Source organism: Carcharhinus amblyrhynchos, chromosome 24 (assembly GCF_965287045.1).
Source record: "Carcharhinus amblyrhynchos chromosome 24, sCarAmb.v2.hapA, whole genome shotgun sequence".
Classification (NCBI taxonomy): domain Eukaryota; kingdom Metazoa; phylum Chordata; class Chondrichthyes; order Carcharhiniformes; family Carcharhinidae; genus Carcharhinus; species Carcharhinus amblyrhynchos.
This window is the reverse complement of record NC_137347.1, coordinates 15,686,408-15,758,496: the sequence shown is the minus strand read 5'-3', so window position 1 is coordinate 15,758,496 and position 72,089 is coordinate 15,686,408. Positions and strand designations below refer to the sequence as shown.

Sequence of the window (72,089 nt, the reverse complement as noted above, 5' to 3'; positions counted from 1 at the left end):
AAAAAATCAGAGCCAGGATTGTAATATCCAACTAAACCCATACCGATTCAACAGAAATGAAGGTAAAGGCAAAATATAAAATGGTAATTATGCTGATTGTGGACCGCAGCCCACCAGTGAAAGCGCTTTTTACTGGCTACATACCTCAATAGGGGGATTAGGTTAGTGTGAGTACAGCACTACTTAAAGTCAGCCTGCATATCATAAAGGTTAGGCGCATTCTGGCTGCAGCAGTGTCTGGAAGTGGTGAAAAAGAAATTAATAAGCTCAAAGAACTTTGGGAAATGGTGTTGAGAATATGATCTCTGCTGCAGTTCTGGTGGCCATGGTGCATGAGGTACACAGGCACGGGAGAGCCCCTCATCCCATAGGGAGCCAGGAGACTCTCAGAGAAAGACTGAGAAGGTTGTGGGGGCAGGTAGCCAATGCGGTCAATGTTAGCAGTCTAGCCCTCTGACTCAGATTGTGGGGAAAGAAGTTTAATGGCCACACACAAGTGGTCAAAGTCAGCAAATGCATCTTAGATGCCATTTCATTACAAATAAACTATTAGCCTCACTTACTGCTCCATTCACCATAGCTCCATCACTCGCAAACCAACTTTCTCTATCAACCAGTACTACCATCACATTCATTGCCTCACTACACTTTCATACACTTAACACTGCTTCGAGTCACACATTTAGATCTCGCAGCTTACACACACTGCCAACTATTCAACTGCCGAAGACACATCACCCAATTACATTGCACTACACTCACTGACGCACATCCCTCTCTCTTGCGGGACAAGGTGGTATAATCAGAGGCAGCAGTATTTAACTGGCAGGGTTCAGGCACGCCTATGTCTTTGTCCTGATTGAGAAGATACTGATGGAAATCATTGCTGCAACCATAAGCAAGGCTGAATCCAGTGGCAGGATTGAAACTATCCAGGATGATGTTATGATCCTACTTAGATATTCTTCTTGAATGCCAATTCACCCTGCCATTCATACTACTATCTTGTATATGTCAACTGGTTTAACTCTGCATCTCTTGCTTTGCATGCTTCCCCCCCCACCCTCTGTCTCCCCCATTTTTCACATCTTAACCTTATCCTTGTGTATCTATCCTTTGAGACATCTGAGACAGTTTATGAGTTCTGCTGCAGAGGACACAGATAAGGAAGTTAATGGGATAATGCACAGAAAAAAAAATGATGGCCATGCATTTGGAAATGTTTGGTTCATTAGCAGGTCTGCCAGAAAAGTATGCTATCAATGTGAAAGAGAATGGAGGTGTCCTGCTCTAGCTTGTCACAACTGCAGAGCTTGAAGCTCATCCTTATTTGCATGGATATTAAGGCCAGCTCCATGAGAATACTTGCAGAGCTGACCAGAAAGCATTGCATTGGATCCCCCCCTCACCTCCAAGGCATGTTTTCCAACAATGGAAGTGACTCACCATCAGCTGCTGGTGAGATCTTCCAGTCCTGCTGATGTCTATGGTGTATTGTGTGTGCCACCATCAGTGGGAGTTCCTGATGATGGGGGAAAGGGCTGGAATATCCCACCCTTTGTCTGATAGTTGACATCTTGGTTTCCATTGCAACGAAAGTGGAAGGCATCCAGCTGCTCAGTGCTGCCAGGGAAACTCGGACTGAGGTCATGAAATCTCAGCTTTTGCCACCCTGGTTTGCAAAGTATAACAGCAGCCCAGCAATCTGCACCAGCAGATGACTAGGACGGCTGAAACACCGACTGGGGAAATGACAGCGGCCCCCATGGAGCCTGCTGTTCTCTCTCAGGATGGCAGCATTTGTGCTCCCACTGCTTTCATTCCACTAATGCCCTTGCCATTACACTCTTGCCTCTGAGTAAGGAAATTGTGAGTTCAAGTTCCATTTCAAGATTTGAGCACAGAAGTCATGGTTGACATTTCAGTACAGCACTGAGGGAATGCTGCTCTGTCAGAGGTACTGTCTTGCATCAAGAATGTATAACTGAGGCCATGTCTTCCCTTTTAGATGGATATAAAAGACCCTCTGGCACTATAGAAAAGAGGAGCAGGACAGTTATCCCTGGTGTCCTGGTAAATATTCATCCTTCAGTCAACATCACTAAAATAGTTCCCAAGCCATTACGATATTGTTGTTCCTGGGAGGTTGCTGTGTTCAATTCACTGCTGCATTTCCTACATTGCAACTGTCACAACACTTCAAAAGCACATCATGAGATGTGAAAGGAAGGGTTTTGACATATTCCAATGATCATAAGAAGTGCAGTATAAATGCAAGTTTTTTAGGGAAGATGTAAAGAATATAGATATGGTACAGAATAGGTTTATAAGGATAATTCCAGGGATGGTGGACTTCAGGAATGAGAATGGTTTGGGAGGCACGGGTTATTCTCTTTGGAGAAGAGAAGGTTGAGAGGTGACTTGATGGAGGTCTTCAAAATAATGAGGGGCTAGACAGAGTGGAAAGCGAAACTGTTCCTTTGGCAAAGATTTCAAGATCCAGAAGACATTGATTTAAGGGGGAAAAAAACAAAGTTCACATGAGAACACTTTTTTTAATGTAGTGAGTAGTTATGCACTGGAGACCTTCAAAAGGGGATTGGATAAATACTGGCAGAAAAGAAACGTTTGGAGGGTTACGGGGAAAGAGAGTAGAGGAGTGGGACAAACTGGGTTACTCAAAATGGCAATGATGGTATTAAATCAACATTTTTGCAGGCTGACTATCCTGATCCTACTCTGCATGTAGAATCATAGAATCGTAGAATCCCTATAGTGCAGAAAGAGGCCATTCAGCCCATCAAGCCTGCACCAACAACAATCCCACCCCAGGCCCCATCCCTTAACCCCGTGTATTTGCCTTGCTAATAAGGCTGGAGAAGTAATAATAGGAAACAAATAAATGGCAGAGGAACTGAAGAGTTATTTTGTATCAGTCTTCATGTGGAAGGCACCAATGGGATGCCACAGCTCCAGGAGAATCAGGGGCACAGGTGAGTTCAGTGGCTTTCACTAAGGAGAAGGTCCTGGGGAAACTAAAAGGTCTGAAGGTGGATTGGATGGACTACACTTCAGTGTTCTAAAAGAGATAACTGAGGAAATTTTGGAGGCATTGGTGATGGTCTTTCAGGTATCACTGGAGGCAGGGAGAGTCCCAGAGAACTGGAAAGTAGCTAATGTAACACTGCTGTTTAAGAAGGGAGGGAGGCAGAAGATGGGAAATTATAGGACGATATAAATTATAGGACTTGGGAGTTCTTCTTCACGATTCTCTTAAGGTTAATGTGTAGGTTCAGTCAGCAGTTAGGAAGGCAAATGCAACGTTAGCATTCATGTCGAGAGGGCTAGAATGCAAGAGTTGGGATGTAGTTCTGAGGTTGTATAAGGCTCTGGTCAGACCCAATTTGGAGTATTGTGAGCAGTTTTGAGCCTCATATCCGAGGAAGAATGTGTTGGCCTTGGAAAGGGTCCAGAGGAGATTCAGAAGAATGATCCCTGGAATGAAGAGCTTGTCATATGAGGAATGGTTGAAGACTCTGAGTCTATACTCTCTGGAATTTAGAAGGGTGAGAGGGGATCTTATTGAAACTTACAGGATACTGCGATGCCTGGATTGAGTGGGCATGGAGAGGATGTTTCTGCTAGTAGGAAAAACTAGAACCAGAGGGCACAACCTCAGGCTAACAGGTTAAAGGGACAGTCCTTTAAAATAGAGATAAGGTGGTATTTCTTCAGCCAGAGGATGGTGAATCTGTAGAACTCTTTGCCACAGAGGGCTGTAGAGGCCAGATCATCGAGTGTCTTTAAGACAGAGATAGATAGGTTGTTGATTAATAAGGTGATCAGATGTTATGGGGAAAAGGCAGGAGAATAGGGATGAGAAAAATATCAGCCGTGATTGAATGATGGAGCAGACTCAAAGGGCCGAGTGGCCTAATTCTGCTCCTATGTCTTCTGGTCTTATAATCCTTCTGACACTATGGGTCAATTTAGCAACTTAGCTGAGTGTCCTGTGCCAACACTTTCATCAAGATGGTGTTGAGTGCAAATAGCACCATAAGTGATGGCGAGCAGCACAAATACCATCTTGTGGCATTGAAGATATGGTCGCTACAAAGCCCAATTTGTTGTCTACATCCCTTCAGTCTTACTTCATGGGCGGGATTTTCCCATCGGACTCACCCCGAAACCTTGTACTCATTAGAGTTTAGAAGAATGAGGGGAGATCTCATTGAGACGTATAAGATGATGAATGGGATGGATAGGATAGAGGTGGAGAGACTCTTCCCGCTCAAAAAAGACAGTAGGACTAGGGGGCACAGCCTCAAGATAAAGGGGAGGCGGTTTAGAACGGAGTTGAGGAGGAACTTCTTCACTCAAAGGGTGGTGAATCTCTGGAATTCTCTGCCCGTTGAAGTGGTGGAGGCTGCCTCGCTAAATATTTTTAAGAAGCGGGTTGATGGGTTTTTGATAAGAGAAGGGATTAAGGGTTATGGGGAGAGGGCGGGAAGGTGGAGCTGAGCCACGACAGATCAGCCATGATCTTATTGAATGGCGGGGCAGGCTCGAAGGGCTAGATGGCCTACTCCTGCTCCTATTTCTTATGTTCTTATGTTCTTAAACCAGAAAATCCCGCTTGAGGTCAACGGACCTTCCCATGGTCCGTCCCTCGCTCGCTACAGTTCCCATGGCTGGCAGAATGGGAAAATTCGCCCCCTTAACTCTGTCCCCTTGGCGTCAAATGCATCACCTTTCTCTGCACTGTAGCCTGTGCTTTGATCTCTCGCAATTCTTGGAGAAGATGAACATTAAGAATTTGAGATACAAAATAGCATCCTGTTGCCTTGTTGGGGTGAGCTAAACCAAAGTAATGCTGTTGGATTTATAAACTGAATCAGAACATTAATTCTACAAATGCCATAAATCAGAATGTTTATTACTTTGGAGGGATGAAATATAAGCTGATGTTCTTTCTTCGGAATGATAATCCATATTGTTTGCAAGGGTGGAAGACTAGGACCAACTGGAAATTAGTTTAATTATGCATATGATTTAGCTGGCAGAGTACATAAATGGTTGTCTTCAATAATCTTTTGAGGTAAATTTTCAACTTACTTGTGGCTAACATTGAGTTGGGCATTAGCTGCCCATGTGAAAGTACCGATTGGATAGTTTATGTTACATTCTTCTTCTTGATGTAAACATACCAATCATAACACAAGAAGAAATAACGTGGCTTCTTTATTCAAAGATAAGATTATACAGAGATAGTATCCACTGGGAAACTGGAAGAGACATGTCTGACCACAATCTACTGCTTGCAGACTGTCTGAAAGTCATATGTGATGAATACATCACATCCTGTTGAGGTAGTAATGACTAACAATAGTTTCAGACATGTATCGTTAAAGATATATGCATATCACATCACAATAGTTTCAGTAATGGAAGACCAATTCACTCATCTGGGGCTTGAGCTTATGATTTTGTCTCGCCCATCAATCAGCGTGATGAGACAGTAAGATTGCATACAAAGTCAGAAATTTGGTTCGCACCCAGTTTCACACCACACGCAATGTAGCTGGAACTGTTTTGCCAACAGGTTTGGCTTCGCAGTCAAAAAGAGCATGAAGCTGGTTTGCACATTAATGTCATGATTAGCATGACATTAATACATTCGGCACGGCTGCTTACAGACTCAGCCACACTTACCAGGTTGCCGGTTGGGCCTATACAGATGAGAATCACTGATGGCCTCCATCAACGCGGACCAGATGTGTTAACCAAGCTGGGAGAATCGGTGGTCACTGAAGTCCCCGGATGGTTGGGTCATGGCACAGCAGTGCCCATCAGGCAGTGCCAGCCTGCCATTGCCCACTGGCCATCTTGGCAACACCCTCCCTGGCACCATCCACCAGGGCCCATAGCTGTGCCGGGGGCAGTGTTATGAGGGTGGGGCCTGAGTGCAGGTGGGGCCTGAGTTAGGTTGGGGCCATAACAAGGGGGAAAGAAATTGGCAAGCTCTGTAGGGGACAGAGCTCTGCGGGGAGGAGAGACAAGTGGGGTGGGGTGATCAGCAGTTGGGGGGGGTGTTCAGCAAAGGGGGGAGTTTGCAGGGAAGGGTTGCGGATGGGGTGGGCTGCAGAGGAGGTTGTGATGGGGGATTCATTGAGAGGGTCCCGATGCTGGTGGAGGTTTCCCAGTGCACTGGGAGATCAGGATGCCCTGTGCAATGACATCCAAGTGCTCTGAAGATGGCTTCACTCGTGAGCTTAGGCTCAACCCCTCTCCACCATTGAATCAGTGCAAATTGCACTGCTGTCAAAAAAAGAGTGACAGTGTGATAACATTTCATTGCCAACCTCACCCAGAAATAGATGTGAAACACACCCGTTTTAAGATTTTTTTGACACGAGAATTTTTTTTTCTAAGATTGTGCCCCCAGCCTTTCACCAGGGTTTCAAGTTGAGGAACTACTTCTTCTCATATACTTTGTCAAACCTGTTTCAAGTGCACTCATGACAATAAAAAAAGAACCTGGATTACTAACCATGGTCTACTGACTTGGATTTTTACTTTACCCGGCAGGTAAAGGCTTTTACTGAAAGCTCAATGTGCGATTTTACATTCTGCAGGATGGTGGTTCCGTATAACCACTACTACAGTGGTGATGTGAGAGAGATCTGGATGGAAGAGGAGGCACTCAGTGAGGGCACTAGAACACGTTCAAAATCATAAAGTTGGAAAACTTCAGAGACCCAGATGAGGTCTTGAGTCATACCTCAGTCATGCCTGTCACAGTTTCCAGTCAACAGAACATTCCATTGTAAATAGAATCCAGCTTATCTTAAAAATAAGATGCCTGGTTTAGATTGAAGATTTTGGAATTTTGAACACCAACTTTTAATCAGAAACTCATTGACAATTAAAATCAGCCCAAGCAGCTCAGAATACCATCTCCAGTATCTTGTTTACAGGCCATCACAGCACTCTGACTGCAAACAAGTTGCTACAGGTAGTAAACTTCCTGTTTTGAATCCCAACAGTGCAGAAGTAGACAATTTGGCCCATAGGGCCAGCACTGATAACAATCCCACCCAGGCCCCAGCCCCACTCCCCATGTATTTAACATGGTTAATCCCCCTAACACTAAGGAGCAATTTAGCGTGGCCAACCCACCTAACTCTTACATCTGTGGGGGGAAACCGGAGCACTTGGAGGAAACCCGTGTAGATATGGGGGGAATGTGCAAAGTCCACACAGGCAGTCACCTGAAGCCGGAATTGAATCCGGTTCCCTGGTGCTGTGAGGCAGCTGTGCTAACTACTGTGCCACCGTTCCTCCCATTTGTATTACTGTTCTTTACAATCTAAGTTTGGATGAAACAACTCCATCCTTTTAAATGCACTTTTTAAACCAAAGCATTCATCATTGAGTCACTGCTAACAGAACTCTTTCTTCAGATCAATGGTTGAGCAGTCTGTCTAAAACTGGTCGCCATAAATTCATATAGTCTTACAGTCATAGAACTTTACAGCATGGAAACAGACCCTTTGTCTATGCTGCCCTTTTTTAACCACTAAGCTAGTCCCAATTGCCCGTGTTTGGCCCATATCCCTCTTTACCACCTTACCCATATAACTGTCTAAATGCTTTTTAAAAGACAGAATAATACCATCCCTACTATTGTCTCTGACAGCTCATTCCAGACACTCACCACCCTCTGTGTGAAAAAAATTGTCCCTCTGGACACTTTTGTATCTCTCCCCTCTCACCTTAAACCTTTGTCTTCTAGTTTTAGACTTCCCTATCTTTGGGGAAAGATATTGACTATCAAGCTGATCTATGTCCTCGTTATTTTATAGACCACTATAAGATCATTTCCAAGCCTCCTACGCTTCAGGGAAAAAAGTCCCAGTCTATCCAGCCTCTCCGTATAACTCAAACCATCAAGCCCCGGTAGCATCCTAGTAAATCTTTTCTGCACTTTTCTAGTTTAATAATATCCTTTCTATAATAGGGTGACCAGTCTGACATGTTGTCAGATTGTGATTCAAATGTAAACTTATTGGAAATCTTCGAAAGGAAACAGTTGGTGTGTGTCAGTTTGCCAGGAGTATCCTCTGATTAGTGGGTGTCAGATTGGGTTGGCTGTAATAGAAACAGAACATGAGAATGGGTCAGAAAGTCAGGGAGAACCTCGCTATGGCGTGAAAAAGAGTTAATGAGCTGGATTTTCACTGGGTTGGGAGGACTGTGGAAGCCTTTAAAGATAGTGGGTGGGGACCAATTCCGGGATTCCCATTTCCTGTGCTGTCTCATTTACTGGACTGCCTAAAAGGTGTGGGTCAATTTCTGTCAAACACCTTTAACTCACATTCCTGATCTGGCTAGTTCCATTGTGGAGATAGGCATGCCCTACACCTCCACAATTTACATGAATTTGGGCCAGGTTTTAACAATTTATGGTTCACGGCACCTTAGAGGAATCATGAATCCTGCATGAGGGGATCTTTTAAAGGTATGCACCAAAGGCCCTTCTCATTCACTTGTGCCAAGGTAAGCTCCTCCACCACGCCCTCTCACAAAAACACCACCAAACCCATGATTGCTCACGCCCCTATCCCAAGATATAGCACTCAATCAACTCCCCAATAGCCCCTCATACCACCCACCTCCCCCCCCACCCCCACCCCAATGCTGTGGCACATCACCAAGCCCCTCATAAAGTAAAGTTTATTTATTGGTTACAAGTAAGGCTTACATTAACACTGCAATGAAGTTACTATGAAATCTCCTTCGTCGCCACACCCCGGCGCCTGTTCAGGTCAATGCACCTAACCAGCACATCTTTCAGACTGTGGGTAGAAACTGGAGCACCCGGAGGAAACCCACATAGACACAGGGAAAACATGCAAACTCCACACAGGCAATGACCCAAGCTGGGAATTGAATCCGGGTCCCTGTGATGCAGCAGTGCTAAGCACTGTGCTACCGTGCCATCCTCTTGGTCCCTCATGGCCCCTATGCCAAATTATGGCACTTTCATGCCTATTGACTCACTATACACTGAATGGAAGCAATAAAAAGCCTCATTAGGCTGTGTAAAGGAAAGCTCTAAAAGAAGTAATTTATCAATCATTATTTCTACTGAGCTTAAAAAAAGACATTTCACTACAATGCGATAGAGGTGTAATTTAATGCAAGCTTGTCCAATGTGTGGCTGAAGGGTGGATACACTGCCCAAAGTTGCACCATGTGGCTCCCAAGGCCAGTTTAGAAGATCAAACAGCTATGTTTGTATGGAAGATTCTGCAGGGATTTGCTCCTTTCTTTCTTTCCCTTTCTCATGAGGGAACATGTCATCATTAAACATAGGACAGCAACAATTTAGCAGAAGCAGCAAACAATGAATCTGGGGCCTGGTGAACCTGAAGCCAAGGGCTATGAGCTGAGAGCTAGGATGCAAGGCCCAAGAGCAGAAATGCCAGGGAGCGGGGCCCAGAGAGTGGAGATGCCGGGGAGCAAGGTCCAGAGAGTGGAGATGCCGGGGAGCAAGGCCCAGAGAGTGGAGATGCCGGGGAGCAAGGCCCAGAGAGTGGAGATGCCGGGGAGCAAGGCCCAGAGAGTGGAGATGCCGGGGAGCAAGGCCCAGAGAGTGGAGATGCCGGGGAGCAAGGTCCAGAGAGTGGAGATGCCGGGAGGGGCACGAGGGAGTGTGAGGAGGGAAAGGAGCATGAGGAAGCAGGAGAGCATTTGAGGGTGTAGAGAGCATGAGATTGAGCAGGAGGAGAGGGAGGAAGTATAATGGGAAAAAGAGAGAAACTGTGATGATAGAGGAGAAGAGTGTGTGTGGGGGATGGAAGGGAGTAAGGTGATGAAGCGAAGGTAAGTGTACGTGATAGGAATATGTGGGTGGGGGCAGATGTGTGTGCCCATAAATTTGGCTCCTTCCAGATTCAGGGTTTTGAATCAGCCTCACTCACACACACACCATCATTCACTTTCACCGCAGGTGCAGTTGTGAGTGAACACCAGACAGGGAATGAGCCAAAAGCACATAGGCCAGAATTTTACCAGCCCGTCCAGCACAGGAATTGGAGTGGGTGAATGGCAGACCTGGAAAGGTCCATTGACCTTGGGCAGGATTGTACAGTTTCAGGCCATAAAAACCTGTCCACTCTCTCACCCTTGCACTCTAATATTCTGCTTTATTTTGTAATTTTTTTTCCCCTCAGCAAGTAATTTCTTTTCATGCCTGATTAAAAAAAAATCATTTTTAATGTTGGAAACTTTCAGAATCTTTCTGAAATTTGCTCTTTGGCCCCTTGAGTAAGAAATGTTTTGAAACTGGCTCTCATGCTAAGAGACTAAACAAATCTGCTTTAAAATATCAATAACAGAAACCACACACCTCTGAATATGCTTAACCTTATATAAATAATCATTGTGAAATTGACAGCTGTGATCAAAGAAGCAGAACTGTCAATCAAGCAATGTTACTCTGGGGTGCAGCTGTTTCAACAAGAGTAATGGATGCCTGGATTCTCAGTCAAGCCTCATTTTGAAATTTGTGAAGATTCTAACAATGCAGGCACTTTCTCATGATGCAGGTGGGTTGAGCCAGGAATTCTTCCAACTCTTCGAGGATTAACATTAATCCTCGAAGCAAGTAGCAAGAGTTGGAATGTTAATCCTCGAAGTGAATCAATGTTTCAGTTTAGTGCACTGTTCTGATGAAAGGGCATCAACCTGAAATGTCAACTGTTTCTCTACACGAATACTGTTGGGTATTTCTAGAATTCTATTTCAGATTTGCAGCATTTTGTTTTGGGACAGTTTGTAATTTAACTTGTCCTTTAGGTATTAAATTATTGACTTACTCAAATGGATTACCTGAACTTGTAGCTATGTCCTTTGTGATTTGATTTGATTTGATTTGATTTATTATTGTCACACGTATTGAAATACATTGAAAAGTACTGTTTCTTGCACGCTATACAGATTAAACATACTGCTCATAAAATACACAGAGGAGAAGGAAAGGGGAGGGTGCAGAATATAGAATTCCAGTCATGCCTAGGATGTAGGGAAAGATCAGCTTAATACATGATAAACCCATTCTAAAGTCTGATGGCAGTAGGGAAGAAACTGTTCTTGAGTCGGTTTGTGCGTGATCTCAGACTTTTGTATCTTTTTCCCAATGGGAGATGGTGGAATAGAGAATGTCCAGGGTGCGTGGGGTCCTTGATTATGCTAGCTACTTTTCTGAGGGAAGTGTACACAAAGTCAAGAGATGGGAGGCTGGTTTGTGTGATGAAATGGGCTACGTTCACAACCCTTTGTAGATTCTTGTGGTCTTGGTTGGAACAGGAGCCATACCAAGCTGTGAAACATTGGGAAGCGATGTTTTCTCTGATGCATAAAAATTGATGAGAGTCCTTATAGTTGTTGGAAGGCATTTGGAGAGAGTTGGACTTTGGCCAATCTCATCAATTATCTGTGTGTTTAAAATAGTGAAGGAGCATCTCAAAAAGTTTACACATTCCATTATATAAGTGAGAATGCACAGTGCTGGATTTTATGCTCCCCTGCTAACAGGTTGGAAGGACAGGAGGGCAGGGGAGAGAAAATGTAAAATTCAACCTATAACCTAAATTAGCTGCTCAACCATGAACCAAACTTCAAACTCTATCTCAGTCACAGAGCTAACATTTCTTTTATTTGAAGTTTTACCTCCAGCTTGGTGCTGAAGTGATTTATGGTTGTAATGATATAAGAGAGGATGGCATGTATGATAAACATGTCGCAATATGGCTGTATCCAGCGGCAACTTGCTTTCATGAAAAGCAATAACAAAGCAGATGTTGATGAGGAAGGAATGTGGCTGACAAGTGAGTGCAGGTTGCATAAACGCTGTCCTTACAAATGCAGGTCAGTGCTGGAAGGGTGCCTCAGGGAAGCAGGAACCATCAACAGTTGGCTGGAACAAGCTGTGCTGCTGTGCAGAAGAAGCATAGAGGGTTTGTTCCATCTTGTCTTTATGTCGAGAGAACAGTGTGTGCTGACATTTTTGCATATCTCTCTGCAAGGCAGCAATATTACTAAAGTGAAGCCCCAGTTCAGTATGTAGTGAATCCATGATTTGAGCATTTGATAGAATGTAATGAGCTCTGGACGCAGACAGAAGCCCGATTTTTAATCATTCTTTTTCACTCTACTGTGCCTATACAACCACTGATAAAATTGTCATTCCCATAGGGATAGCCCAGAATTCCTGAGTCAAATAAAAGACTAGCAGCTAGTCTTCTACCCTGTGGTGTCAAAACCTTGCTCTGTGGTAGCACTCCAACATCCATGCCAGAAGATCATGAGTTCAAACTTGTGTACAGCCGAGATAGTGCAACACAGTTGGCACTGCCATCATTTTGAATGTGACATTACATTTACCATTTCGGGGGGGACAGCATAGTGGCACAGTGGTTAGCATTGCTGCCTCACAGTGCCAGGGACTTGGGTTCGATTCCAGCTTAGGTCACTGTCTGTGTGGAGTTTGCACGTTCTCCCACATGGGTTTCCTCTGGGTGCTCTGGTTTCCTCCCACATTCTGAAAGATGTGCTGGTTAGGTGCATTGACCAGAACAGGTGCCAGGCTGTGGTGACGAGGGGAATTTCACAATAACTGCATTGCAGTGTTAATGTAAGTGTTACTTGTGACTAATAAACAAACTTTAAACTTTAAAAATGTCCCAGAGCACTATTCCAAGTAGAAATAAGAGACTTCTCTTGGCATCCTGGCCAACCTTCATCCATTTGACCAGAAGATGTAAGAGCAGAAGCAAGTCATTCAGCCCATCGAGCCTGCTCCACCATTCAATGAGGCAATGACTGATCTGATATGATAATCCTCAACTCCACTTTCCCGCCTTATCCCCATAACGCTTCATTCCCTTACTGATTAAAAATCTGTCCGTCTCAGCCTCGAACGTATTTAACGATCCAAACCCTATAGCCCTCTGCGGTAAAGAATTCCATGGATTTAATGCTGTTAAATTATTTCCTGCTGAGGGTCATCCTCAAGAATTCATTCCTCAGACAGGCATCAGGGAACACAAGTATTTATTGCATGTCTTACTCAATCCAGACGACAACTGCCCTCTCAGGACGGTTCCTGGGAATATCACCCTATACCCAGGACGATCTGACCCATTCCCTTAAAGGGGCTATGCTCCAATATACATAACAACTACCCTCTGAGATAGAAAATTCCTCTTCATCTGTCTTAAATGATGACCCCCGCTGCCTTCCTATATTAAATGTCTTTACTCATTTTTGATCTAATCTAATGATCTGTCCATCTAGTTAGTTGGCCTGGTTATTACTGAGGCACGGTAAATATTCAATATTGCTGCCATTTGCTATCGTGTCCTATCACTTTATTTTGTGAATGTTTCACAGGTCCTGTTCCTTTTCGGTTCTTAAAATGCATCACATTTTTAATCTTCCTTGATAATTTAACCTTCTTTAATAATCTACAACCCGCTGTGGTAAAGAATTCTATAGATTTGTTACTCTCTGAGAGATAAAATACATTCTCTTAAATGCTGAAATTATCCCCTTTGATCCTGCACTTTTCCACAAGGGGAAACTCTCAGCATCTGCCCTGCCACTGCCTCTGAGAATCCTTTACGTCTCAGTAACGTTGCCTCACATTCTTCTAACTCCCAATGTAGCCTAAGCTACTCAATCTTTCCTCGTAAGAATGATCCCTCCATACCCAGGATCAGCCCAGTGAACCTTCTCTGGACTGCCTCCAACATCAGTCTATCTTTCCTTAGATCTGGGGACCGCAACTGTTCGCAGTATTCTAGGTGTGGTCAAACTAGTTATATAGTTTTGGCAAGACTTCCCTATACTCATTCTCAATTCCCTTTGAAATAAAGACAAACATTCCATTTACTTCCCCTATTGCCGAACTCGGATGCTAGCTTTTTGAGATTTATGCACAAGGACCGCTCCCCCCCCACCCCCCGAATCCCTCTGTGCTGCAGTTCCTTTATTCAACTCCTTTAGTCTTCCTACCAAAATACATAACTTCACATTTTCCTACATTATATTTCATCTGCCAAGTTTCTAGCCATACATAAAACATACCAATCTTTTGTATAGACTCTGTGTCATCCTCACCACTTGCCTTCCCACCTATTTTTAGGTCATCCGCAAACTTGACCACAGCACATTCACATCCCTCATTCAGGTCATTAAAACATATTGTAAATAATTGTGGCCCTAGCACTGATCCCTGTGGCACTCCACCTGTTACAGCTGCCATCCTGAAAATGCCCCTTTTATCCCAATTCTTTGTCTTCTATTAGTGAACCGATCCTCTATCTATGCTAATATACTACTCTTCACCAATAACACTAAATGAGATTCTGGGCCAGGCAGGACAGGACTATACAAAGTTCTGTTGACCCCGAGCAGGACTTTCCAGTCTTGGGGCAAGTGCGGCTGGGAAATCCCATCTATTTGTCCACTCATTTAATTACTGTTTGTAATGATGACCTTGCCATATGTCAGTTAGCTGATGTGCATACACATATTACAGAGAGAATCAGAACAATTTCAGGCAGGAAACATCTTTTTGTTTACGTCGCTCACCTAACGACAATATTCCCTTGCTGCATTTCCAATAGTTAAAAGAGTAAGATTTATATGATTGTTATGTCTCAAGAGTATATCTTTTGCTTTATGAGATTATCATGATTTGGAATTAAAAATACATTAAATGAAAGGAGTCATGTCTGACAGGAAACCTCGGTGGTTTTATCAAATCAGAAGGTGAACCATATTGTATAACTGAAAGGGAGGTATCGAATGTTATAACCTGGGCACAATGAGTTTGAGTCTCCCAAAATCCAGAAAGATGGTTGTCGCTTTCAAGTCATGTACAGCTGTGCTGGAACCTGTCTCTGTTGCTTTGTTGAAGATAAGTAGTACTTAGAGATATCTGATAAACATTTCTCCTTGAGTATAAGGAGTTTTCCATTGATGTGAGGTTAGAGAAAGCTATTTAGAGATTAAACTATAGGCTTTCCTAGGGGTATCGAAGGCAGAAGGGGAGTTGCAGCTTTCATGACGTAAATAGGTGTAAAACGAACAGAAACGGTTTATGCAATATGGTGTCAGTAGTACAGTCAGTACAAGACTGCCCTGGCAAGCTCCATCCAGAGTAGAGTTTGTATCCCGGGTCACCTGACCCATTCTCTTAAAGGGGCATACAGCCAACTACATACATAACGCCATCCCTTCCCCTCTTTTGATCATTGGCCCCTATCCCAATACCGACTGATCATTATCCTTTCCCTCCAATCATCGACCCCATTCCCCCTCTTCCCCCCCGACTATCAGTCTACTCCCACCCCGCCAGTCAGAGCCGGCACCCCACCAACAACGTGTATTTAGGTGGAGCCTTTGGTAAATGTCCCAAAGCGTCTGCAGTCCCACGTTTTGCACTTTCAACTACAGGCAGAGTGCTCAGAGATTATAAATGTTGTCGGGTCAATTATCTGGAGCATGGGTCTATTCAGGCTTGAATATTGAACTCTGCAGGAGAAAATTAATGAACTTACTGAAAAGAATTTACTGAAAATGCTGATACCGCCCGGTTTGAAAAAAAAACTGGCTAACGTTCCGAGTCCATGATTAATGAGGAAAAATGTTGCTGTTATTACGCTTATAACAAGTGGCTTATGCGAGAATAGAAGACAAAGCACTGGTTAAGGAGCACTGAATGCACCTCAATAATCAGTCCAAGGCCTCCATTCCTGTTTAACGCTGAAACATTAATAGTTTAATGGGATAAAAATAAATCTGAGATGATAGCAAGATTTTAGAAGTTCATTCATGCTGCGTTTGGATGTCTAAGTGTGTTTCAGGGTCATAGAATTTAGATCTTAAAATCAATCCAATCACTTCATGGCTGCCTCACTGTGCCAGGGACCCAGGTTCGATTCCCGCTTGGGTCACTGTCTATGCGGAGTCTGCATGTTCCCCCTGTGTCTGCATGGATTTCCTCCGGGTGCTCTGGTTTCCTCCCACAGTGTGAAAGACGTGCTGGCTAGGTGCATTGACCATGCTAAATTTTCCCTCAGTGTAGCGGAACAGGCACCAGAGTATGGCGACTAGAGGATTTTCACAGTAACTTTGTTGCAGTGTTGATGTAAGCCTACTTGTGACACTAATAAATAAATCATAGAATCCCTACAGTGTAGAAGGAGGCCATTCAGTCCATCAGGTCTGCACAGAAAATAGTCCCACCCAGCCTATCCCAATAACTCACATATTTACTTCATTAATACCTCCAACCTATGCATGTATCCTGGGACACCTAACCCACATACCTTTGGACTGTGGGAGGAAACAGGAACATCTAGTGGAAACCCACGCAGACACTGGGAGAATTTGCAAACTCTGCATAGACAGTGACCCAAGCTGGGAATCAAACCCGGGTCCCTGACGGTGTGAGGCAGCAGTGCTAACCACTGTGCCACCGTGCTGCCCGTTTAAAGTTTAAACTGCACTTCAGAACTATCAATTAGCTACTGCAGGATCTGCTCCTTTACCGTTGCCTGATGTAATCTTTTTGCAATTTTCTTCACCTTCTATTTTGGTCAACCTTTCCCTATCTCCTCACAGTCAGATCAGCCATGATCTTATTGAATGCTAACGCAGGTTTAAGGTACCATGAATGTGGTCTACTCCCTCTCCTAATTCATATATCTCTATGTTAAAGGCAGAATACTGTAGATTCTGGAATCTGAAAGAAAAACAGAAAATGCTGGAAAATCTCAGCAGATCTTACAGTATCTGTGAAGCGAGAACAGAGCCAACGTTTTGACTCTGATCCTGACTTAAAAAAGGTGGCTCTATTCTTGGTCCACAGATACCTTCAGGGCTGCTGAGATTTTCCAGCATTTTCTGATTTTGTTTCGTATATTCCTATGTTTGTAGGAATGTATTTAGACCCATCAACACCTTAAAATAATACCAATGGCCCCAAATGCACAGCACAAAATGGCAAACATCTGGTTGATGTTGTCTGAGAGGAAAGCGACTCTTTCTCACTGAAGGCAGCATTATGAAGCTTGTTTGAGGGGAATAATTGCAGAATTATAAAAAGAGCCAGATTAAGGCAGCCTTGAGTTGCCCTCATTATTCAATCAAGAGTGAAAACAACAATAGGTTATTTCTGGATCACCTCTCACTTACATAAAATCATCATCACTCCCTGACTGAGCACCAAAAGTAGCACGGCTGGCAAATGTCCAGTGAACACAAGAGAGGATGGTTATCAAGTTGCAAACACAAAGTTCTCACTGTAAATATAGAAACATAGAAACTAGAAGCAGGAGTAGGCCATTTGGCCCTTCGAGCCTGCTCCGCCAGTCATCTTGATCATTGCTGATCATTGAATTCAATATCCTCATCCCACCTTCCTCCCATATCCCTTGATCCCTTTAGCCCCAACAGCTATTTCTAATGTCTTCTTGAAATCAGACAATGTTTTGGCCTCAATCACATTCTATGGTAGTGAATTCCACACATTCACCACCCTTTGGATGAAGAAATTTCTCCTCACCTCAGTTCTAAAAGGTTTACCCCTTAACCACAAACTATGACCCTTAGTTCTGGACTCACCCATCATTGGGAATATTCTTTCTGAATCTACCCTGTCTAACCCTGTTAGAATTTTGTAAGTTTCTATGAGATTCCCTCTGACTCTTCTAAACTCCAGTGAATATAAGGATAATATTCACATTATCCTTATTGATGTAATCTCTCCTCATATGACAGACCTGCAATCCCAGGAATCTGTCTGGTAAACCTTTGCTGTACTCCCTGTAGGTTAGAACATCCTTCCTCAGATAAGGACACCAAAATGACTCAAAATACTCCAGGTGTAGCCTCACCAATGCCCAATACAATTGCAGCAAAATGTCTCTATCCTGATATTCAAATCCTCTCACTATGAAGGCCAACATAGTATTTGCCTTTTTTACTGTGTGCCGTACTTGTATGCTTACTTTCAGCAACTGATGCACGAAGCCTCCAAGGTTTCTGAATATCCACCTCATTCAAGTAATAATCTGTCTTCCTGTTATTGCTACCAAAGTGGATAACCTCACATTTATTTAAATTATACTGCACCTGCCATGCATATGCCCACACAGTCAGCCTGTCTGAATCACACTGAAGCCTCTCTGCATCTTTCTCACAACTCACCCTCCCACCCAATTTTGCATCATCTGCAAATTTGGGGATAATACAATCAGTTCCCTCTTCTAAATCATTAGTATATAATTTGAGCAGTAAAGGTCTTAGCACAAATTCCTGCAGTGCCTCACTAGTCACTGACTATGAACTAAAAAAAACAAGACTAATTTATGTCAGTTCTTTGTTTCTTATCTGCTATCCATCTCAAGGCATTATCTGCAATCCCATGTGCTTTAACTGTACATTTAAGTCTGTTATGTGAGGCATTGTCAAAAGCCTTCTGAAAGTCTAAATAAACTGCATTCACTGGTTCTCCTTGGTCAACTCTACTAGTTACATCCTCAGATGTGAGGTAAAGTCAATTATCTTGAACTAAGGTTATGATTCAGCCACTGAGCATATGCAGAGTACTATATGCAGTTGGTTTGTTGCAGAACATTTTAGTTGGGGTAGCACGGTGGTATAGTGGTTAGCACTGCTGCCTCACAGTACCAAGGATGCAGGTTTGATTCATGGCTGGGCCACTGTCTGCAAGTTCTCCCCGTGTATGTGTGGGTTTCCTTTGGACGCTCTGGTTTCCTCCCACAGTCCGAAGGATGTGCTGTTGGGTGCATTGGCCACGTTAAATTCTCCTTCAGTGCACCTGAGCAGGCGCCAGAGTGTGGCAACTAGGGGATTTTCACAGTAACTTCATTGCAGTGTTAATGTAAGCCTATTTGTGACAATAAGAAAAAAACTCAAACATTCAACCAACATCATGATAAGATTACCATATTATGACCAATGTTTTCCTTTTGATTTGGAAGGGAAACATGTTATCCAGGATGGTGAGCTGATATCAATAGTGAGGAAGTTGTTGGAGAACATATTGAAAGACAGGATTTATTCACATTTGGAAGCAAATGGACTTGTTAGTGATAGGCAGGTTTGTGTGGGAAGGTCATGTCTCATCAACTTGATTGAGTTTTTTTGAGGAGGTGACAAGAACTTTTGATGAATGAAAGGCAGTGGATATTGTCTACATGGACTTTACTAAGACATTTGACAAAGTCTCTCATGGCAGGCTGGTATAAAAGGTAAATTCTCAAAAGAGTGCTGACTAGATGAACACAGAACTGGCTTGGTTATAGAAGACAGGGAGTAGCAGTGGGAGGGTACTTTTCAGAATGGAGATCATTAACTAGTGGTGTTCGCACAAGAATCTGTGTTGGGACCTTTGTTGTTCCTAATGCATATAAATGACCTGGGGGAAATTATAGGTGGTCTGACTAGTAAGTTTTCAGATGACACAAAAATTGGCGGAGTTGTAGATAGTGATGACAGCAGGATTTAGATAGATTGCAGAACTGAGCAGAGAAATGGCCGAAGGAGTTTAATCTGGACAAATGTGAGGTGATGCATTTTGAAGATCAAATTCAGGTGTGAATTATACAGTAAATGGCAGAACCATTAACTGCATTGACAAACAGGGATCTGGGCATTCAGGTCCATGGATCTCTGAAAGCGGCAACACAAATGGACAAGATGGTCAAGAAGGCATGCAGCATGCTTACTTTCATTGGCTGGGGCAAGTTTTGTTACAGCTGTACGAAAGTTTAATTAGGCTACAGTTGCGTGCAGTCCTGGTCACCACACTACCATAAGGATGCTTTGTAGAAGGTGCAAAGAAAGTTCACCAAAATTTTGCCTGGTCTGGAGTGCTTTAGATATGAGGCGAGGGTGCACAAGCTCAGATTGTTTTCACTGGAAAGACAGAGGCTGAGGGGGGACCAGATAGAGGTCTACAAAATTATGAGAGGCATAGATAGTTTGGGTAATAAGACGCTTTTCCCAGGATGGAAAGGTCAACTACAAGAAGGCACAAGTTCAAAGTCAGAGGGGTAAGTTTAGCGGGGACGTGCAAGGAAAGTTTTTCACACGGAGGTGGTAGGTAACAGGTATGCACTTCCACTGGAGGTGGTGGAAGCAGGCATGTTAGCAATGTTCAAGACATATATCTTGATAGAAACATGAATAAGAGGTGAACAGAAGGGTAGAAACCGCTTATGGGTAATAAGTAATGGATCTAAATAAGAATTAGGAATCGGTGCAGGCTTGATGTGCTGAAGGGCCTGTTCCTCTGAGGTACTGTTCTTTGTATCATTATTTGTAGAACCTTGCTGTGTACAATTGGCTGCTACATTTCCTACACTGCAACAGTGGCCAAGTTTCAGTAGCAATAGAAATGCTTTGGGATGTCTTGAGATCACCAAAGGTGTTACAAAAGTCTTCTGTTTTCAATTCTCTTCACATGTATGTTTGGGTGTACACCCAGAACTGCATTTCAGATGTGGCTAAATGCAACCAGAAGAGGTTGGGCGGGAGTTTGTACCAACATTGCATTGTTTAAAATGGCAAAAAGGCACAATGAACCAATTAAATGCTATGAAACAAGAGGTTCCGCATCAGAATGGAATTTTACTGCCCTTGGGTGAAAACCCGATTTAGATTGAGATATTCTCCTGATAATGGTATTTCACTAGTTTCAGGAGTCAGGTCAAAACCCACATCAAGCCCTATTACTAATGCATTGGTATTGAGGTCTAACATGGCTTTACACCAACTTGAATGTGTGAGTATTATTGAACTGTTATTTAGGCCTATCATGTGTAGAGATCAACCTTTCTTGTTTCCTAGTTGTGCATTAATCATTGGTATGCCGTTTTTAAAATCTTCCTATCTACAATTCACTATTTAAAGATGTGTTCACAGGCTCCCTGGTTTGGCTCATGGAACACACGTCCCTTCAGTAGTTTCGTGTTACTTTGTCAATAATATTTCATATGACCCAACCAATTATCAGAGTAGGATTGTTATTTGCTTTCTGTTTGGATCACTGCTCATTATTGTACTATTTGAGTATGTGCACAACCGCACCTGGGGTTTACTGAATCCGGAGACCTGCAGCTAAATGCTATTAAATTCTGATCAAGATTTTGATCATGAGTGCCATATGAATTGAGTTTGCATAGGCACAATGGCACGGTTTGGGCACCACAGAGGCACAGTGGGTAGCACTACTGCCTCACAGCACCAGGGACCTGGGTTCAATTCCAGCCTCGGGTCACTGTCTGTGTGGAGTTTGTACATTCTCCCCACGTCTGTGTATGTTTCCTCCAGGTGCTCTGGTTTCCTCCCACAGTCCAAAGATGTGTGGGTTAGGTTGACTGTCTATGCTAAATTAACCCTAACGTCAGGGGGATTAGCAGGGTAAATACGTGAGTCTACGGGAATAGGGCCTGGGTGGGATTGTGGCCAGTGCAGACTCGATGGGCCAAATGGCCTCCTTCTGCATTGTTATCATTCTATGATTTTAACTTTTTGTGTTGAATAGTGGGAAAGGAACTTGGAGACGTTTGCTAAATACCCAGCCCTGGTAGCTTTGCACATGAATTTGCATTTAGCTGCAATGAAGGGAAACAATTAGCCCTGAGCAATAGATGAACTCATCTCATCACCATTTAACTGAACTGGCTTGACCAGTTGGACGGTACATTGCAAGGTGTTACCACTTTATGTACAAAAGGGTAGCCAGGCCCTGAACAGTGCAAGTAACAGGAATTTCATTGTTTATTGGCAGGTGATCAAATTAAGTTTACAGAGGGGAAACATAGTTAAATGTCACAGGACAGCAGGAGTAGACATCAAAAACATGCAAGCATTAACTAAACCAGGAAATGGTGCCTGGAGATATAGGTATGAGGAGGAATTTCTTCAGCTAGAAGGTGGTGAATCTGAGAATACCTGCGTCTCTCTGTTCGACAACACTCCCCAGTGCCCTAACATTAACTGTGCAAGTCCTGCCCTGGTTTATGAAAATGCAACACCTTGCATTTATCTGAGTTAAAAACCATACCTCAGCCCACTGACTCAGTTGATTAAGATCACATTGTAGTTTAGACAACCTTTTTCACTGTCCACTACACCACTAACTTACTAACCATGCTTCCAATATTCTCATCCAAATCATTTATTATAAATGACAAACAACAGTTGTCCTTTAAAGATATATTGCAACACTAATCAACACCTAGATTTGATTGCTATCATTGTCCTAACCTTGTTCAAAAAAAGACTCAAACGGTCATGATGCAAGCTGTTATGAATGCACAAAGCAGCAAGAAAATATAGGTCAAAGGAAAATAGGGCAGGAGTTCCAAATTTGCTGGTTGATTTATGTTGCTTTGTCATTTGCCTCTCAGAATTGATAGCAAACCATCAGCCTCCTATCATCTTTGGATTTGCACATTCATTGTCTATTAAAAAGGCCACAAAAAGTTGGAGTGGTGCTTAACAACGCAAGTATTCTTTAAATAATAAGTAAAGCAATGCCAATCAATCAATCTCTCAAGTTCAGAAAGTGAACTATTTAATCTGTTGATTCTCATTCCTGCAATAGCATCAGAGGAAGGAATTCTGCCGCAAGCTGACTCCTCAAGACCTGTACACCAGCTACAAGACGCAAGTCTAGAGTGTGATGGAATACTCTCCATGGATGAGTGCAGCTCAGACAACACTCAAGAAGCCTGACACCATCCAGGACAAAGCAACCAAACTTGATTGGCACTCCACCCACAGACATTCACTCCCTCCACCACCAACAAAGCAGCGGCAGCAGTGTGTAGCATCCACAAGATGCACTACAGCAACTCACCAAAGCTTCTCCGACAGCACTTTTCAAACTCCTGACCACTACCACCTAGAAGAACAAGGGCAGTAGGTACACAGGCACACCACCGCCTGGAAGTTCCCCTCCAAGCCACTCACCATCCTAATTTGGAAATATACCACCATTCCTTCACTGTAACTGAGTCAGAAACCTGGAACTTCCTCCCTAACAGCACTGTGGGTATACCTGCAGCACCTAGACTGCAGCTGTTCAAGAAGAAAGCTCACCACTGCCTTACCAAGAGCAATCATGGATGGGTAATAAATGCTGGCCTAGCCAGCAATATCCACATCCCACAAATAATTTTTTTAAAAAGGATCAGGCATCTTGATTGTAAGTAAAGTAAATTTTAAAACTTCTCCTACTGCAAAAGGTTTAAAAGCACCCTGAAGTGTTTTGGGAAGTGCTATTTCTCAGCTCCTGCATTTGCCAGAGAGCATTACCTCATCCTCACAGAGAGCATAGGACAGGAGGTGACTAGTGCACACAAACAGCTGAATTTAATGATTGAGGTGGGTGGCCCTGCCCACTTAATGGTTAGCCTGGGAAACACATCCACAGATATTTTCAGAAACCTTGATGGGGATCTGTAATGATTTTAAATCAGGCAATTAAGGTTGGTCTACATGAAACCCATGACTGAGGGAGTCAACGAGCCTCATGCTCTGTACTTAAATAGGAGTGTCAGCACTTCTCACACTCTGGATGTAGACTGCACACTGAGAACACTCTGTATAGTGTTGTTGGACCTTTTCCTCTCTCAAGGTCATTCTTTTGGGTGGGCCAAACCAAACAAACTTAAATTACATTTGGACAAAGAAAAAGGGGGCGGTCTTTTGGGTCAAACAAGTAAACTAACTTAAATTATGTTCGGACAAAGAAAAAGGGGGCAGCTCCCCAAAAGGAGGGGGAATGGCCCGAACAGAAACAAAAAGTACAAAGGAAACTTAAGACAAGTCGAATCATAATGTGATTGTCAGGGTCTATAATGCACCTCAGCCCCTGTGGTGCCCAATAAGCACGGAAGGCCTTGACTGTGCCTGTGGACACCGCGTGCTCCCTCTCCAGGGACACCTGGTCGCGAATGTAGCCGCGGTAGAGGGGTCTCTCAAGGTCTTTCAAGTCAAACCAAATAGACAAACTTAAATTAAGTTAGGGGGTCTTTCAGATCAAACCAGTAGACAAACTCAAATTACATTAGGACAAAGTTAAAAAGGGCAGCTCCCCAAAAGGAAGGGGGACAGCCCAAGGTTCTTTTAGGTCAAACCAAATAGACAAACTCAAGTCTTTCGGATCAAGCCAAGTAAACAAACTCAAGTCTTTTGGGTCGAACCAAGTAAACAAACTCAAATTACATTAGGACAAAGTAGAAGGGGGCAGCTCCCCAAAAGGAAGGGGGAACGGCCCGAACAGAAACAAAAATACAAAGGAAACTTAAGACACATCAAATCAAAATGTGATTGTCGGTGTCTATAAGGCACCTCAGCCCCTGTGGTGCCCAGTGGGCACAGAAGGTGTCAACTGTGCCTGTGGACACCGCATGCTCCCTCTCCAGGGACATCTGGCCGTGAATGTAGAGGGGCTTGTTGGACCTTGTAAATCAAGGATTTTTGGTGAAGAGACCTCCACCTCTGAGGACTTATTACAGACTCAATGTAAACCAGGCAGTTAATGGCAGCTGCCCATCAGCGCTTGCGTGCCTTCATGGGTAAAGATCCTGCCTCCAAGAGCTGCCAGTCAATCAGAGAGCTGGCAGCTCACCTGGAGTAGTGCTTACTGCTGGTACTGCAGCAAGGACCAAAGTGAAAATAAGTCCTTGCTGGGTCCAGCCCTGAATTTGTATAAGGTGCGGTTGGGGGGAGGGGGACGGGGGAATGGGAAAATAAGGCAGGAGAGATGGATGGGAGGGGGCAGGGGGGCGTTGTGGAGGGCAAGGGCATGCCTTTCACCTCCATGGGCCGTAGGCTGTCTGATCAGTAAGATCTCCCTCTCACTCTATTATCGGGCCAATTAAGGAGCTCAGTTGGCCTTCAGCCATTCCTGATCTTCCATACTCCTGACTTAATTGAGTGAGGAAGACAACGGGGTCACTGTTTGTCTTGCCTCCCAAATCCGTGGCGACCCATTGTGTCTGAGCCAGTGGCTGGGAATGTGACAGGGTGGGAATTAAGTTCTGCCTGAAGGCTGCAAAAGGAAGGAGGGACAATTGAGCCAAAGGGTGTGCATCATGATAGGGAGAAGCAGCAGAGACTGTAGAGAGGGCAAACTCTGCAACTACCTTCTACTAGATTGGAGCCAGTCTCCTCCATGTTCTTTGCCAGTGAGTCTACCAGGCTGGTCAGTCAATATGCCAGCATTTCATTAAGCATTTGCTTTCAGTGCTCAGTTTAACACTTCCCACTGAGCTTCTGATTTGTGACCTCTGCAGTTTTCCTCATTCTCAGGTGAGCTGACAAGAAAACCATATGTTACCAGCCTCTAAGACAACTGTAGTGTTGGTATCTGAGCCGATGGAGCTGAGTGTCAGATCCAGTGATGGGGCCGTTTCATCTTTTGTATATTATGGCTTGTTTTCCTCCTCTTGGAGTTACTGTGCCTGAGCACCTGTTCTCATACCCTTTCTGACAGTCATCTGTAAGGGCCTCCTGGACCCTCACAGGATCATGGCCCACTTGTACAAATAATACCATAGTGCCACATTGTCACTGTGGATCCCTCTGTCTATCGTTCTGCTCACTTGACAAGCAATCTTTTTCATAGATCCCTACTGTGCAGAAGGAGGCTATTCGGCCCAGTGAGTCTGCACTGACAACAATCCCACCCAGGTTCTATCCTTGTAACACCATGTAATGCCCCGATGCTAAGAGGCAATCCCATCCAGACCGTAACCCCAAGTACTTACCCTGCTAATACTCGTAACCGACACATCTTTGGATACCAAAGGGCAATTTAACACGGCCAATCAACCTAACCTACACATCTTTGGACTTTGGGAGGAAACTGGAGCACCCAGAGGAAACCCATGCAGACACAGGGAGAATGTCAGTGTGCAGTGTGCACAGTGACCCGAGGCCTAAATTGAACCTGGGTCCCTGACGCTGTGAGGCAGCAGTGCTAACCACTGTGCCACTGTGATGCCTCCTACTAGGGTATATTTTGTGCATATTCTATTTTAAGATGCACCCTGTCTTTAAGAGGAGAAGGCTAGATATAGCAAGTAGTGTCCAAAAAACACTGCTGAGGCCTCCAGATGTGCATAGATTTCACCAGGCTGTGTTCAGGAACAGAAAGCAGAGCTGGGGAATGTATGGGCTAATGCCACAATTATGCAGCTGATATAGGTATATGAATTTTGCAAGCTGCCAACCTAAATCTGAACAGCAGGGAGGTTGCAAATTGCAATCTCCCAACCACACAACACACACACACACACACACACACACACACACACACACACACACACACACACACACACACACACACACACACACACACACACACACACAAGAATGGCTATCCAATTTCTAGCCTGCTTATGTGTTCATGGGATCTGATCATTGCTGGCAAGGCCAGCAATTTGTTGCCTATCTGTAATTCTCCTGGGAGGTGGTTGCGAGCCACCTTCTTGGACCTCTGCAGTTTATGTAGAATTGGTACACCACCCTCAGTGTGTGTTCGGAAGGAGATTCCAAAATGTTATCCCAGCAACAGTGAGGGAACAGTCATATACTTCCAAGTCCGGATGGTAAGTGATTTGGAGGGAAATTTGCAGGTGGCCTTATTCCCATGGGGTCATTACCTTTATCCTGTAAGGTAGTAAAGGCTTTGTCTTTGGAAAGGACTATCATAGAAGCCATTGATCCAAGGTATCTTTTAAATGGTACACTGCCTTGTTGCAGCACTGGTGGAAGAAATGCCTGCTTAAGGTGGTGAATATGGTACCAATCAAGTGGCAGGATGTTGCTGGCAGGGGATTTGGTGATGGTACTGCTACTGGAAGTTAAGGTGAGATGTTTAGACACTCTCTCATTGGAGATGGCCATTACTTGGCACTTATAAAAAGCAAATAGCATTGTTCCAGATAAGTCCAAGCCTGAACATTGTCCAGGTTTTGTTTCATACGGATATGGACTGTTTCTGTATTGCTGCAGATCAAAACATTACCATTTAAGGGGAAATCATTGCTGAAGGAGAAGAAGATGATTGGTCCAGGACACCGAACTCCTGCAACAATTCCTAGGGTTGAGATGATTGGCCACGAATATTCACAGCTATCTTTCTTTGTATTAACTTTGTTTTCAACCCTTGGAGAATCTTTCTTCTGATCCATCGTTGAATTCAATTTTACTCAGACTCCCTGATGCTTCATTCAAACAAATACTCTTCATGTCAACAGCAGTCACTTAACCTCATCTCTAGAATTTAGCCCTTTTGTCGTGTCCATGTTAACATTTAAAAATGGAAAATGCTGGAAAAATTCAGCATACAGGCAACATCTGTAAAGAGAAAAACAGTCTTTTTTCTTCTTCTGAACAGTTACATATAAACCTATGTATTAGGAGCAGGAATAGGCCTCTAGGCGCTTTGTTAGTTCAAAGTCATCTCTTACTCTTCTAATGGATACAAACCTAAACTTCTCCAACATCTACTCATAAGACAACCAGCCCATTCCTGGAATTGATCTAGTAAACCATCTCTGAAATGCTTCCAATGTATTTACATCTTTTCTTAAGTAAGTTAATCAATGCTGTACACTATACTCCAGATGTGGCCTCACCAAGGCTTTGTACAACTGAAGCACACCTCTTTACTTTATTAATGAATTCCACTCACAATAAATGATAACATTTTATTAACTTTCCTAATTATTTATTGAACCTATATGTTAGCCTTTTGTGATTCATGCAATAAGACATTCAGATCCCTCTGCAACTCAGAGCTCTGCAATCTCTTAGCATTTAGATACAAAGTTTCTTTCTTAATCTTTGAGCCAAAATGGACAATTTGACATTTATCCACACTATGTTCCATTTACCATATTTTTGCTCACTCATTTAATCTTTCTATGACTTGTAGCCTCCTTATGTCCTCTTCACAATTCTATTCCCTACCTATATTTGTGTCATCAGCAAATTTGGCAACCATCCATTCAATCCCTTCATCCAAGTCACTCGTATAAATTGTAAAAAGCGAAGGCCCCAGCATGATGCACCACTTGTCATATCCTGCCAGCCAGGAAAAGGCCCATTTATGCCAACTCTCTGTTTCTTGTTAGCTAGCCAATCTTCAATCCAATCTACAGGCAACGTGAGTTTTTATTTTTCACAATCACTTTGGACTTGCTTGGAACTTTCTCACAATTCACGCCAAAGGGATCCTCTGGTCCTGCTGATGGTGCACCCCTGCTAAGGTTTTCACGGTGGTGAGGAGACCGTTCAATGGGAAACCCCATTGGCTGGGACCAGAAGATCCCTCCACCAGCCAATGGCAGAGTTTATAGAAACACTTGACCTAACAGTGACCAGCCAGGCAATCCCCAAGGATGCTCTGGGGCTATAGCAGGCATCTTTTGTCGCAGTTGACACTGTTGACAGGACTCGACTAGCTATTAGACATCAGCGTCAATGTGAGGCCACCACACAACTCCTGGCAAGCATCTTCACCTTAGAGATGCGAGGATGAGCACTGTAATTCAGTTAGGAGTAGTCCCTACCGACTCTGCAAAACACGTGGCTGGTTGTGCAGTAAACCCTGCGCATAAACTTTTTGTTTCTCTTGCCACAGATGCTGCCAGACCTGCTGCAATTTTCCAGCAATATTTTTTTAATTTCACATCTTCAGCATCCACCTGCTTTAATTTTAAGGCTATAATGATGGGGTCTGGAGTTAAATGGTCCTGGTGGAACCTAAATTGAACATTAGTGAACAGGTTGTTGCTACGTAGTGCTGTTTGATAGCACTGGATACTACATATTCTTTATGTTGCTGATGATTGAGGGTAGATTGATGGGGAGGTAGTTGGCTGGAGTGGATAGGACATAACCTACCCATTTACCAGTTTACCAGGTAGAGCTGAGATATTGTCATGTGTCCAATGTGCTCAGTGTTTCTTGATGTCTTATGTAATGAAACAAATTGGCTGAAGACTGTCACCTGCGATGCTAGGGGTCTCAGGGAGAAGCTGAGATGGATCAATTGCTCAGCACTTCCGCTTGAACGTGGTTGTAAATGCTTCGGTTTTGTCTCGTGTTGGTTTCCACATCCCTGAGGAAGGAGATGTGCATGGAGCTTATTGCTCTGTCATTTGTTTGTGTATCAGCATTCATGACTGGGTGTGGCAGGACTGAAGGTCTTTGACCTGATCTGCTGGTAGCTTAGCTTTGACAATACCATACTGTTTCTGCTGTTTAGCATAATCCTATCCTGTGTTGTAGCTTCACCAGGTTGGCATCTCATTTTTAGTCACACGTGCTGCTGCTCTTTGAATGAGTTCTACATCGCTCATTAAACTAGGGCTAATAATTTGGTGCTAAAGATAGAGTGAGGAGTATGCCACATGATGGAATACAATTTGTGGTTGAGCACAATTCTGCTTCTGTTGATGGCTCAGAGCATTTAATGGACAGCCAAATTGAGCCAGCTGCCAATTTTGTTTTTCTGCCTTTTTTTGAGGGCAATCTTATCCAGTAAGAGAGAAGACAGGTTGTCAGTGACAGTGTTACATGATGTTTGGTTGATAGCTAGAAATATGTGAAAACAGTGGGATGTGGGAACAAGGCTGGCATCATTGGTATGGATGTGAGGTTGATGTGGAGTAATGTTAGGCAGCAATTCTGAGAGTTCAGAAGTGTTGTGCATTGAGAAATGTGAGAGGTTGGTGATGCAGTGAGTAGGAAATGCCTGTTGAAGGTATATTACTGACATTGACAATCTGCATGGAGACATTGAAATGCTGCAGGTCCTAAGGATACTTTCTTGGCCATCTATTCCCGTGCCCTTTGAAGCCCATTCCATGGTGGCCTTCTGCATCCTGTAAGAAATGTGGCAGACTGCCTCCTGCCCACCTCCCAAATCACCAATGCCATATCTAGGGAAGCCCTCCTCCTTCTGATTTGGTGCTTAAATCCGCTTGTCCCCAGTTGCAGTGATAACAGCCAGTAGCAGCCTTCATTCATTCAGTGCAGCTTCCCCTCAAGAGGGACAGACTTCCTTTAAGAGCTGGAGGTGAGCTGAAACATTCATCAGACTTCTAACATTTTTCAACTCCTCCACCATTGAGTGTGCAGCCAATCACTGGCAAGAGTCAAACTGTATGCTGACATCCTTGAAGTGAGGAAGCAGCATGAAGTATGTGTGTGACCTACCTCCAAAGGGATCTGGAACAGACAGGTCACAATGACTCCCACTCCCTAAAACAGGTGTGAACAATTTTTTAGTGGTATCTGTTTCAGTGATGTCGGTTGGGATTAAATGTTGTCATGGAAACCAACTCACGCACTCATTGTCAATGAGGCTTTTACATCTGACAGGTCATACAAGAAAGATCTGTGTTTCTGAAAGACAGCACCTCAAGTTAGCTCACACCAAGCTGTTAAATTCTCAGTATACTGTAGAACATAGTGAGATTTATATTTATGTTCCTTTCCCTGTTAGAATGGTAAAAACCCCAAGATGCATCCCTCACTGCTCGATTTCAGTAATCACCAGTGGTTTCTGTGCTGGGCCACTGCGATTGGTAAACAATATAATCTGACATTGATTTACTTATTGTCCATTGTTCCCTGTTCTGTTCACTTGAAAAATGTAAAAATAAAACTGCCACCATGTCTTGATTGGTCATAGAAACCTACAATGCAGAAGGAGGCCAGATCGAGCCTGCACCAACCACAATCCCACTCCATAACACCATGTATTTACCCTAACTAGTCCCCCTGACACCAAAGGGCAATTTTAGTATGGCCAATCCACCTATCCCTCACATCTTTCGACTGTGGGAGGAAACCCGAGGAAACCCACGCAGACACGGGGAGAATGCTCGACAGACTGGAGGGACTGATTGTGGACAAGTCCCCAGGACCAGATGGAATGCATCCAAGGGTTCTGAAAGAAATGGCGGAGGTGATAGTGGATGCCTTGATGATTATTTTCCAAACCTCGCTGGATTCCGGGCAAGTGCCGGAAGATTGGAAAACGGCTAATGTTATGCCGTTGTTTAAGAAGGGTGCCAGGCAAAAGGCAGGGAATTATAGGCCGGTTAGTTTAACGTCTGTTGTAGGTAAAATGCTCGAACCCGTGATCAAGGAGAAAATAGCGAGGCATCTTAAAGAGAATTGTTTGATAGAGCAGATGCAGCACGGTTTCATTAAAGGGAAGTCGTGTCTGACGAATTTATTGGAATTCTATGAGTATGTGTCTAGGGTGGTGGATAGAGGAGAGCCGGTAGATGTGGTGTTTCTTGATTTTCAGAAGGCGTTTGATAAGGTGCCGCACAAGAGGTTATTACAGAAGGTTAGGGGGCATGGAGTTGGGGGTAGGGTGTTAGCGTGGATAGGGGATTGGCTGTCAAATAGGAGGCAGAGAGTGGGGGTCAATGGGTGCTATTCGGATTGGCGGTTGGTGACTAGTGGAGTGCCCCAGGGATCGGTGCTGGGGCCTCAGCTATTTACCATTTGTATGGATGATCTGGAGGAGGGAACCGAGTGTATGGTGTCGAAATTTGCTGATGACACCAAGATTGGTGGAACGGCAAATTGTGCGGAGGGTGTGGAGAGTCTACAGAAGGATCTAGATAGGCTGGGCGAATGGGCCAGGAACTGGCAAATGGAATTTAATGTTGGCAAATGTGAAGTTGTCCACTTTGGTAGGAATAATGGTAGGAAGGACTATTACTTACGTGGTGAAAATCTGCAGCATGCGACGGTGCAGAGGGACCTCGGGGTCCTTGTGCATGAGTCGCAAAAACCCAGCCTGCAGGTGCAGCAGGTGGTCAGGAAGGTGAATGGGATGCTGGCCTTCATAGCGAGGGGGATTGAATATAAAAGTAGGGAGGTCTTGCTGCAACTGTACAGGGCACTGGTGAGACCGCAGCTGGAGTACTGTGTGCAGTTTCGGTCGCCGCACTTACACAAGGATATTTTGGCCTTGGAGGGAGTGCAGAGGAGGTTTACTAGGCTGATACCGGAGTTGAGGGGGTTGAACTATGAGGAGAGGCTGAATAAACTAGGCTTGTACTCATTAGAGTTTAGAAGAATGAGGGGAGATCTCATTGAGACATATAAAATGGTGAATGGGATGGATAGGATAGAGGTGGAGAGGCTTTTCCCACTCAAAGGACAGTAGGACTAGAGGGCACAGCCTCAAGATAAAGTGGGGGCGGTTTAGAACGGAGATGAGGAGGAACTTCTTCACTCAAAGGGTGGTGAGTCTCTGGAATTCTCTGCCCGTTGAAGTGGTGGAGGCTGCCTCGCTAAATATTTTTAAGACGCGGGTTGATGGGTTTTTGATAAGCGAGGGGATTAAGGGTTATGGGGAGAGGGCGGGAAAGTGGAACTGAGCCACGACAGATCAGCCATGATCTTATTGAATGGCGGGGCAGGCTCGAAGGGCTAGATGGCCTACTCCTGCTCCTATTTCTTATGTTCTTATGTGCGAACTCCACACAGACAGTGACCCAAGCCAGGAATCAAACCAGGTCCCTGGTGCTTTGAGGCAGCAGTGCTAACCACTGTGTCGCTGTGCTGCCCCATGTTAGGAAGTCAATAAGAATTAATGATCAACAAGATATTGATCACAAAATGAATTATTGACAGCTGATATGCAAAGCCAGAAGTCTGCTTCAAAATGCATAGATTTGACCTCACATTTGTTTGCGCTCTGTAATTATTAGCAATTGTTCTTTTAATGAGAAGAATTCAATGATTAATTTGCCGACTTGTTTTTGGAATTTGTCCTTCAACTTGTCATCAGAATATAATCAATAATGAAGGGCGATCGAGTGAAGGGGTCGTTAAAATTTAATTTTTCTGCACAATGACTTTGTGGAATTAGCTTTCCTCTGGAATTACATGATTTATAACCTAGAAATACTGACCAGCGCCTCCCCCCCACCCACCTCCCCACGTGTCCCCAACACAGCTTTAATATTAGTCTAGTTTAAAACAATGGCTATTGTATAAAACAGAGGCCAGGATTTTCCAGCCACGCTTAGAAAATCCTGCCTGAGTTCAATGGACCTTTGCATAGTCCTGTCCCACCTGCTGTGATTCCCCTGTCGGGCAGCTCAGGACAATTCCACCCAGAGTCTGAAAGGCAAAATACCACTAAGTAAGAGGTTTGGGAATCTTACATCTTTAATTTTGCTTATACACAAGACTATTAAACAAAGTTGTAAAAGGATTGACATTTTTAATAAATTAATACATTTGCTGGTAGCATAAACAAAGGAAGAATGCACCATTTAAAGAGCTTTCATTGTCTCCAGTTCAGTTTCTGGTACAAGATGGTACAAGGACTCTATGGCTTAGCAGCTCCCTGAGACAGTCTTATAGCCATGATGTGGATTTGGAGAACTGTTCCACATGTTTCACCACAAGCCAAGATATTTCAGTCGCCACAATTTCACCTCTGAAATGCAATCTTTATTAGTGATAGTGTCAGCTTTTGATTTGTAGAAATGATTGAGTTATCCCTGCATTTTATTTTACCACGAGTGTCTCCCTTTAAAGTACAAAAAGAAATGAGTAAAGACCTTCAGTAAGGCAAATCTGGTTACCCAAAGAATTTGACCCCAGTGACTATATAATGTGAATAGAACGTTCTTGCTCACGCTGCAATGACTTTGATAAAAAGCCAAGTTATTTTTCCCCAGAGTGGGATTGCACTGAAATCAGGAAGTTGACACCAGAATAACATTCGATAGAGGTTTATTTTTATTGGGAACACTTCACCACTTTCTTCAGACATGCACATTGATACATTATACCCTAAGCTAAAGTTGCTCTATTCCCCTCAGTAAAATAAATAGCTGTGCTAAAAGGAATGACATATCTATCAATTGCACATACATATTATGCACATTACATTTTTAAGGCATAAATGTACAGGGTGCAACCACCTCATATACACACTGCATGTTAAATCATTTGGATCATTCTGGCAGTGAGTAAAGGATTATTAAGAAGCTGTCATCAACAAAATGGTCAGTTGTTCAAATAAGGTTCACTTTCTGACTATTTTCGTGCAGCACACCTCGAACTATGAGACATTCGTTAAGATGCGTGATCACTACCTTCTATCAGTCACATAATGAAATGTACTGTAAAATCAAGTAATATTGACTCTTTGTATTTACAATGAATTATTTTATGATATGTATTGACACTTGAAAGTAAACAATAAGAATTCCATGCAGGCTAAGCACAAAACTTCAAATGCAATGCATTGAAGTACCATAAAAAAATTACAACACAGAAACGTCAACATCAATGTTAGCAGTTACCAAGTTGCCAAGTTAACCAACCCTGTTTGCATATTTCTTCAATTCTTTTTCCTTCAACTTAGTTTTAAATGTTAGCATTGTTTCTGTCTTAACCAAAGACTCTGGAAACTAAAGCCAGTCAGAATCCAAATGTTCCTTCTCTTCTCTTGCATTTAATCTTGTGCCTACTGCAAAACGTCTGCTTCTACTTTCCCCATCTGTTCACATTCCTAAATATTTCTGTTATAGCACCACACACCTGCATCTGTAATGGCTTTGACTTGGGAAATAAATATCCCTCGTGGCCCAGCACCAAGCTAAGAAGACTTTTGAGGACTGTGCAGATTTGATTCATCTTATTGGAATGTGGTGGGTTGGGGAGGGGAGTGGGGTGCTAGAATTCACTTGCGTTTCGGGGTAACACTCAAGATTCTTAAAAAAAAGAATGGGTTATTGTGTAGGACTAGTCAAATGTAAAGCAGTATTATAGAGAAAAAATAAGCAATGTGATATTTGCAGTGACAGTTGACACCAGCAGCTGGAAGCAATTTGGCACAGTTAAAGAAATGTAAAATTTAGTATTTGAATCAGATTGATGCAGGCCAGTTGCTGATGGCTTGTCTTACAAATCTTTAGCATGGTGGGGATGGCGGTGTGGAGTTGGTATTCTATGCCAGTGAATGTGGAGAAATACCAGTGACAGAATACAGATGTTGAACCGTGAAATATTCAAGGAGTGCTTTATAATCATTCATAAGTTCCTGAGTGCAGGACTCTGCTAATGTTCAATTGTTCAAATAATATTCACTTTCTGACTATTTTCATGCAGAAAACCTTGGACAGATGCGATTGCCAACATTCCAGGGTTATGTCATGAAGTCAATGTTCATGTTGTCGTTCTTGGCATCTATTAGTTGTCCACGTTTCAGCACAGTGGAGAAGCCTGGGAAGAAACGTTGCCAGATAGTTTAGTGTTGGGCCTGACATGATACTTGAAAACCCAAGCGTGTAATTTCCCCTCATCTAGTGCTGGGATATGCTTTTCGAAGGGCTCGAAGGGCTACATGGCCTACTCCTGCTCCTATTTCTTATGTTCATCAATGTTAGCTTTTTGGGACAGGTAGCTTTCAAGACATGGAAAATGAGGGACACTTCCAAGCATGTCACCATCAATCATTGGATTTCATACATTGGATATGGGTTGGTAAACGGCTTTGGTCTTCCTAGTGTTCAGGGCAAATCCCATGCTCTCACAGTTGATGTATTTGTTGTAGTTCTTCTTCAGAGCAAGCACTGACTTGTGCATACCATAGTTCTAATAGAGAAGTGGTTGTTGTCTTGGTTTTGACTTTCAGCCAACTGAAGTTAAGGGTTTGCCATCAATGCAATCAGTTTTTACCACATTTGGGGGCGAGCATGTCAGTAATAAACTGCAGTGTTGCTGCAAGAAATAATGGGATTAGTGTTGGTGCAATGACACACTGATGTTTAATGCCTGTTTTGACAAGGAAGGAATCTGTTGTCGAGCCATTGCTGTTAGTTGCATATTGTCATGTTGGAGACCGATGTCTGTCAAATTATCTTTTTATGATCTCTCTCACTGTAGGGCCTTCTGAAAGGCAGGGTGAGTCAGTTGCTTTCATGAGATTGAAGAAAGCCATATACAAAAACCATGTACTGCTCTCTGCTCTTTTCCTGATGTTGGTGTGATGTGAAGATCATATTAGCTGTTCCTCTAGCTGGAAGCTACACTGGGACGCTGGAAAGACCTATTCTGCAATCAGCAAAAGAAACCAGGACTTGAGGGCAATGCTACAACCCTGCAATTGTCACAGTTGACTTTATCTCCTTTCTTGAAGGTTATGATTATCATGGTGTCTCTAAGGTCATTTGAAATGTCTTCATGTTGTCAGAATTTCACTAATAGGGTATGTATCTAAGAGATCAGTATGTCTCTTCCATGTTTCAGTACTTTCCCAGGGATATTATCAGGACCAGAAAATTTGATTTTTTTTTACATCTGGCTGTTCATTATCACTCTGGATCATTATCTTGCTCACTTCTACTTGTGCATTATGAACAGTTCTCTGGAAAATGCAGGCCCACAATGGAGATCTGATTGGATAGTTTTCAAAGGCTTTAATACTGTCTGTGTCTTGGAGGGTGGTTTTTCCATCATTGGGTCTTACTATTCTTGGTCCCAATATTGATGGCTGATCAATCTCTTGAAAAAGCATGTCAGTGAGGAATTGAATCTTTTCAGTCTTCCCTGCCCCCAAATCACAGTTCTCTGAACATTAACTTTAATTGTCTGATAGACAATCGATGCTGTCCTTAGAGGAATCTTTCAAATCATGTGACAACACAGTAGAACCAAAACGAGCATTCTCCAAGACACAGTGTTGCCATTTATAGAGACTACACTAATCTCACATCAGCTAAAATAGGTGGGACATGTATAATCAAAATATCTAACTCAACACTGCCCATATAGGAGATCTACCTGGAGCTAACACATTGTGACAAGATCCTGTTCACGTGGTGGCCAAAGGAAACATTTCAGAGACTATCGCAACGCTTCCATGAAGATCTGTTTTATAAAAATCAACACCTATGAGGCAGATTGGGATCAAAATGGTGATAAGTTGACTGTAGTTGGATTTGTATACATCCAGGGGATTGGAGTTTATTCCGTCACACTTTTTGACGTGTGCTGCTAGATGGTGGAAAGACTTTGAGGAATGATGTGGGAAGCCATTTGTTACAGAATATCCAACTTTTGACCTGCTGTGGCATTTATGTGAATAATCCAGGTGAGTTTCTGACCCTCCAGAATATTGTTCACTGATGGTAATAATACTGAGCCAAGGCAAGTTGGTTGGATTCTTCCTAGCTGGAGGTGGTCATTGCTTGGCATAAATCTCTTACTTCAGTTATATAGTCTTCACTGCTAACTTTTTCTCTAAATCTGATATCCTTTATTGAAATTTAAGATCTGTTTAATCTTCCTCTTACTCTGCCCAAATTAATTTGGTTTTATTCATGAACCCTGCTATTGAAATCCTTTAACGGTTAAATTGGAAACAAATTATGGCAGATTGAATTTAATCTGACATCAGTGATGCCCCTCCACCTGCTAATTAAACATTCTGCTAGTAACATAAGAAGCCAGTCCTTCTTGGAGCAGAAACTGGAGATGAGCTGGATAACACGAAGACTTTTTATAACAAAACAGGATTATCTTCATGAAAAATAGTCTCAGCTGGAGAGTGGTATTTGAGCTCTTAGATGAAGAAAAGTGCTTTGAAAGAAATCGCTTTGCCAAGGTTGAATTGGTTCAAAGGCAAGTAACTTTTGACTTGCTTACCAATGGACATTTCAGGAATTCAAGTGAATTACAACGTTTGAGCCTTGGTTTCCAGAGAATGACTTATTTTCTGAACTGAAGGCTGCGTTGGATGGCTTCTCATAAAAGGTAGTTGAGGACTTGGTGGATTGGTCTGAGCGTTGTCGTCTCCTTGAAGCACAGCAATAGGCCACGATTCTCTTACTTACGAGGTATGTAAACTCACAGACGTTTATAAGAACGCACAAGGCTGAAGTAACAACCATAAAAATAGTGAAGATTGTTTTCTCAGTCGGTCTGGCAATGAAGCAATCCACGGTGTTGGGGCAAGGGTCCAGCTGGCACTTGACAAGGCGAGGTAATTCAAAGTTCTCGTAGATGCTGTAGAGTATGTACAGGAAGCCACTATCAATCCCTGCTTTAAATAGAAGGCTGATAACGTAGGTCCACCACAGTCCACCTATCTTCTTCCCTGTGTCACTGTACAGATTGTGACAGGTCTCCCCGTGTTTCTTCTTGTTCTTCCTCTCCCTTTCTTCTCTGTAAGCTACATGCATGACCACCAGCAGGGACGGAGTGGAGACAAATATGAGTTGCAGAGCCCACAGCCGGATGTGGGAGACAGGGAAGTAGTAGTCGAAGCAGACATTTTCACACCCAGGCTGCTTGACATTGCACTCAAAGTCCTTTTGGTCGTCGCCCCAAACTCTTTCGGCTGCCACCACGTAGACCATGACTCGGAAAAGGAAGAGGACTGACAGCCAGATCCGGCCGAACCCCGTGGAGTACTTATTCACCCCACTGAGTAGGCCTTGAAGGAAAGCCCAATTCATTGTGTCTGAAGGTCTTCTCTAATATCTGAAAGAGAATAATACACTTTCAAGGATCAGTGGATATGAACCGACTTTAAACCATTACAGATAAAGAGGTTTCAAAACAAGTTATTTTCTTTAAAATAACAATACTTCAAAATGATTGCATCCATTGGACATGGAAAGGATGTTTCCACTAGTAGGAAAAATAGAACCAGAAGACACAACTTCAGAGTAAAGTAATGATCCTGCGAAACAGAGATGAGGAGGAATTTCTTCAGCCAGAGAGTGGTGAATCTGTGGAACTCTTTGCCGCAGAAGGCTGTGGAGGCCAGGTTAGTGAGTGGCTTTAAAAAGAGATAGATAGGTTCTTGACTAATGAAAGGATCAGGGGTTATAGAGAAAGGGCAAGAGAATGGGGATGAGAAAAACATCAGCCATGATTGAATGGCGGAGCAGACTCAATGGGCTGAGTAGCCTAATTCTGCTCCTATGTCTTATGGTCTTGTTAATGGTCTAATTCATTTGTCATTGCCTTGGGAGAGCAGTAAGTAATGTGAAGGACAAGCAATCAATGGGGTCAGGGTTGTCCTGATAGGAGTTTGATCAACAACATTCTTGGGAAGACGTAACAATGCTGGGTTGAATTGTGGTGGTGCTCCCAGGTATCTGCTACTCTTCTCCTTTCAAATAGTAGTGGTTGAGTGTGTTGCCGGTGTGCTACCAATGATTTCTTCTCCATTAAGGCTAACAAACAGAAAATTATTGGCTACTCTCTTGACATTTCCCAAGATGGACTTCCTGGGAGCACTGTTCTCCATTGGAAGTATTTCACTGCAGGAAATGGCCTAAATGTCCACAAGGCATTTCGGTCAAATTGAATTGTCAGGAATTAAAGAGGCAGTATTTGTAGGTGTGATGATACTATGCTATTTTGATATATTTTATGTTTAAAGTGGGGCTTCTTTAAGAGGCAATGTTTTGACACAAGAGTTGACTTGTCTGGTCAAACATAAAGCAGATGCTAAGAACACAGGCTATTAACTGATTTTAGTTACAGATGTGTTACTTTGTGGAGCTTATGGACCTTTTGTTTACATAAGAACATAAGAAATAGTTGCAGGAGTAGGCCATCCAGCCCTTCAAGCCTGCCCCGCCATTCAATAAGATCATGGCTGATCTGAAATGGATCAGTTCCACTTTCCCGCTTTCTCCCCATAACCCTTAATTCCCTTGTCTGTCAAAAATCTATCTACCCGTGACTTAAATATATTCAGCGAGGTAGCCTCCACCACTTCAACGGGCAGAGAATTCCAGAGATTCACCACCCTTTGAGTGAAGAAGTTCCTCCTCAACTCCGATCTCAACTGCCTCCCCCACTTACTTTGAGGCTGTGCCCTCTAGTCCTGCTATCCTTTCTAAGTGGGAAGAATCTCTCTACCTCTACCCTATCCATCCCTTTCATTATCTTATACATCTCTATAAGATCCCCCCTCATCCTTCTAAACTCCAACGAGTACAGACCCAGTATATTTAGTCTCTCTTCATAGTCCAACCCCCTCATCTCCGATATCAGCCTAGTGAACCTCCTCTGCACTCCCTCCAAGGCCAAAATACCCTTGTGCAAGTGCGGCGACCAAAACTGCACACACTACTCCAGCTGTGGCCTCACCAGTGCCCTGTACAGTTGCAGCAAGACCTCCTTGCTTTTATATTCTATCCCCCTCGCTATAAAGGCCAGCATTCCATTTGCCTTCTTGATCACCTGCTGCACCTGCAGACTGGGTTTTTGCAACTTGTGCACAAGGACACCCAGGTCCCTCTGCACCGTAGCATGTTGCAGCTTTTCGCCCTTTAAATAGTAATCCCTCCTACTATTATTTCTGCCAAAGTGGATAACCTCACACTTGCTAACATTGTACTCCAATGTTTATTTGAGTTCTCTTGGGATTTTAGACTGGGTTGATTGACAGAAACAGAGTCATGAGGTTAATGGGAGGAGCTAAACTTGCAGAAAAGAAATTGTTTCATTTTCATTTCAAAATATAAGCAGTTGGTCCTGGGCTGCCAAAAGAAAGAAGTTTCTCCCTGTCTCTCTCTTTCCAAAGGCTTTCTGAAAGCTCCGAGCCCGGTAACTTAAGTCAAAGCAAGTATGCCTGTGTTTTATTAACTAATTTTAAAGAGGGGTTTGAGTCTATAAGATAAATATTGCTTGATTGGAAATCATAGCGATAGGTTAGCAGTTACGATTTGTATCATGTCATGATTAACTATTGATCAATTGCTAATGGTTAAGCTAATTTATTTGTTATAATTAAACTACGTTGTTAAATGAAGTTTGTTTTGATAAAAACCTTCCTATTTGTCAGTAGAATCAGGCCTGAAACATCTTCTCCTGACACTAAATCCAAAATACAAAATTGTTGGAGTCTAGCCTAGCTTCATGATCTGATATCCTGACATAGGAACTTCATCAATGGCTGCATGGAAAGATTTTGACTGCACAAGAGTGTAAAATGAGGGATGGCAAACCAGTAACCCAGGTCCCTGCTGTCCTGATTTTTACTTCCATTGACTTCAAAACCCCAGATCTACCCTAGTGAGTGAAACACAAATCTCAGTAAATGCATTGAGCAGCATTATAGTCAGAATAAATTCCTAAGGACATTGTGTAGGATGCCATCACAAGAACTTGAAGCCCATTCGAAAAATGGAGCGGCACATTGGCACAGTGGTCAGCACTGATGCCTTACAGCGTCAGAGACCCACGTTCAATTCCAGCCTCGGTCACCGACTGTGTGGCATTTACACTTTCTCCTTGTAACTGTGTGGGTTTCCTCCGGGTGCTCCAGTTTCCTCCCACAATCCAAAGATGTGTGGGTTAGGTGGATTGGCCATGCTAAGTTGATCCTGATGTTAGGGGGATTAGCAGGGCAAGTAATTGGGGTTATGTGAATAGGGCTTGGGTGCGATTATGTTTGGTACAAACTCAATGGGCCAATGGCCTCTTTCCACACTGTAGGGGTTCTATGAATCACTATGCATTTAGACTATATGGGCTGCCTTGTTAATCAGCAGCAATTCTTTGAGGCATTTTCGAGGAGGTCTATCCCTTGGATTCTCAGAAATCATTGAATAATGTTCTACATGTGATAATTTAAAAGAAGGCTACGCTTCTTGAAATTGGTGGTAGATTAACTATTTTAAAAACTGACTTTACTACAGGAAACAGAAAATGTTGCCCAATGGAAAAAGCTCTGGCTGGGAGCACTGTGTGGTGGAATTCCAATCAAATGTGTTCAATAAGGAACAAAAGCAATTGGGGAAAAAAAATTGTTAAATATTACATAAGGAGGAAATGTAATGATCAGAACGCCTGGCACTATGATTGATTCTGGTGTGTCCTTGATTTCTATTAAAATAGTGACTTTTGAAACCAAAGGTATGCAATAGCTGCCCACAGTGTGCCCACAGTCTGAGTACAAAGAACAAGGAACAAAGAAAATTGCAGCATAGGAACAGGCCTTTTGGCCCTCCAACCCTCACCGACCATGCTGCCCAACTGAACTAAAACCCCCTACCCTTCCAGGGACCATATTCCTCTATTCCCATCCTATTCATGTATTTGTCAAGATGCCCCTAAAAAGTCACTATCGTATCTGCTTCCACTATCTCCCCCGGCAGCAAGTTCCAGGCACCCACCACCCTTTGTGTAAAAGAATTTGCCTCATAAATCTCCTTTAAACCTTATCCCTTGCACCTGAAACATCTGCCCCCTGGTAAATGACTCTTCCACCTTGGGGATAAAGCTTCTGACTATCCACTCTATCTATGCCCCTCATAATCTTGTAGACTTCTAACAGGTCACCCCTCAACCTCTGTCGTTCCAGTGAGAGCAAATGAAGTTTCTCCAACCTCTGCTCATAGCTAATGTCCTCCATACTAAGCAACATCCTGGTAATTTGTTTTTCTGAGGCATTGCCAGCCTGGCTGTAGGTTATTTGTAAGTTCTACCTTGGTCCATTTTAAGCACTGATGGCTCAGGATTTATCTCCTTACAACTGATGTAAACTCTTAAAAGTTCTTTTTGAACATTCTTAAGCAACTATTGCAAATCAACAGACATTTCAAAGAAGTTTTTTTAACTGCTACTGCTTCTGCATCAAAGATGCAGAATTTGTCACTTCTCTGCCCACCTACCCCGTTCATTGAAATCTTCCAACTAATAGTCTACAGCTTTCTTCCTATCAACTATATGACTAACTTTGGATCATCTGCAAATGTCTTAATCGTGAAACCTACATTTAAATCATTGATATGTACCAGGAAAAGCTTGGGGCAAAACATGGGCTTTGCAAACCCTATTGGAAAAAACCTCAAAACACCCAATGAACATTCTGCTTCACTTCCTACCATTGAGTCAATACCAAATGCGCCAAATGGCCTCCTCCCACACTATAGGGATTCTATGATTAAAAACCCAACAGGTTACTTGTCCTTGGAATGTCATGGGCTTTTATTTTTCTGAACAGTTTGCCATGTGGATCTTCGTCAAAAATCTCACTAAAATCTATGTGGACTACCTGATATGTATAATTATCATTGATCCTCCTTGAAACATTACCAAAATATTTGGGTTAGTTAGGCACAATCTTCCCCTAACAAATCCATATCAACTAACCTTGATTAATCCATGCCTTTCTAAATGATGATTAGTAGTCAGAATTTTTTCCAATAATTTTCCTAGCTCCGGAGTTAAGCTGACTGTTCAGTAATTAATCTGTCAATTCCTTTCTCCATTTTTAAGTACTGATGTAACACTGATGGTGCTACAATCTTCCCAGGATTCCACATTTAGCTAAGAGGGTTAAAAAAATGGCAGGAGTGTCTTTTCTTTTCTCCTTTTGCTTCTTGTAACAACTTGAGGTAGATTTTATCTGGGCTTGGAGATTTAACTATCTCAGTTGAAACAAGACCCCTTAATATCTCCTTCCTTACCATAATTATCCCAAACAAAATTTCACCCTCCTCACGAAGAACATTACTTGCATCATTTCCCCCTTTTGTGAAGAAGCAAATGATTCATGTTGAACATGCCCACATCCTCCATCTCCACTGACTGGTTACCTTTTTGGTCTCTTTCCATAATTATCCATTTGCTTTTTAGGTATTTATGACAAATTTTGGCTTCTCCTTGATTTTGCTGACTGATATTTTGCCACATCCACCTTTTGTTTTCCCAATTTGCTTTGCAATTTTACCCTGACACTTTCTGTACTATTTTTTAATTTCTGCAGTTTTAAGCTCATGGTATGTGCCATAAACCTTCCTTTCTTTGCCTTATATACTGTGTGCTTCTTGAAATCAAGGGACTTCTAGATTCTGGAGTCCCATTCTTTTTCTTTGTAGGGACATGCTTGTTCTGAACTTTCAGGTGGTGGTGGGGGGAGGTCTATAGTATACTCCCAGCAATGCATTTGCCCTTTTCTTTAGTTTCAACTTTTGTGGCCTCATTTGATAAGATTTCTGGCATTTCACTCCTTCTTGCTGTTGTGATTTCCTTTATCCAATATTGCAACCGTACTCTGTTTTTAATTTCTATTTCTCCCATCTGTAAACTGTGTAACCAGCAATGTTGAGCTGTCATTTTTGCTTTGTTTTAAGCCATGACTCAATAATGGCTATGATATAACACTTCCAAGTGTCTGCCTTATTCATAGACTCCATGCACAAAGTACACACTGTCAGACACTGCCAGACCTCTTTGTCTATTTTTTAGCCTTTGTTTCCTCTTCTTCACATTCACTTATCAATTTTCCTCCTATAAGTTCCTGCTTTGCTTCCCTCCTGTCTGAATCTACATTGCCAAGCTAATTTAAACATTTCCAATACCACTGGCACATGTACCTCTGCATATATAAGGTATTGATTCTAATAATGCTAAATGCAATTTGTCTGCCTGCACAGGGCACCACCCCTAAAGCCCTCCTTGCTACACCTTCTCTCCACCCTCACATTTCTCTGCATTACCCCTACATTCTGTAATCACCAGTGCATGACCACAGGACATATTCAAAAAATTAGCTAAGCTTGAGATCCTGCTTATTTTATGTTTCCTAGTTCTCCACAATCTATACCCAGGACTTCATCCCTTTTCTACCTAGGTCAGTGTTACCAATAGGGACCATAATCTCTGGCTGTTCATTCTCTTGCCTTCAGAATGTTCTGCAGCTACTCAATGATGTCCTTGACCCTGGGACCAGGAAGGCAGGATAACATCCTATAGTCATCTCTGTGACTGCAGGCAATTCTGTCTGTTCCTCTGACTATTAAATTCATCATCCCTACTGACTTTCTGAACTGCCTGCTTTGTGATGTCTGCTTTCTCTCCCCCTAGATTTACATCTCTTTTTTCTTCTCCATTTAAGTTAGATTTTCATTTCCTGTTCTTTTTTTCAGAGTAGGTTCTCTCATTTTGAACTGCATTTGCCACATACGTGCCCTTCCCTCAGCCTCTGCTTGTCCTCTGGCAGTTTCCTGCATTCCGTCTCTCAATTTGCTCTATCCTCCGACATAGGACAAGGCTTGATTTCTTTAATAGTCATTTCTTTTATGCCTTTATCAAAAATCTGGTCATTTAACTGGATTCCAGTTTTGGTGTGCCTAAGGGGGAGCCATTAGTCAGGATCTAGGACAAAAGGATCCGAGATTTCATGTGGGCGCACTATTCTGGATGTCTAAAAGAGATGCTGGTTAGGTGCATTCGCCATGCTAAATTCTCCCTCAGTGTACCCAAACAGGCACCAGAGAGTGGCGACAAGGGGATTTTCACAATAACTTCATTTCCTTGTTACCACAAGCCTACCTGTGACACTAATAAACAAACTTTAGAACTTCTAAACTGTTGACATGATTGGTTATTGCGCAAAGAAATCCCTCAAGGCAGAACTAGCTATGATAACTGATATCAGAATAGGCAGCAATTTCTGTGATAGAGCAGAAATTTTTTACTACTTAATCTTTATCTCAAATGACAGGATTCTGAATTCAACCGCAAGCTTAATTGGATTGATGGTAATTCATTCTCATAGCTTTATAAAGGTGAGCTAGGTGCAGACACGATGGGCTGAATGGCCTCCCTCTGTGGTGTAACTTTTCTATGCTGCAGTTCCGATCTCAACAACAAAAGTGTGCAAAACACATTCACTTTTTAATGGAGATAATGATTTTAATGATTCTAATCATTCCATTCACATTTCGTAGACACAATTTAGAACATCTAACATGCACAAGATTCTCCTGCTTTCATGTTCGATCTTTCAAAAGCACAGAAAGAGGTTATTTGGAAAGAGTGAGCAAGTACAGAATTGGCTCCTGTGACACGTAGTGTTCCACTGCAATCCAACAACACAAACTGCTCCAGCTCTTTGAGTTTACGTATGGAGTGTTGAATCAAAAAATTTGCCATGTACCCCGACTTAAACAAATAACCCAGGTTTATTTCTTCCAATTAAGAACAATTAACAACAAAGCTGTTTCATGCTTTTCAGCAAAAGAACCCTCAAAGCTCCAAGTTGGGCTGTGATTTATTTTCCCCCTGCAAATTCATGTTCCAGCATTCACAATGAGCTTCTTTGTCTAGTTAGTTCGAATACATTTAAAAATATCTTTTGACATATGGGGCAGTAAGAGAAACGTACCTGCAGAAGTAAGACTAGGTGTTGTTTTCCAACAATTCACAGCACTCCCTGGAAAGCCTTTCAAACTCCTGCTCGCATCTGTCTGTGTGCACTACCCCTGTCTCTGAGAAGTGATTGGTGTTTTTTTCCTGGGCTGTCCTGTCATGCAGCTTTGGGTGGGGCAACTCTGAGTATGACAACACAACTGTGCAGTTAGTAAAAAAAGAGAGAAAGTTAGAATTTCAAAATCAGTAGAGCTGAAACTGAGGGGGAAGAAAAAACCTTTAATTAAAATATGATATGATTTTATTTTTCAAAAGCTATTGCTAGCCTGCTATCCAATATCAACAGATGCTAATCTCCTGGTTGGCACACTGAGATTAGGTTAGCAAAGGTGTGTGATCATTTAAAGGATTGAAGGACCAAAAAGAATCCCTTTGGCATGTATCAGAGAGGGACTTTGTGAGATACTAGCTTTCATCAGGCTGAAAACACAAGGCACAGGTGAGGGCGTGGCACGGTGGCACACTGGTTAGCATTGCTGCCTCACAGTGCCAGGGGCCCGGGTTCGATTCCTGGCTTGGGTCACTGTCTGCGTGTATATTCGCTGCTTCGGAAGTCATTCCCAATGCTTTAAAGGTCAATTCTGCCACTTGTCTTGCACCTTTTTGATGTACCTTCCTCAGCTGCCAGCTACCAGAGTCGGATGGGCGCTGCTTATATAACCCTATTTTGAACCTTTCAGGTGGGATCAGCAGTGCTAACAACTGTGTCACTGTGTCGCCCCATGGTCAGTGCATCTAACCAGCATATCTTTCAGGCCGTGGGAGGAAACCAGAGTACCCGGACTCACTCAGTCTCACACTCACTCATTTTCTTCGCAGCTTTGGTGAAACAACCCAAGTTTCTCTCCCTAACTCTGCCTCCTCGTCTTTCATAATATCCTGGCACCTCTTTTCCATTATGTTAATATCCTTTATATTTTAGAGTGTTCAAAACTACACAGTTTATGTGCTGCTGCTGTTTCACGCAATTGGCACTCAGTCATTCAGCCCCAGCTGATTGCCATTATGTGTAATCCCTTCTCCCAGATTCTGCCTCCAAACAGGTTTGTCTTTGCTGACAAGGCCTATTCACTAAGCATTTGCTTGGTGACACTTTTGAGAATTCCTGCATGAGAACTCCTTTGACTGTAATTACAACTGAAGAACAGGAGCCTAGAGTTGTCATTGTGAAAGCATCACAGCGCTAAAGAGGCGATTCAGGTGCTGGAGAGATCTGGGCAAATTGGGAAAGATGGCAATTCTGGTACACACAGGGTAGAAAAATAGCTGCAATATCTAATAGAATATCACAGCATACAGCCAGTGGGTGGAATGTATAGAGATTCCGATAAAGCTTTCTAATGCACTAATGAGAAAACAAAAATCACTTCATTCTTCCCAAAAAACATGTAAATATATTGAAAAGACACAGAAAAGAGATACAAGTCTGAAGTGTTAAATGGATTGGGAAATTTCAGGAAAAGTACCATGAGCCTTTGTAAGAAACTCCAAACATGGCGGCACGGAATTCATTCTAACAGCAGTATCCAACATCCCCAATATCCAGATCCTAATCCACTGGACGGGAGGAATTGTTCAAATGGCTGACACCAGACTCCTAAAATAACTATTCTGCTCAGAAATCAGTCATGGCAGGAGGATGGCGGACATGTCCTCAAAGCATCCATGAAGAGGTCAACCATTCCCGCCAACTCAAGAGAGTCCCAAATGGAGAAGGATCTTTCTGGAAGGCACCAAACAAACTGGGCTCGATTTTACCATCAGGTTGGTGAGGAGGTAAGTGTTGAGCGTTGGACGGCTCTCTGCTTAAAATCGGGGGTGGGGGGAAGAAGGTGGATCTGACAGATCTTTGCTTGAGATTGTGGGGGGTCGGGGGGGTTCCACTATCACTGTGCCTGAGATCAGTGAGGTGAAAGGGGGGGGAATCTGCTGCCACTCCGTTTGTGATCAGTGGGGGGGGAAGGAGGTGCGTCGCCACTCTTCCTCTGATCAGTGAGGGCGAACAGGGGTCCATTGCCAGTCTGCCTGAGGTCAATGAGGTGGCGGAGCAGCCTGTGATCAGTCTGGGTGGTGGAGTGGGTGGGGGATAAGGGGGTCTGTAATGTTGTAGAGGTGGGCCAATGTCTGTGGGGCCAGGGGGAGGCATTATTCAGCCCTGGAGTGATGTGGCATGGAAGCCGCATTCTATCTTTTTTTTCCACGCATGTGCAATTGGAGGTATCAATCGTAGCTGCAGGGTTTTGGGCGCGTTAAGCCCCGCAGCATGATTCAAAATCACTGATATTTTTTCAGGCATTAGCAAGAATGCACAAATCTCTGATAAACTCATCTACCGGACACTACAAGCAACTAGCCCCCGCTCTGCTCAAGACCGTCTGCAGATCGCTAATTAAGCTTATCAACCACTTCAGAATCCACTGAACCAGAGCAGAAGCAAGTCATCCTCGATCCTGAGGGACTGTGTAAGAGTGAGAGAGAGAGAGATCTAGGCTAGAATTTTATCACTGCCTGCTACAGGAATCGGAGCAGTTGAGGTGGAGACAATGGGAAAGTCCATTGACTTTGGGCGGGGTCTTATGGTTTCGGGACAAACGAAGCAGCACGGTGGCACGGTGGTTAGCATTGCTGCCTCACAGTGCCAGGGAACCAGGTTCAATTCCCAACTTGGGTCACTCTCTGTGCGGAGACTGTACATTCTCCCTGTGTGTGCGTGGGTTTCCTCCGGGTGGTCTGGTTTCCTCCCACAGTCCAATGATGTGTGGACTAGGTTGATTGGCTGTGCTAAATTGCCACCTAGTGACAGGGGGACTAGCAGGGTAAATATGTGGGGCTATAGGAATAGAGGCTGGGTGGAATTGTGGTCGGTGCATACTCGATGGGCCGAACGGCCGCCTCCTGCACTGTAGGGATCCTATGGATTCTATGAAATCCCACCCCTAGATTCTGCACTGTGAGCACAAATGGAGCCAATGTTTTCAGACCAGGGATCCGGATAAGAATCCAGCACAAATTGAACAAACAGACTTGCACTTATCACACCTTTCAGCACATACCAGAATGTTTTACAGATAATTAAGTACTGTTGACGTGTAGTCATTGTTTTAATGTAGGAAACACAGTGGGTAATTTGTATACAACGACAGCTCTATAATTCATGATAACCTGGAGTGAAATCCCACAACTCGACAGCAAGTTTGACCTTGCCTTAATCCAAGTGAAAATAGGGTGGGGTCTTAATGCTGGCCTCCTACTCGAATGCTGTTAAAATCAATGTTGAATTGCACACACTAAAGATACCCATTCGAAGCTGGTGTGTTCCTGGGTTAAATTCTCTCTTGTCTCCTCTGACAAGTGTGAGGTCATGAAGGGCGTTTTGCTTGACTGATAAAAATAATTTATCCTCCTTTAGCAAACCGATCTATTGCTAATCAGGGGGTGGAGGCCAGCAAGGCCTAGTGATTGACCTGCCCATGTGGGAATGGAAGGAAGGCCTAGTCAATTTTAATGGCCTCATGAATAGGCCATTAGCCACCTTTTTGATCACAAGGAAATCAGAGAGAATTTTACCCCCACCCCCAATCAGGCAATGCCTGGCCTGGCCCAACCTGATAATAGACTTTACAGCCCTGACTGGACTCTGACGATGTAGAGATGCCGGTGTTGGACTGGGGTAAACACAGTAAGAAGTCTCACAACACCAGGTTAGAGTCCATACTATCAAATAAACTGGTTGGACTCTAACCTGGTGTGAGACTTCTTACTGCGTGGACTCTGACGCCTACTCCTCCAAGTCTGACCACACCCTTCCCCTGGTACAACTTTGACATCTTCCTTCAGAACTGACTCTAACCCCACCCTCGCCCCCTTCCAACTACATCCCCCCTGCCGTGCCCACCCCTCCTTCCCCGCTCTGCCTTCGGCATGCTCCTCTGAGCCCGACCCCCTTTCCCCACCGGTTCTCTTCCCTCCTTCTGATCTCCCCCATCCCTGTGTCCCCTCTGTTCCACTCCGCATCCTCACCCACACTCCGCCCCCACCCCCATCCCGGACCTTTCCCAGTCTAACTCTGAACCCCCAGACCAGGTCCGACTCCTAATCTCTCCTGATCTCTCCCTACCACCATGTCAGTCTCCTCCTCTCCATTCCAAACTTACCTTGTCCCTTTAAATACCTCCTTCACCACAGCTTGGGCTATGAGAGGGGGGTGGGGGATGGGGGGAATGTCATTCCACTTTGTGCTCCAGTAGGTCTGCAATGGAGGGAGGGAGAGCGGGGCGTGCTTCGGAACTGTAGTGGATCAAGGCAGTCCGGGGGTCTGGAATTTATTCGTGCCATGCTAACTTCTCCCTCAGTATATCCAAACTGACCGAGGAAGGTTGTTCGAGACAGGGGCTTTGCAACCTGAGTGAGGCTAAATCCCTCCAGAGCAATCTGCTGAAGATTGCCACTCTGGGGACTTTCCAGGCCGATTGACTTGATTTCTCTCTCCACAGATGCTGAATATTTGGAAAATTTTTTGTTTATCTTTTTCATTTCCAGCATCCTCACAGTTTTATTATTTTTTTACTAAATGCGGCAATCTAAATCTAAATCTAAAAGCTGCTGTTTGGTTACAACGACATTATATCACTTCACAGGTCCATTACAATGCAAACTTTGACACTGGACTCCATAAAAGGATATTTGTGTTAATGGCCAAAAGCTTTAAACTTTATTTATTAGTGTCACAAGTAGGCTTACATTAATGGTGCAGTGAAGGTACTGTAAAAGCCCCTAGTCGCCACACTCTGGTGTTTGTTTGGGTATACTGAGGGAGAATTTAGCATGGCCGATGCACCTAACCAGCATCTCTTTTGGACTGTGAGAGGAAACTGGAGCACCCAGAGGAAAGCCACACAGACACAGGAAGAATGTGCAAACTCCGCACAGACATTATGAAGTGCTTCGAAAGGTTAGTCATGGCATGAATCAGTTCCAGCCTCCTGGACTGCCTAGATCCACTACAGTTTGCACATCGCCTCAACAGGTTCACGACAGGTACCATCCCCCTGGCTGTTCATCAACCCTGAACACCTAGATAACAAGGACATCGATGTTAAACTCCTATTTATTGACTACAGCTCAGTCTTCAACACCATTATTCACGTGAAACTTGGTTCCAAACTCCAAGGCCTGGGGCTCGCATCCTCCCTTTGTGACTGGATCCTGAACTTGCTAACTCACAGATCGCAATCACTAAGGATCGGCAATAACACCTCCTCCATGATCATCCTCAACACCGGTGCCCCACAAGGCTTTGTTCTCAGCCCCCTACTGTACTCCCTACACACCCATGATTGTGCGGCCAAATTCCCCTCCAACTCAATTTTCAAGTTTGCTGACAACACCCCTGAGTGGGTTGGATCTCAAACAATGACTAGACAGAGTACAGGAATGAGATAGAGAATCTGATGAACTGGTATGGTGACAATAATCTCTCCCTCCGTGTCAACAAAATGAAGGACATTGTTATTGACTTCAGGAAGCATAGTAGAGAACATGCCTCTGTCTACATCAACGGGGACAAAGTAAAAATGGTTGAAAGCTGCAAGTTTTTAAGTGTCCAGGCCACCAACAATCTGTCCTTGTCTCCTCATGCTGACACTATAGTTAAGAAAGCTCACCTACGCCTCTACATTCTCAGAAGACTCAGGAAATTTGAAATGTCAGCTATGACTCTCACTAACTTCTACAGATGCACCATAGAAAGCATTCTCTCCGGATGTATAACAGCTTGGTATGGCTCCTGCTCTGCCCAAGACTGCAAGAAACTCGCTCTCTTCCACCTTCTTTCATTGGAAAAAAGATATAAAAGTCTGAGGTCACATCCAACTGACCCAAGAACAGATTCTTCCCTGCTGCCATCAGGCTTTTCAATGGACCCACCTCACATCAAGTTGATCTTTCTCTACACCTTATAGCTATGACTGTAACACTTCTTTCTGCACTCTCTTCTTTCCTTCTCTATGAATGGTATGCCTTTTCCTTATAGCGCACAAGAATCAATACTTTTCACAGTATACTAATACATGTGATGATAATAAATCAAATCAAATCGAATCAAAGACAGTGACCCAAGCAGGTCCCTGGCACTTTGAGGCTTGGTCAAATAGCTAGGTTTTAAGGAGCAGCTTAAAAGAGGAAAAATAGCTGGAAAGTTGGAAAGGTTTAACAAAGGAGCTGCAGAGCTGAGAGCCTTGGCAGTTGAATATAACTATAAATCTAAGCCGCAGTCCTCCTAATGCAGTTTGCATCATGCTCCTTTCACTGCAAGAGTGTTGTTTCTGGGTGTGTTTAATTACCTTAAAGTTATCAATTCTGTCTCACAAAAGAGTTGGGTGCTAATGATTGACTGCGGAGATGGAATAACAAAAGCCAATTTTCCAGAAGCAATTTGGTAACCATGTAAACTTTAAGACAGGGATTTGGGTGGGACAATTAAGCAAACACCAAGCTGTGGACTCATCTTCATGTCTGTACTTGTCCGTTCTGCACATACATAAAATTTATGTTTCACGCACGTCGTCTTTGAAAATATGAGGAGAGGAGTCAAGGAGTAGGATAAAGAAATTTAATGAAACGTATGTCTCTTACAAGACAGAGGGCAAATCAATGGGATTTCATTGAAACCATCCAATACAATTTGTGAAATTTTGACTGTGTTCATAGAATCATAGAATCTACAGTTTAGAAGGAGGCCATTTGACCCACCGAGCCTACAATGACCACAATCCCACCTAAGTCCCATCCCCATAACCCCACATATTTACAATCTTAATCCCCATGACACTAAGGGCCAGTCAACCTAACACCACACATCTTTTGAGTGTGAGAGGAAACCGGAACACCCAGAGGAAATCCACGCAGACATGGCAGAACATGCAAACTTCACACCGATAGTCACCTGAGGCTGGTATTGAATCTGGGTCCCTGGCACTGTGAGGCAGCAATGCTAATAACTGTGCCCTGTTCCACCTCATCCTGTTTTGAATAATTACAGCAATAAAGTGTAAGGCATTGTTTCTTATTAATCAATGTGGGTGACATGGTGGCACAATGGTTAGCACTGCTGCCTCATTGCACCAGAGATCAGGGTTCGATTCCAGCCTTGAGTGACTGTCTGTGCAGAGTTTGTATGTTTTTCATGGGTTTCCTCCCACATTCCAATGATGTGCAGGGTAGGTGGAGTGGCTATAGTAAATTGCCTCTTTGTGTCCCAGGATGCAAGACTTAGTGGGGTAAATATTTGGGGTTATGGGGATAGGGCCTGGGTACAATGCCCTTTTGGAGAGTCAGTGCAGACCTAATGGGCTGAATGGCCTCCTTCTGCACTAAGGGGATTCAATGAACCTCATCAATGTTCTTTTAAATCTCATTTTTGGCTTGCAAAAATAGTTATTGTGGAATGAATATTGAATGAAGTTAACAAAGGAGTTTTCTTGCATTGTTGGTCTTCAAACCAGGATAAAGGTCCATGAACTATTCACCAATCTGGCAATTGTTTCTAATCGCTTTCTTGTTTCAATCCTCTCACATACTTTCACCTAATGACGTTACCAATACCACTGAAACAATTGAGATTGTGAGACTAATATTTACACAGATGAGTGTGTGAGGTTCAGAGCTTCTGTTTTGGGTTTACCTGTTGGCCTGTGTTTAGGAGGTTGACTGTTGATTTAATTCAGTTATGAATCATGCGTCAATCTCAGTAAAGAACACATATGGGGGTAATTGCTTCATAGCTAAACATTACCAGGAAACTAAAGGTGGACTTGCGCTCAAAATCTACTTGCACATTGATGTCCCCTCTCATGTTCCACTGCAATCAAGCACACAGCTGCTGTCTCCATCATCGTCACACTCTGAGAACTGAAAGGGAAGGGAATAGGTGTGTGAGCAATGAGGAGTCCTGTCAAAGTCCTGACCCATTGCCCTTTCAGGACATGGGACATCCACATTCCCCCTATGTGAGTGCCTTTCTAATAATTCCTTTACTCTCTCACACAATGGCCGTGCTCCCGTACGAGCCTCTCCCAATTCTGTATGACAGATGGGAATGACCTTGGACAGCCTTTGTGGCCCTCAGAACTCCACCACCCCCTCAAGGTTGAGAACTGAGGCCACATGAGTACTTTGACTTGACCTAGCCTTCCAGCACTCTGACGGCAGTATGTGTGCACCGTGAATATGTGATGTCAAACCTTGTTAAAAGTGAATAGGGTTCAGTAAACCCACTGGACACTTTGTAAACCCAATCAGTCTCAGGTTTAAATATTTAGAGAGTGGGAACTCCTTCCCTTCCTACTTTCCAAACATTTACATTCTCACTTTGGAGAGATCTGTACACCTATACCCAGAGTTATGTTTGACTCTCTTCCAGGATTTCTCAAATACCAGCCATGCAAGATTGAGAGAATATAAACCCAGTTCTGCCTAGCTGAAACATGAAAGGCAGGAATTGGTCTCAACTGATGGCATCAGTGAAAAAGCATGTTCTCTCATAAGATCTGTAGCAACGTGTTCTGCCTCACTGCAAACGCAAACTGAATATTTTTCCATTCTCAAACTCATGCAGCGCATTTAATTTTTAACTCACAAATATATATCACCAATCACTCCATAGAACTATAGAATTCGTACTGTACAGAAAGAGGCCATTTGGCCTATCGTATCTACACCAACTGTCCGAAAGTGCATCCCACCCAAGCCCATCCCTGTAACCCCATGCTTTTATCACACTAATCCCCCTAACTTACACATCTTGGGGTAATTTAGAATGGCCAATCTACCTAATCTGCATACCTTTGGATTGCGGGAGGAAATTGGACCATAAAGAAAACCCACGCAGACACGGGGAGAACACAGGAAGTCATCATTGCCAGGGATGATCACCAGTCTGCCAGGGCTAGAAAGGGCAGTCCAGCAACAAGACACCCAATCCATGTGAGGATGGCAAGGTCAACCCCTTGTCCCCAGTCCCAGCCCACTCAATACAACTCCAGACCGATGGGGACTCTTCCCCTGCAGCCTGGCAGTGGCAGAGGGCACTGGACTTACCTTCGTGACCCTCCTCAGGCCCAAGATGCCAGTACAGATTGTCAAGGGGCTGAGCACTATTGGCATTGCCAAGATGTGTGGCCTGAAGGTGGGCCTGAGTGGGAGTCTGAGGGGGAGGAGGCTGAATGGGGGTCTGGGGGAGAGGGATGCTGAGAGGGGGTGAGCGGAGCTGAGTGCGGGTTTGATGGGGGAAAGTGTGACCCTCATGTCTGCATGATTTGGGGGGTAAGGCAACCCATTATTTGGGTAGTGGGGGGAGGGTGCCCCTCATTGCTGTTAGTTGGTCCTCCCATGGTCAACAGGGATTTGGGGAAGAGGTTGAGGTTTCAGGTTTTTGGGAGAGGAGGGAGACATGACTGTGAACGTAGTGATCAGGGTGACCCAATCTCTGAATGGCAGGGCTGCCTGGCCTGAATCATAGGATGCACACATCTGCATCTGTCAGGTTGGTGAATCCTACCTGATAGATGTTCCCATCAGCATCATGGTTCACTCCTGTTTTTACACCAGCAGGAGCACCCAGCCTGAATACGGGAGAATCATGGCCCACATGTCAAATCCTGTGTGCCGTTTTGGTCTCTTTATTCAAGGAAGAATGTAAGTGTGTCAGAGACGGTTCAGAGGAGCTTTACTCGATTGATACCTGGAATGGGTGGGTTGTCTCAAGAGGACAGGTTGGACGGACTGGGCTTGTTTTCACTGGAGTTCAGAAGAGGGAGGGGTGACTTGACTGAAGAATACAAGATTTTGAATGATCTTCTAGGTGGAGGTGGAAAAGATGTTTCACCTTGTGGGTGAGACCTGAACTAGGTGGCACATGTTTTAATATTAGGGGTCAGCCTTTTAGGACAGAGACTAGAGGAATTTTTATTGAGCCTAAGAAAACTTGTCTGACTTTGCAGTCTGAAAGTGTAACAAGTGGGACTCCTTGCTTATTGGCAAAACATATCCTTTGTAAACTTACAAAGAAATCTTGTTATGGTCGGACCTGGAGTGGTGGAATAGTGTCATCCTTTTCTACCCCTCCTCACGTGGTTGCAGCAGGGCCCCACTGGGAGTGAGAAGGGAGATGGACGGGACCTGAAACAACAATGCCAGTTCACATGCCTGTTTGACGATACTGTTCCTGAAATAGCTGAGTTCTTCAGGGTGGTGGGGTGGGGAAGGAGGAAAGATGGGATTGGGCAGGATCACTATCCTATGTTAAAGATAATTAAGGTGCTTGAAGAGCCTATTAAGTGCTCACTAATGGGGGGAGTTGAGAGTTTTAAGGTGTGTGTACAGGCTACACATGCTGTTAAAGGACATGGATACATAGTAGGGAACCAGTAATAGCCAACTAGGGAATTACTCAGCTGCACAGTTTCAGTGAAATAGAGGGATACTTAGACATTTGGTCAGCAGGTACTCCAGGAGCTGTGCATGTGATGGGCAGAGTGGACTCTCAGCGTTTGGACAGTGCAGGAGATCAAGCCCTTCCTGACCTTACAGATTTGTTACAGTGCTGAAAGGAGTCCATGATGTCAGCACAATCTCTCCAAATGATTCCACTCATTATCATTCTCCTGCCTTCTCCCCGTAACCTTACACATCCTGCATTCCAAACCCTAACCATGGGTATGTGAAAATGTTCATTCTGATATTGCTTTTGTTTTTTTTGATAATTAATTCAAATCTGTGCCCTTTAGTTCTCAATCCCTTCACCAGTGGGAACAGTTCCTTCCTGTCTGCTCTTTCTCGGTCCCTCTCGACTTTGACTACCTCAATCAAATCTTCTCCAAGGAAAACAGTCCCGACTTCTCCAATCTAATTTCTCAACTGAAGTTCCTCATCCCTGCAACCATTCTCGTAATTTTTTCCTTCACTTCTCCAATGCTTTCATATCTTTCCTAAAGTGTGGCACCCAAAAGTGGATACAGTACTCTACCTGAAGCCAAACTGCTGTCTTATACAAGCTATGAGTATATGAACATACATCGTAACTTCTGTTTTTCTATCCTATGTCCTTATTGATAAAGCCTAGGATGGTCTTTGCTCTATTAATTTTATTTTCTCCTGCATGCATGAAGAGAGAATGATAAGGCACAGCTGTATTCAATATCCATTCTCATTTTCCTCTAGCCATTCATGGTGGTGCTTGTTTCATTGGTGACAGGTCTTGCGTAGCACTGTCGTTCCTGAGCCAGCCTAAGAGCTCAATAATTGTCTGAAGCACACACCTCTCCTATGTTCCAGAGTGACATGTGCCCCGAGGGTCTTCCGTTTGCTTAGCAGAGGGTTGGGGTTTTGCCTTCATTAATAGATGGACGTGTGACACTGAAGACAGGATCTTCTGCTAACAGCTGGTTACAAAACATAGAGTCTCCAACCTTGCCCACGGCTGGGATTTTCTGATCCCGCTGCTGTGAATGGAGATTTGGCTAAGCAGCAAATTTTCCATTCTTACATGCAGCAGAGGCAAGGTACATAACAGTAGAGAATCCCGGCCAAAATAGAAAGAGTGAAAGGTAGCTCATCTCACTGACAAAAAAAGTTTGGCTGAGAGTTGTGAGTGCAGATCACTGAAAATCATTCAGTAAGAGACAGAACAATTGTCAGTGTTTTGGAAGAAGTGTTTTCTACAATCTCACGAAGAGTTGATTTTGAGCGAAACAGCACAATTGGCCAGGCAGATTGAGGTGTAAAAGCAAAGTCACATGTTTGTCAGGGGTGAGAGAAAAATCCCATAGGAAAAGCCTTTTGAAGCCATTCTATTGGGTGCAAACCTCAAAGTGCATTATGGCAGCAACGAGGAAAGCAAGCTAAAAAAGCACCAACTGCTATTTTCCAATGTCTTGGCTGTGGCCGGAAGAAGGTGGACAAAAAATTTTCCACCCGATCCGCTGAATGTTTGCAGCAACACTAGCCATTTAAAATGTAAGGGGTGATTCTTCCAACCCGCTGCACTAATTTTTCTGCACAGCAGGCTGGAAGGACCCCATAGCGGGCGATGAATACGATTCACACATGTGTTCCTGCTGCAAAAGTGTGTCCCAGCACTAGATTTCCTGAGGTGTCTGCTTCACACCGGAGTATCCTGAAATCACAAGAGTATTTCACTCCAGGGAATACAGTAACTCCCCATTTTTGGGGAGCTGGTGGCCCAACCCCGCTGGAGTGAAGTGCTGGGGGGGAGTTAAGGCCACCCCCGCCCACCCCCCCCAAAGGTTGGATACTGGGGTTGCTCCCTGGGCATTGGCACCTTAGCAGTGCCAGCCTGGGCTCCTGGCACTGCCCAACAGTACCAAGGGGGTGGGGCATATGGGGGCAGGGCCTAGAGACAGGATCAGATGGGGTTAGGTCCTAGTCAGCACAGCGGGTGGGGGTTGACACTGCAGGGGAGGGTTATTGTCGGGGAGGGATTGGTGCGGGGCGGTGCTGGAGATCACGGCATGGCGGGAGGCAGTGGGTGACCAGGTTTGGCCTGGGAATGGTCAGGGGGGCCAGCGATTAGGCCGCAAGGGGGTACAAAGAGCTAGAATCACGGATGTCGCAGGGCTGGCCAGCAATCAAACTGACCAAAAATTGGGTGGCCATCAGTGCGTGGCCTTGTGCATGCGGTTTCGGTGCTGACCGATCAGCGCATGTGCAGTGGCCTGCTCAGTGCATTGATTTCAGCCTCTCCAACAGATATAGGCTTAGTCCCCTGAAATTTAATATTTACGCTGGTGGCCTGTGCAGTGTACAGAATGTGGGAGATTCGAGTCTGAACTCCAACGGAAAAAAACAACGCGAATAATTCCTGTTTTCTCGCGACTTCGATATTTAGAATATTTTTGGGAGACTTCCAGCCATTGTGTGGTTCAAAGAAGCTTGTGTTTGCAAAAGATAAAATCCTTTAAAGAATCCTCTATACAAGCAGAGAGCCAGGAAATCACTTTACTCGATGAAATCAAGGGAAGAAAAGCCAATATTGGAATGTCAACATTGAAATCAATGGACCTCAGATGGAATTTAAATTGGATACAGGATTTCAAGCCTCAGTTCTGTCTGGTGGTGTTAAGTGGCTGTAAAAAGTTACTCTGTAACCTTTATCAACTAAAACTCAAAGTCAAAGGTTAACTTGATGCAACATTCAGGTGAAAAGACAGAACAATGGAGATATGGGAGGGCAGAATTTTCCATTTTTCATTCTAAGTGCTGGACCAGGCAAGAAAAGCAGTGTTCAGTATGCCAGCTGCACTGCTGGCAATTCTGGCCATATTGTCCCATATGACACTGGAGGCATGTCCCATACCACGATGTTGGAGAAGGGGTAAGGGGCAATGCCAGATTTCAAGGGTGTCCCAATCCCCTATAAAAATGAATGAAGAGGTCCCCATGGACATGGGGACTCTGTCCCATGCACATGAAGGGGACATCTCCAAGGTACACGGGGACCCAATCCACACATAACTGGAGACCTTCTACACAAATGGTAACCACCCACCAAGTGCACAGAGACGTCACCATGATGCTTACTAGAGAATCACCCCCGCACTGCCAGGGAACGATGTTGGGGGCAATGCCAGGGACAGTGCCTGCTCATATCCCTCTTTCCTCCAGGAGCTGTGCTTACTTATACACCTTGGCATGCTCTCTTCACCTGCTTCAGATCAGTTGTACATCTTGCCAATGTGATGTTACATTGGCGAGAGTGTAAATCCAATGTGCGGTGATGATACAATGGGGAAGCCCACTAATGAGATGGACGATATATTAAAATGAGGTACCCAAAGCCAACATAGAAGCTGAAAGGTAGGCATTTATTCAAGGCCAGCATTCATTGCCCTTCAGAAGGTGGTGTTGAGCTGCCTTCTTGAACACCTACAGGCTTTGTAATTGTAAGTATACCCACTAAAATGTCAGGAAGGGAGTTCCAGGATTTTGTCCCTGCAACAGTGAAGAAACAGCAATATGTTTCCAAGTCAGGATAGTGAATGATTTGGAGGGGAATCTCTAGGTGGTGGCGTTCCCCATTCATTTGCGGCCCCTGTCCTTCTAGAAGATCATGGTCATGGGTTTCGAAGGTACTGTTGAAGGGGCCTTGGTGATTTGCTGGAGATTGTCATTGCCTGGCAATTGTGTTGTGAATGTTACCTGCCAATTGTGAGGCCAAGCCGTAGACATTGTCCAGGTCTTGTTACGTTTGGAAAAGGTCTGCTTCAGTATCTGTGGAGTTACAAATGATGCTGAAGATTGGAATGTCTGCTGATTATTGCATAATTCTGACTTCATGATAGATGAAAGGTAATTGACGAAGCAGCTGAAGATGTTGGGCATAGGACACTAACCTGTGTGACTCCAGTGATGTGAACTGATTCCAATAACCACCTTCCTTTGTGCTAGGCACGAGTCTAACCAGCAGAGAGTTTTCCCCCTGATTCCTATTGACTCCAGTTTTGCTTGATGCCCCACTTGGTCAAATACAGCTCTGATATCACTTCACCCCTAACATTGTATGAGTCATTAAAGACCTCCTTAGAAAGAAAATGAAGATTTTGAGTTCTCCCTTTTCCATTATTGCTGCGCAAAACTGCAAAACGCGTTCGTCCCATGCCGACTTTTGATGGGCAACAGGCCAAAAACTCAATTTCCTTCTCTTCCTCACAGATCAATGGCAAGCACCACAGTCAAGCAACATGGCCATGCTCAACAGAAGGCAAAAGGCTATAGAACAAGGCAGCACATCCAATTAACATCACACTACCCACACGCAAAATGGGAGAGATACTGTGCATTAAGGGCTCGCAACAAGAAGGTACGGTAATGAAGAGGTTGCAACAATCAAATAAATATCTTGTCCTGTTAGAAACCGGTATCATCCAAAGAAATGGGAATGCCTTGATTTTGATGAACAAGGAGCCATTAGCAGAATGGGCTGCAGGCACTGAACTTCAGGACGAAACTAATGACTACACAAACAATAACGATGGAAACAAGAAACAATGACCTTCAGTGAATGAATTTTGAATCTGAGAGAGGAGCGGTAGCTCTGTTCATTTGATTTGATTTACTGTTGTCACATGTAATAACATACAGTGAAAAGTATTGTTTCTTGCGCACTGTACAGACAAAGCATACTGTTTATAGAGGAGGAATTGAGAGAGTAAAGAATGTAGTGTTAGAGTCATAGCTAGGATGCAGAGAAAGATCATCTTAATGCAAGGTAGGTCCATTCAAAAGTCTGATGGCAGCAGGGAAGAAGTTGTTCTTGAGTTGGTTGGTACGTGACCTCACACTTTTGTATCTTTTCCCAACGGAAGAAGGTGGAAGAGAGAATGACCAGGGTGCGTGGGGTCCTTAATTATGCTGGCTGTTTTGCCGAGGCAACGGGAAGTGTAGACAGAGTAAGCACTTTGCAATTCTGTCCATAGTAAACTACGTAAATAGAGATTACCTTGAAGAAAGGATCTTTGTCTCCAGCCAAATTTCTTGCTAGGAGTAAGACACTCAACTCCTTCCAAGAAGAAGAGATCTTGCATGTCAAATATTTCGAGGTCAGGTGAATAAATCTAAAATCTAAACACTTTTACTGAAGGAAAATTGTAGGTGATTCATTTTAGTTTCAGTGGCACTTTGTGCAATTTATTACGATTGGGGTCCCCAGTAATATGTCACAAATAACTATAACCTGTTGTAAACATTTTACTAAGTACTCTCAACTATTAGTTTATCATGCAGCTTATAATAAATTTAATGCAAGGTAAAAATTACAAACTCCAATCTGTAAAAATGTTCTGTACATGTTATAAAAACATAATGGGCTGCAGAAGAGATTTTATGACCTGGTTTGAGTTTACTGTAATGATTCAAGCACTTCAATTAAATTAGACCCATTTAAGCACTGATTGTTATTTTGTATCCACACCAGTTCCCTACTCACCTTCCTGCCAGTCTCATGAATGAGGGAACTATGGTGGAAGATTTCTTTTTCTAACTTAATAAGGCCAAAGGACATCTTATGTTATAAGCTCATTTGCAATTTCACCAATCAAGGAAACCTTTCTCCCCAGGCGAGAGGGAATGTTCTAGCAATACAGCTAACAGTGTTTAGATTATATGTTTTTTTTCCTCCCTGATAAGGAATTTTCTTTGTCCTTTGCTTTACATCCCTGATGCTTGTTCACCAAAATAAATCAGGTGGCCAGTTCCCAAGTCTTCATTAATTGACAACTGCGGAGTCATCAGATGTCCAACATGACATGGTTAACTGGTCCTCCATTTTTATTCTCTGCATTCCCTCGCTGCATCTCCTCGGATGATACCAAGGCTGTGTGAAAAATCCAGGAATAAGCTACTTATGAACTAACAGCTGATGTATTACAACAACATGATGTTATGTTGAAAGCTCAGCGCTCTTCAAAAAAGCATATCAACACAATCTGCAGAGTTTTCCATTTTCTCCCCCCCACACCACCCTGTCCCAACCTGCCGAGACAGCTTTTATGGTGGGGGGGGGGTCACCATTGGCTGATGGTGCATTCTTCCAGTTACACTGCTGTCAGTGGGGTTTGCTGTTGCTCAACCCTCAGCTGCTGGGGAACCTGCAGCGAGGCCTTGCTATCAACAGGGTCAGATAATCTCATGGACAGGAACGGCCAGAAAACCCCTCCCCCTACTAACATTTACTTCTTGTCGGGCTGACGTCCACAAGAGTACAATTCCACGTAGACACCAACAGCTCCTGGCTATGTTGCCCAAGGACCTAGACAGAGAATGTCAATGGGCCATTTGACCAAACAGGATAGCATGACTAAGCTAATAGTTTGTCGAGTTAGATTCACATTTGATTGGGGCAGAGATAGGTGGGTGTTGCTGAGGCAGAAAGGAGTGCCTGTGGTCACCTCAAAATGGTGATGTTCTAAGATGCCTGCAACCAATTTAGAAATAAAGAAGGTCAATGGGTGTTAGAGTCATTCATGTGGAAGAAGAACCCCATTCACCAAATGGTAGCCTTAATTGGCTACAGTAGGTGTTGGGCTCTGGATTCAGCTGTGGGCTAGTCTGAGGGTGCCAGCAGGTTCTGAAAATGTACACTCAGTGGGACCTTGAGAGGCCTCAGTCCCTGCCACCTTTGTGGAGTGGGTTGCAGGCTTCTGTGGCAGCCCACCCCTGGGAAACATGTCCAGAGGTGGGAAAGTTTCAGGGTGTTATCCTATCTGAACTTCCCTGTTTATCCAGCTTCAAAGCCATTTCTGTGGGGCTAAGAAGATTGACAAGGGGCATCATAATTGAAGAGAAGACAGTGGAAAGGTTCAGGTTGGGATTTGGACTCGAAATGAACAGCTGAATGTAAGAGTACAGGAATGAGATAGAGAATCTGGTGAACTGGTGCAATGACAATAGCCTCTCCCTCAATGTCAACAAAACAAAGAGATCGTCATCGACTTCAGGAAACTTAGTGGAGAACATGCCCCTGTCTACATCAATGGGAATGAAGTAGAAAGGGTTAAGAGTTTCAAGTTTCTAGGCGTTCAGATCACCAACAACCTGTCCTGGTCCCCCTATGCCGACACTATAGTTGAGAAAGCCTGCCAACATCTCTACTTTCTCAGAAGTCACCTACAACTCTCACCAACTTTTACAGAAGCACCATAGGAAGCATTCTTTCTGTTTAAATCACAGCTTGGTACAACTCTTGCTCTGTCCAAGAAGGCAAGAAACTACAAAAGGTCATGAATGTAGCTCAGTCCATCACGCAAACCAGCCTTCCATCTATTGACTCTGTCCATACTTCCCGCTGCCTGGGAAAAGCAGTCGGCATAATTAAGGACCTCATGTGCCCTGGACATTGCCTCTTCCATCTTCTTCCATTGGAAAAAAGATACAAAAGTCTGAGGTCATGTACCAACTGAATCAAGAACAGCTTCTTCCCTCTTGCCATCAGACTTTTGAATGGACCTACCTTGCATTAAGTTAATCTTTCTCTGCACACTAGCTATGACTGTAAGACCCCATTCTGCACTGTCTCATTTCGTTCTCTACGAACGGTACGTTTTGTCTGTATAGCAAACAAGAAACGATACTTTTCACTGTATACTAATACACGTGACAATAATAAATAATTTAATAAATAAATAAGTCAATAAGTAATTTATACACCACTGCTACTGCAAATGAGGATGGAGAATTTGGCGCTTAACCAAATCTCAGTGGGACCAGAAAATCCCGCCAATATGTAGTACTGGAAAATTCTGCCCAAAGGGAAAATTTTTGAATAAATGAGGTGTTGCATGACTGGGAGCCCTCTTAGCTCAGTGAACACATGGCATAAAGGGTGGAAGGGACTTCGCGAACGTCATGATAAGGGCAACAAGCTTTGGATGATGCGAGATTAATGGAAGGTGTTGGAGGCTGGTCCAGAGTGCATTGGGAGCATCGAGCAGCATTTTTCTGGCTGCAGATTGCTGGGCTGTGGAGTAGGGTAGGAGAAAAGCCGACACCTGTGTCAAAGTGGACCATGAGTCTTTCTGGGGTATTTTCCCAGTGACGGGACTGGATGTGGAGTGGTTGCCCACTGAACAGAGGCAGGCAACCAATTTAAATCTTTAATGTTCCCATTTGGGTCAATTCCTTGTGCCCGCTGGCATTTTTCCAGCAACAGAGCAGGCTCTCCTACTGTGGTCACCAGCTTCATGATGGCACTGTCCACCATTAGTCAAAGGGCCATCAGAGTTGGAGGCTTTATTTCTGAGTGTGGGGCCACAGGTACGGAATGTTACTGGTCTTGACAAGCCATCCGGCCTGTTTGGCCCGTCTGAATTTTCATTTTAAATTTACCCCAATTTCCTATACACCTCAATAGTGACCACCTCTCCCAGTGAGAGTTGCTGAGACTCAAGATTTGGTGTGACAGAATCAGACACCAAGCTTGGCATTCCTAACTGGAGGACGAGGAGGAGGCTACCATCAGGGTGACTGTTGAACATAAGAACATAAGAACATAAGAAATAGGAGCAGGAGTAGGCCATCTAGCCCTTCGAGCCTGCCCCGCCATTCAATAAGATCATGGCTGATCTGTTGTGGCTCAGTTCCACTTTCCCGCCCTCTCCCCATAACCCTTAATCCCCTCTCTTATCAAGAACCCATCAACCCGCTTCTTAAAAATATTTAGCGAGGCAGCCTCCACCACTTCAACGGGCAGAGAGTTCCAGAGATTCACCACCCTTTGAGTGAAGAAGTTCCTCCTCAACTCCGTTCTAAACCGCCTCCCCTTTATCTTGAGGCTGTGCCCCCTAGTCCTACTGTCTTTTTTGAGCGGGAAGAGTCTCTCCACCTCTATCCTATCCATCCCATTCATCATCTTATACGTCTCAATGAGATCTCCCCTCATTCTTCTAAACTCTAACGAGTACAAGCCTAGTTTATTCCGCCTCTCCTCATAGCTCAATCCCCTCAACTCCGGTATCAGCCTAGTAAACCTCCTCTGCACTCCCTCCAGGGCTAAAATATCCTTGCGCAGGTGCGGCGCCCAAAACTGCACACAGTACTCCAGCTGCGGCCTCACCAATGCCCTATACAGCCGCAGCAAGACCTCCCTACTTTTATATTCAATCCCCCTCGCTATGTTGAGTCAGTCCTGTTGCTAGCAAGTGCAGGCTTGGGGCCTATACATCTCATCCCAACATCGAGGTCTATGGAAAGTCCTGCCCTTCAAATGTAGAGCATTGATTTCAGCAGCAGGTTAAGGTCATTATATAATGACCAATCATGGGCTAGCTGTCCATGTTCCTGCACTGCATCGCCTGAGAGGAATTACAGGAAGGTCAGGTGGACAGGAATGCACACCAGTGAGGAATCCTGCCTGGTTATTATTTAGCTGAAATAACAGGAAAGTTTGCCCTGAAATATATATTTCCTTTTGTTTGCCAGTATGACATAGCTCAGTATGTGGTGCTGCACTCTCCTCCGTTACTCCCCACACTGACGCAGACATTACCTCATTACATATTCACTGATTTGATATCAGCAGCCTCAGTGTCAAAGATGAAACAAGTAGTTGATAGAATAGGGTGGTACAGGATGACACATTTGAAAACATTCCTTCCTATGACTGCTCCCATGGATTCAAAATAAATCTTGAGTCATTCACTTTCACACCCAACTCCTTGGTCCAGTAGCTTGTTTCTACACACTTGCGTGGAGGCACTTATTGCTCAATCAGTGAGAGTGAGATTGCCTTTTAAAGTTAAATGGGAAGAGATTACCAATGCAAATAACATCTCTTGATGCCTGGAGGAAGTGGTTTTTCTTTGTAATTACCGGTTCAAGGAACTATGAGGCAAGGGTAGGGGGGCGCGGTGTTGTATTAATGATTAAGTGTGAAGGAAGGAGAGCGAAACAACATAATTATTGGCACAAAAGTCAGCCCTGTTCTTCAGTTTATTTGCATGAAGGAAGGATGTGTAATAGGCTCTTGGCAGCATTGTTTTTGCGCACTAATTCCAGTGGTTATCCCAGACATACCTGAGGAAAGCCCAGCCCCAAATTAAACCAGTTACTCATTATCCTGCACACCAGCTCTGTGCTAGCAAATGAACAACATGTGAGAAGGTGTGGGAATTTGCTTTCTGGATCCAGATATTTGATCTCAGAGAAAGAGGCTGACTTTCGTCCTTAATCCGAGAGATGATTGCTGCTCTGCAACTTCCAAAGGAATGTTTCTTTGGTCTCTTTCAATCACTAAAAGCTTCGTTCTGATTGGTTGATCAGATGCCAAATGATCATCAAAGGATTTCCACACTAAAAAAGCACTAATAACAGGGTTCTGTTGAAAATCCAGCTATGAAATCTTCTGGAAATTCTGGGCAGCACAAGGGCTAACACTGGTGCTTCATAGCACCAGGGACCTGGTTTCAATTCCAGCCCTGCGTGACTGTGTAGGTTTCTGCTGGGTGCTCCGATTACCTCTCACAGCCCAAAGGTGTGCAGGTTAGGTTGATTAGCCATGCTAAATTGCCCCTTACTGTCAGAGAGACTAGCAGAGTAAATATGTGGGATTACGAGGATATGTTTGGGGTAGGGCTGTTGTTGGCATAGGCTTGATGGGCTGAATGGCCTCCTTCTGCACTGCAGAGATTCTATGATTTGGCCAATGGGAACCGCGAATGCAGTAGTGAAGTGATGTAAGGGTCCATGCATTAACCTGAGCATCAACACACCATCTTCCTCATGCACAGCCCAGTAATATGACAATTGAAACAAATGCAGCCAAGCACACAGTGAAGGTGAGGCAAAAAAATGGGTGACTGAATTAAAAGACCTTAGCTTCAGCATCATCCCTATTTTTGGTGCTGTTTCACGCTCGGACTGATATTCACAAAATGAATAGACACTTTTTTAAGTGTGCCGTCCTGATCTAATTATTGGTCAGTTAGTAACACCGGCATGTGGACTGTTTGTAGCAAGTATACAGTAGCCAGATCGTGACTTCAGTCAAGGTGTAATGCTGTTTTAACTCTAGAGGTGCCATCCTTGACTTCATCACTCCAGCACGTGTCCTCCCATAACCTCAGCCAGCTGAATGTGAAGCATTATTTAAAGGGATTGACAAACACTCGCGGGTCATTTGCTGACTAATGTTTGCTGTTGAATAGGTAAATGTTTATCTGAACTTTCAAAAGGCCTTTGATAAGGTGCTCCACAAGAAACTAATAAATATGATTAGAAAATGGGGAGTCAGAGGGTAAGTGACTAAACAAAATGCTGATTAGCTGTGAGCAGAAAGCAGAGCAGGAATTCAAAGTGGCAGAAGATGTGAGGTGAAAGGATTAGTGTTGGGATCAATGCTGTTGTTCACACTAATAATTGGACTTTGAAATCAAAAAATCCAATTTCTAGATTTGCAAATGACACCAAATTAGAGCCAGAGGGAAGAATCTGAGGAGAACTGCAACAAATTACAGGAGGGCATTTATAAGCAAGCAAATTATTGGCTATAAAGTTCAATGCACATAAATATGAAGTGTTATATTGTAGTCAAAAGAATATGGAGGTCACTTTATTACTTGGAAGGTGGGGTAGAGAAACAAAGGGACCGTGAAGTACAAGGAAATCGACTACAGGCTGACGCAGCCAATAAAAAAAATCAAACAGTAGACTTTATTTTGAGAAAGAAGGAATTGAAAGGTAGGTAGGTTATGTTAAACTGTATCGAATCTTGGTCACAGAGTACTATGTGCAATTCTAATGGTCTATCATAAAGACGATGTCGAGACACTGGAGAGCATCCAGAGAAGATTTACAAGGGTTGATGCCAGAAATCAGTATGAATACATATCAAAAGGATTTGACTGCCTCATTCCCTTTCTTCTTGAAGGATAACCTAACAGAGGTCTTTAAAATGATGAAAGGTTTTAATCGTAGAATCCCTACAGTGCAGAAGGAGGTCATTCAGCCCATTGAGTCTGCACTGACTCTCCAACTGAGCTTCTTACCCAGGCACACCCTCCTTCCCCTATCCCTGCAGTCCCACATATTTACTCCACTAATCCACCTAACCTACACATCTTGGAACATTAAGGGGCAATTTAGCACAGCCAACCATCTAACCTGCACATCTTTGGACTTATTTGACTAAAGAGTGGTAACAATACGGAACTCGTTACTGCTGAGAGTGGTTAAAGCAAATGCTATAGGTGTATTTAAGAGGAACCTAGACAAACAGGTAAGGCAGGAGTACAGAATAGTTGGTTACAAATGTAGATTTAGATGAAAAAAGATAGGAAGAGTCTCTGGTGGAGCACATGAGCATATGGCTTGTCTGAATGACTTAGTTCTGCATCATATATCTTACATAATCCTTCCATTCCCAGCAAAAACATATCCTATTCATAACTCCAAACATGGAGGGCTCAATTTTACCAGCAAGTTGTGCCCATTTTCTGGCTTGAAAACTTAGTAAAGTTGAGCGTGAGGCGAGTAGCACGATCTGTGCCCGCCTCCACGCCAGTTCCCCCTTTACCGATGACCATAAAAGGTGTGCATTTAAATTGACTTAATGAGCTGCATGCCCAACTTCCCCCTTTACCACCGCGTTCACCCATCCAGAATTGACACGAAACAGATATGCTCCATAGAGGTCCAATTCAGGCACTCCAGTTAGTGAGGTGGTAAGTATCAAGCATCCAATAGCCCTCTGCTTGAGATCAGTGCAGGGGGAAGGGAAGGGAGGGTTCCGCTGCCACTCTGCCTGATCAGTGGGCGGGGGGGGGTCACTGCCACTCCTCCTGTGATCAGTTGGGGGGGGGAGGATCAGGGAGAATCACTCTGTCTGAGATCAGTGGTGGGGAATGGGCCCACGATCAGTTTGGGTAGCGAGGGATGGAAAGATAAGGGGGTCTGTAATGTTGTGGGGGGGGGGCAATGTCTGTGGGGGCCGGGGGGAGGTATAATCTGGTCCAGGAGGGATGTGGCAAGGGAACAGCATTCTATCATTTTTTTTCTGCGCATGTGCAGTTGGAGAAGCTGATCAGAGCTGCAGGGTTTTGGGCATGTTAAGTCTGGCCCACAGGTTTCTGTAGGGCGATTCAGAATCACTGATACTTTTGTAGGCAGAGTGTGTATGGGGGTGCCTGAGAACAGGTCTAAAAGTCAGATCTGAGACATTCCCAGCACTTAGAATCAAAATGGTAAAACAGGGCCCAGAATGCATTCAGTATATCATTTTCTGGAACTGCATTTTATTTCAAACAAAACTTCAGATGGATGCCAAGGGTCAGTTGACTCTCAGCACAGGCAAATATCTGAAAAATGCCTCTAGGAAGTTCTCAATTATGAACAGGTTTCTTAGATGCAAAGTTACCATCCTTTCCAGCTTATTGGAGGGGTTCTAACAAATAATGTCTACTAGATGTATTGGAGGTATAAGGATGGAATAATGGAATATTAAATAAGGTCTTCCAGAGGACTAATGATACCAGGTGTATTGATGGATTATAGGTCATAACTCCTTCCACTCTCCCCACAATTATACTAATGACCCTGCCTTCAATCCATCATGTCGACAATGGTATTTGATCATGTGACTGAAACTGTCTTCAGGTAACAGAAGTATTATTCCAAGAACCATTGTGAAATATGAGTAGTCTACACAGGAATACATACTTGCAAAAATATTAGCAGCAGCCAAACACAGTAAGATCCATGCCCTTTTTAAAAAAACCCTGATATATCTAAAAAGGCTCTCTACCTGATTCCTATTCCAAGCCCACCTATAAGGAAATTTTATCTCCAGGTAAGTTAACTTTATGAACTGTTGAACATCCACCACTTTAAGAGAACCCTAAAGCAATCCCTGATAATACAACCACAGTTATAAAAGCCATCTAAACAACATAGAGGGAAAATGCTGCCTTACTGGGCTTGCAATTACTTTGTTTTCCCTTCAAATTAAACATGTGAACTCTGGAACTACTTTTTTTTTACAACTTACAACAGAGCCTAATTATCTTGAACTGTGTCATTCCGTGTGTGTGTGTGTGTGTGTGTGATGTAAGTGATATATAACATTTAGACTTCTGGAGTGAATGTGAGTAAGTAATCCTCTTTATTTAAACTCACAGAAGCTTGCTGCTGTTATTTAACTTGACCATGCACACTCCAGAGAGCTAAAAGCACACATACCCTCCTTTCCAAAGCCACACTAATTATTGGAAGTAAGGAAAAGGGTATAAGAATGTCAGTTTGCTCCGACCCTGACCTTAACAAACTCGATGTGAAGTGTTTGGTGGCTCTTATTGTCATTTAATGTTGACGAAGTCCTAAGGGAGTGGTGTGACATATGGTCAAGGCCACAGCATTGACTTCAAGTGTCCTATGCTGTTGATTTACTTCCATTGGCTTCCAATCGTCCTGTTGGCCAGCATGACAGGGAGACTGAGCAGAGGTGACAAATGAGGCTAATCTGCTCACAGAGGGAAGAGGAGGATTTGATTTGATTTATTATTGTCACATGCATGCAATGGGATACAGTAAAAAGTATTGTTGCTTGCACACCGTACAGACAAAACTTATCGTTTATAGAGTGAAGGAAAGGATAGGGTGCAGAATATAATGTTGCAGTTGCAGGTTGGGTGAAGAGAAAGATCAACATAGACTGGAGTTTTACCGGCACGTCCGCCTGTGGCACGAGCTTGTAAAATTCCGGCCATAATGCATGGTAGGTCCGTTTAAAAATCTGACAGCAGCAGGGAAAGAGCTGTTCTTGAGTCAGTTGGTACATGATCTCAGAATTTTGTATCTTTTTCCTGACAGAAGAAGTAGAAGAGAGAATGTCCAGGGTGCGTGGTGTCCTTATCATGTTGGCTGCTTTTCCAAGGCAGCAGGAAGTGTCGATGGAGTCAATGGATTGGAGGCTGGTTTGCTAGGGATGGGGAGGAGGGCTCTCAGCAGGAGATCATATCCATCCAGGATCTTTAGGGAGCAATTCTGCTGTCTTAACTTCACCGAGGAACAGTGTGCTCGCAGCCTCCATTTCAGGAAGGAGCTGCTCTCTGAAATCCACCACCTGTTGCAGGCAGACTTGAAGCCTCACAGGAGGGCAAGGACGGCATTGCCAGTGACTGTGAGAGTGACCATGCCCACAAACTTCTTCATCCATACCAGGTGGC

General features: G+C 43.7%; 1 protein-coding gene across 1 annotated transcript; it reads right to left on the bottom strand.

The window, feature by feature from the left end:
• Window positions 1-36,506: 36,506 nt before the first annotated feature.
• Window positions 36,507-46,412, bottom strand: LOC145357753 (gap junction beta-7 protein-like). Its single transcript, XM_080211213.1, has 2 exons — window positions 46,319-46,412; window positions 36,507-38,664 (listed from the first exon to the last, which is right to left on the bottom strand). The coding sequence occupies exon 2, from the start codon at window positions 38,637-38,639 to the stop codon at window positions 37,839-37,841; it is 801 nt and encodes a 266-aa protein (XP_080067339.1). The 5' UTR covers window positions 38,640-38,664; window positions 46,319-46,412; the 3' UTR covers window positions 36,507-37,838.
• Window positions 46,413-72,089: the final 25,677 nt, after the last annotated feature.

Excerpts from the sequence above, each read along its gene's own strand:
- LOC145357753 (XM_080211213.1), bottom strand. The coding sequence starts at position 38,639 with ATGAATTGGGCTTTCCTTCAAGGCCTACTCAGTGGGGTGAATAAGTAC.